General features: G+C 41.3%; 1 protein-coding gene across 1 annotated transcript; it reads left to right on the top strand.

Annotated features, from left to right (window-relative positions):
• The first annotated feature begins 15,421 nt into the window (after positions 1-15,421).
• LOC137639905 (uncharacterized oxidoreductase TM_0325-like) lies at positions 15,422-71,552 on the top strand. The gene is made up of 6 exons (XM_068372180.1): positions 15,422-15,591; positions 23,927-24,066; positions 44,360-44,465; positions 65,387-65,553; positions 65,990-66,160; positions 71,365-71,552. The coding sequence occupies exons 1-6, from the start codon at positions 15,540-15,542 to the stop codon at positions 71,521-71,523; spliced, it is 795 nt and encodes a 264-aa protein (XP_068228281.1). The 5' UTR covers positions 15,422-15,539; the 3' UTR covers positions 71,524-71,552.
• Positions 71,553-72,089: the final 537 nt, after the last annotated feature.

The raw sequence follows: 72,089 nt of genomic DNA, 5'->3' as shown, positions 1-72,089 counted from the left end.
TCAAAGGTTAGGCATACCGTCAACTGTGGTTTATGATTGCAAGGGCATTATTATTATTATTATTATTATTATTATTATTATTATTATTATTATTATTATTATTATTAAATGCTAAACTACAACCCTAGTTGGAAAAGCAGGATGCTAAAAGCCCAGGGGCCCCAACTGGGAAAATAGCCCAGTAATGAAAGGAAATAAAGAAAAATAAAATATTTTAAGTATAGTAACATTAAAATAAATATTTCCTATAAAAACTATTAAATTTTTAACAAAAGAGGAAGAGAAACTAGATAGAAGTGTGCCCGAGTGTACCCTCAAGCAAGAGAACTCTAACCCAAGACAGTGGAAGACCATGGTACAGAGGTTATGGCACTACCCAAGACTAGAGAACAATGGTTTGATTTTGGAGTGTCCTTCTCCTATAAGAGCTGCTTGCGATCGTTAAAAAAAAAAAAAACTCTATCAAATTATAAGCCATTCCTTAAGCTATTAAAAAAGCCGCTATTCTCACAAAACAACAGCATCCTTGCTTTGATGGAGTGCTGCGGTGTCACCTCTGTGACCTCTCAATACCTTTAGTCTCATTATCTTAGAAAACATTAAACTTAGAATGTCCTACACATGTGTCAAAGTCCATTTGAATTATTCATTTCTAGCAGCCATTAATTCAAATTTCCCCAATTTCATTTATGCTGAATTTATTCCAGTTTTCTTTTTATTTGTTTTATTTTCACTTGCATGGATGTTTATTTTGTGTAACTTGCTAATCTTATAATATGGATGATGATAATGTTTGATGATGATAACATTAATGATAATGATAGTAGTATTAATTACCTGTATGTTTTAACAATAGCAATGAATTTAATGATGGTTGTAATAAAGAAAATCATATAATTGATTTTAGGATGTCGATAGTTGAATAAAGTGGATATTTCCGATTGGGTTGGATGCATTTAACAATCCATTTGGTCTCAGAAATAGCATTAATGTTTTTTTTATGTGTGTTTTTTTTTTTTTAACTAATAAGAGACTAACATGGACAACTGCATCCCGAGCCCATTTATAATTCATAAAGATACAGATCGTGTAATAAGAGTGTAACAAATTTAATTAAAGGGGTAAACTACAAAAGTATAGATTAATTTGATAAGTAAAATCTAAATGATTTTGTGATTTTATAGCATTACCAACAATGTACAATTTGAATGACAGACGCAGAAGTAAGACAAACGCTATGTAGCCGCCAGCGTCTTAATCACACAATTTTCTAAGCATTTCAGCAAGTGAATCTTCATTGCTTAAATTCAACCTTGAACTATTGTTTAGAATTATCTAACATCGTGTTCAGAGAGAAAAAAAGGGAATTTTACCGAAGATAAATAGCCTTCAGAATCAGAACGAATACTCAAAAGGATTTCAAGACAAATAGTTATAATATATATAAGTGAAAGGAATAACATATCTTTTGAAAATCCTGATAATCGGTAAAAGACGTAACTGATATACAACGTAGATTTGAGTAACTCAGATTACCTCTATTCTTATCACTCACCACTCAAGTACATAACACTCAAAAAATGAACTTTGTATTTTTTGCTTTAGAGTGATAACAGGCCACATTCTACACGATACTTTGCTGTGGACTCTAGAGCAAAGTACCGTTGTACTAACCGTGTGTCACACGATCGTACATAAATTATTTTGTATATATTATGCTTGTATCTGCGCTCTTCCCTCGCACTAAAAAGAACCAGAATAAACATGTCTGCGTTTTTCCTCTGTAACATTGTCTGTTTCTCGAACATGAAATTTCCTGTTGCTTTGAGGTTTTGTATATAAAGGAGAGTGTTCTTTAATAAAGTTACTCAGTTGATTGCTTCCTGCCTTTGAGTCACAACCTTCTCTCGGCCCGTCACACAGTGTAAACTCTAGTCTAGAGTTTACGCTTACAATAGACTACACCTCGCCATCTGCTTTTCTCTAGCACTAGCACTTTAGTTTACTCTCGTATCTATGTTGCTCCTAGCCATGCTAGAGATTGCGAGTTGATTTCTTAAATACAGATGCTCTAAAACTGTCTAACTTCATTATGTTATCTATAGCATCGTTACACATGGTTTGCCCTTGCATATTTATCGCAACACTGTGAAAATATTCTGCGCTTCATGTTTGTAAACTCTCACCTACACTTAATAATCGTGATTATAATTCCTATCAATTATTTCTATTAACTTTTTAAAATCATATTCCAACAAAAAATTCTAAGTAATAAGATTCTCAGAAGCTAACTGGATTAGGCCTACAGGCACCACAGCTATGTGAATTCTATATCAGCTTCAGCTTTTGTTTATTTTATCTCTTCTTATCTTATGATTCATAGATTGAAGTTGAGGTTTCTTTAACAGGCACTCGTTCTCTAGCTTTTCATGTGTAGCCAATTCCAAAATTCTATGGATTACGGACTGTGTATTATGCTATAAGATTCTGCTGCCTATTATAAAGTCATTTCATGGAATCGTTCCCAAGGTTTCTTCTAGGTTTACCTGTTGGGTAGGTCTGCATGAGCAAACGAAAATGTTTTAATAAACTAGAGAAAATAATTTCTTGAAATATATTTTCTCTTACATTTCAATCTTTTCTTTATTCGTTAATCTATTCTGAGACAAGGAAAATTCACTTTTATCATACAGTAGACTATGGCATCCTCATGTTAGATAACCCGAAGGCTTATGTAGGCCAAAGGATGTTGTCTTCTGATGCTTTGGTCAAACTAAGCATGTCTGATGCTCCATAGTGAGTAGTATCAAGAGATTGTAACACTCCCCTACCGAATTTATAAAGAAATAGAAATAACCAATTTTCTTCAAAACTTGCTAAAAACTGTTTTAATATCATTACTGATATTATAATCTTCATCGTCATCAGCCGGTACTAGTCCACTGCAGGACGAAGGTCTCAGACATGTTCTTCCACTTGCGACTATTTATTGTCTTTCAATGGCAGCCTATACCAGCATTTTTTTTTTAGTTGGTCAATCCATCGTCCTCTCTTCCTCCCCATGCTTCATTTTCAATATCTATTACCCATTCTGTATTCTTAATGTCCATCTATTATCTGTCATTCTCACTATATGCCCTGCCCACGTTCATTTCTTATTATGGCATGTTGTTAGAAGATCCTCTACTTTAGTCTGCTCTCGCATCCATGTTGCTCTTTTAGTAAAGTAGATTACTAGAAGCCCGAGATCTACAATAGGGAATAAAAAAATTAGGAAAGATATATATATATATTTATATATATATATATATATATATTTACACACACACACATATATATATATATATATATATATATATATATATATATACAGTATATATATGTGTATATGTATACATGTATATATATATATATATATATATATATATATATATATATATATATACAGTATATATATGTGTATATGTATACATGTATATAAATATATATATATATATATATATATATATATATATATATATATATATTTATATATCATTTCCGAGTGGGATACCTTAACGTGGTAGAAAGGTTTATATATCGCAATTATGAGCAAAGCTGTACTAGTCAGAGCCAACCATACTAGGTTGGTATGCTGTGAGCAACCAAACAAAAATCTTCCACTGTTGCTAATCTGAAGAGGTCGGCGTAGCCGATTGGAAAATGGCCAAACCCCAGACATGAATAAGGACATGTCTGAAGCCTTTGTCTAGTCAGGGCCACCTATACTAGGTTGGTTTGCTGTGAGAGATCAGTGTCACTAACTGTCCAAAGGAAAAGGCAACCCTTTTGGCTGATGTGTTTGACAGTAAGTTGAGTAATGAGAAACTCGATCTTCCTCATTCCTGTTTTCCTAAACTAAACTAACTTGTTTAGCTTTTCTATCTCGTGAAATTAAAGCTTTCTAGATAGACCTTGATGCTTATGGAGGTGTAGACCCAAACGGTATTTTTCCTTTGATTTTTATAAAAAAAAATTGCAGATTTCTTAGTTCCAAAGTTATCTGTTATTTTGCGCAAGTTACCATGAAGAGGTTCTTTTAGCACTTGTTGAAGAATTGGTAATGTTACACAATTATATAAATGTGCTCGTGGTACCTCAAGTCCTGCTGATTACCGCCCAATTTTCATAACTCCCGTATTACCTAAAGTTTTTTTTTAACATCATTTGGCAAAACGTCCAAATAGGTTTGCAGAGGGTAATCATCTGTTCCATAGTGTGCAATTTGACTTTCGTATAGGCCTTGGAGCATGTGATACCCTTCTCACAATCTTCAATGCTGTACATAAATTCCTTGATTGTGGTCAGGAAGTTCATATGACTGGCCTTGATTTTAGCACGGCCTTTAACCATGTTAATCATGAGGCCTTTGATTTCAAACTCAAATAATTGGGAGTGGGTGGGTCTTTTCTTAGAATCATTATTGAAGTTTTAAGTAATAGATTGAAAAGAGTTGTTGATAGGCACCATAGTGAGTATAGGAATGTGATATCTGGTGTTCCTCAATATAGCGTTCTTGGTCCATTACTTTTCATACAATATCACATGACATGTGGTTTGGCCTAGAAAACAAGATGCTACTCTTTTTGCATAAATTCCATCTTCTGAATGTACAGTAGATCTAGCTAAAATTAATACATGGTGCAAGTTATGGGACATTAAGTTAAATCCTAACAAAACTCAAAGTATGATTGTAAGTAGATCAAGAACAGTCAGGCCCCTCATTATCTGGATCTCAGCACTGATAATGTTTCTTTAACTCTGTATGACTTATAAAATCTTAGGTGTGATTCTCGACAACAAATTTACTTTTGAGAAACACATTAGGTCTGTCTTCTTCAATTGCAAATAAATTGGCTTATTGAGAAAGTTTTGTAAAACTTTTAATGATCAATCTATTCTGAAGAAGTATTTCAATTTTCTTCATTCTAACTTGTTTCGAGTATTGTTCTCCTGTCTGGTCTTCAGCTGCTGATGCTTATATCTTAATTCATTAGACAGGAATTTACGGTCTATTAAATTTCTTATTCCTAATGTGAAAAAAATGACAGAACGGTGTGTTCAAATCATCGAGGGATCTACCTCCTGTCAGTAGGTTATAAGATTTTAGCCAAAATCCTATACAAAAGACTATATATTTTTTGTGAAAGAGAACTTGGTGATTACCAAGCAGGTTTTAGGGAAGGGAGATTCACAGTTAATCCACAGTATTTTAGAGAAATACTGTGAGTACAGTAAAGATAGCTGGCACATATTTATTGATTTCACCGAGATGCCTTATGGAAAATCTTCCAGTATTTTGAAATACCAGCAAAACTGATTAGGCTGAAACAAATGTGTTATAGTAAAGTGAAATGCAGAATAAGAGTTGAGTTGAAGGCGAACTAACAGATGTCTTCCCAGTGTCAGGTAGACTTAAACAAGGCTGTCCTTTGTCAAATTTATTGTTTAATTTGGTCCTTGAGTAGATAGTGAGGCAGAGACCAACGACAACAACAATAAACCTAGGAGAAGTCAATTGTGATCGTTTGGCTTATGCTGATGATGTTGACTTATACGGAGAGGATTTTCGAGAACTGCAGCATATGTTTGAAGCTTTTAGAAAGGCCAGCTCGGGAAGGGATTTGAAAATCAGCAAAGAAAATAAACCAAAATTCTAAAGGTTTCATGGCAAGTAAGAGAAGTTGGTAACATAGCATGTGCGGGATTAAACTTGAAGGGCGTAGATAAATTTATGTATCTGGGATCAACAGTCACCTCAGAAAACAGAGTTGAAGATGAAATAAAGATAAGAATAGTGACAGGAGCAAGGTACATCTGGTTACTGAACAAAATAGTCAAGTCCAGAAACCTGAGTAGGAAAACTAAATAAATAATCTATACAACAATAGTCAAGCCTACCTTGATTTACGGCTGTAAGACATGGAGGTTAACTAAGAAATTGGAGAGAAAACTTAGTATTTGAGAATGGAGTGTTGAGGAGAATATGGGGACATATATACAGTATATATATATATATATATATATATATATATATATATATATATATATATATATATATATATATAAATGAGGAGATTTGGCGAAGGGGTCACAACCATGAATTGAGACAGTTGTCAGAGCTGCTCTGAATAACCAATATCACAAGAGCACAAAGGCTGTATTGTGCTGGACATGTAGCCAGAATGGAGGACAGCAGGATTTCCAGGGGAGTGATGCTTGGTAGACTAGAGGGAAGACGACCCATGAGGAGACCATGTATGAGATGGGAAGATAATGTTAAAAGAGATGGGAAACACCTGAGACTTGGAGCACCTGTCCTCTGGCATGATATCGCACTACAATGGGAAGAGTGGAGGAATCTTGTAGAGGCGGCTAGCGACCACTTGGGCCCGGAACCAGTGGAGTGAGTGAGTGATCTAGATATGAATCTCTGGCACCGTCGTTCAGTTAGTTCGTTATGCACGTTGCATAAGATTTTTCATAATTTTAACCATCCTTTACATTAAGATCTTCCCGGACATTACCATCCTGTTCGTAATACTAAGTATGCAGTTAATATTCAGGCCTTCTCTAATACGAGGTCCAATACTACACAGTATTCTTGAAGTTTTACTCCAGCTGGTAGTTGAATCGGCAGAACTTCAAAAGTTCAAACTTGCAGCAAATGTTTTAATGTTGAACAGGCTAGCATAAGTCTATTTTTTTTAGTTTATATATGAAACATCTATTTATATGTTACTGTTCTTAAAATATTTTATTTTAATTGTTCATTATTTCTCATAAAGTTTATTTATTTCCTTTCCTTACTGGGCTACTTTTCCGTGTTGGAGCCCTTGGGCTTACAGAATTTTTCTCTTCCAATTAGGGTTATAGCTTAGCTATTAGTAATAATAATAATAATAATAATAATAATAATAATAATAATAATAATAGGGCCTTACATCTCGGAAGAACATTACATAGGGCTGAAGAATTCCCTATGTGTTGTAAGATAATCTGGTTCAAATTAGATAATACGGTAACTAGTACAAATAAAAGAGTGAAAAGTATATTTACCGATAAAAAAAAATTGGACTGCGAAAACTTAGGATTAAGAAATGTATTTATCCTGTAAATTGTCTTATTGTAGAATACACAGCTTATGAATTTAAGAATCATATTGCCTAGTACGCTGGTGAGGCCATCGTGACCCCATGTGAGTCTCTTGACCATGGACCAAACGTTTCTAGAAAGGACTGGGTTAATCTTAATCGAACAAGAGGTAGAGTTGGAAGGACTGGAGACGATCTTCACAAGTGGAGTCTCGACCCCTCTACTGAGTGCCAATGTGGGCATCCCATCCAGACAATGGACCACATACTTCGTTGGTGTGAACAGGGACCAGTCAGTACAGATTTGGACCTCTACGAATGTAATCAGGTCATAATGCAGAGGATATAATGTTGGCGCGATAAGATATGATGACGATGATGATCGGAAGATTATAATACTAGCCCTATTTAACGAGACTGACTTTGAATTTTCATTGAGTAAGTTTTTAATGGCAAACGAACAATCCATCTAGTCAGTATAACAAAAGGGTGTTCGTTATTGGATGGGAAAGGTTTGATATCCTTGTGCATGCTTTCATAGCGAACTGTAATCCTGAACAGAGCTGCTAGATCTACGGGTTATTCTACTGTAAATCTACAGATTTGATAGCTTGGTTCATATTTTTTTTCTCCAAAATAAGTGAACTCCAAAGATTTTTGCCAATTTCACATTAAATTTCCATTTTTAGGAAAGCCATATGAAAAACCAGTACCTAAAAGTATTAATTTTTCTCATCTCCCCCCCCCCCCCCATAAAAATCTTATGGCTCGATTTTTTGCATTTCTTCATTTTTAAAAGTAATCTTAAAGTTTGCTTTCTTGGTTATACTAAGTGCATAAGGGTACTAACGGTACATAATTGAGAGAATTGCCACTATAATATGTTTTCTTTTTATTTTCAAAACAATACTTTAACTCCAAATACTGATGGCTATCTGGGTCTTTTAGAACAAATAGCAATACTAATTAAAAGGGTAATACCAGGCTTCCAGTCAATGAATTTCTCAGGAAAATAAAAGTCCCTTCTACGGAGTTTGCAAAGCTATTTATAGAATTGAACTTTTATTGAGTAATGTTCAATATGTGTTTTTAAGTAAAAGTATCAAAGAATTTGGTGAGCTTAAGCAACAACTAACAGCTACTTGGCCAATAAATGTAAGAAATTCGCGATGAAATAGTATTGATGCCTTAGAATTATAAATGACTATTATCAAGAGACAAGTTTATGAAGAAAACATCCCTTTATTCTATACCAGATCTAATAGATTTCCTTTTAAGAGGAACGTCTGGGTCTGGTTATGTAAAAGGGCTTTTTTTTCTTGTAAATCTGATAACGTCTGTATAAGAAATCCAGCCAAGTTTTTCAGTATTGAAGGATGAACTGAAATTGTTTAAAAACTCTTCCCTTTCACTGGTACGTGAGATAAAGCCTTTGAGTATAGAGAAGAATAAGAATGTTTCATACGTGATTGATTGTCTATACAATTAGCAGTTTGACATCATAAAATTGTTTGCTATTCTTATGATGCTTTATGTTTCATTTCAGATGATCATGATCACTGTCCTACACTTGAGTAATTAGAACCCTTGTTAGATAAATAGACAATGTTCTCATTTATAGCTATGGGCAGTTTTTGAAAACCCACAATCAACATGTCTGCAGTACAGTGCCTGATACTTGAATGTGACTGTTACCGACTACCTGGATGCCTCAAACATTGCTGCACTAATCATTGCTCACACAATTGCAGTACACACTGTAGGTCCCGGGACCTGTTACTGCTGCCATAGTATAAAAAGTCTAAAGACCCATACTATCTGCAGCTTGCACTGGTGAAAATTGGGCTTGTTTTGAATCATGGTGGTCCAAGTACGTCGATGCTACCAAAATTAATGGCTGCAACAAAGTTCTTATAATTATTAATCGGAGCCACCATAAAGTAACTGATCGTTTCTGAGGAAAGTGTTCTGTTGGCATGAGTAACACTACGTAACATGTGCTATGAAACTAACAAACCTGTTCGCAGCTATTGTGCATATCTCAGAGGCTAAGGCAGGGTATGCAAATTTGTGTTAGTGTTCTAGTTGTGACTGTAACTTCATGTCAGTTACACAGACATAATCATAAAGGATACACTCACAAGGGGGAGCATGTCTGATCCTGAAGCCCAACTGGACCTTCTAGGTAACAAAAGTCAGACTACGACACTTGAAGAAGTCAAAAGCCAAAGAATCAGAAAAGCATTCCACTTCAAAACTACTAGATTCTCGAGTTTTACAAGTAACTCATACAAAGTCTAAAAAAAAATCCTTGTTTGTATTGGGGAAAAAGGAATTGAGACAAACACTCAAAAGCTTGTATCCAAAGGACAGACTGTCCCACGTACAGCCATATGCACACACTATAACCGTGAGCATCACTGTGAAAGCATTTGGAGGAGGAAAGACAAGCCAAAATTGAAACTGGTCTCAAAATGTCAGTTGTTGCAAATGAGTAGTATTCAACATTTTATTCAGTATATCCAGTAACTCGCAACAAAGGGGCAGGACATTAGCCTTGAATTGTCATCTCCATAATAACCTGTCATATAAATTGATCGAAAGGACATCCAATACCACAGCCGTTTATCAACTTCTCAGTAAGAGTTCTTCCTGGGGATTTCTGATTTTTTATCAAAATCTTGCAACAGAGACTAAAACAATTGCCATCCCTGGTATGTCAAACACAGTTGTCAGAGCTACCTTGTGGTCATTATAGTCATCCAGCGACTCAACTTTCACAGAAGTGACCTCATACCTGCGAAAATGCAAATGCAGCCTGCCAACAATAAGGGAATTACTATCCCTACAGCAGTGATACTACACATTGCTAGAAAGAATGACTAAGGAAGACGTGTTAAAACAAGAAAAATCATTTATGTCACTGATAATCCCCATAAGTTATTCATCACCAAAGAAGCTTGTATCCCTCTAGGAATAATCTCTGACAGCTTTCTAACTGTGAGCAAACTAAAATCACACAAAATCACAAAATATCACAGACTCTTGAAATCAATCATCTTAGCATACACAGCATTGATTCCACACATTATTGTCCAAAACATTAGCTACCATCACTAGTGCCCAAGGAACTGCCATACCAACCAAAGAAGTTAACATTACCAAATTAAAAGGCCCCTTAACTGACTACTACACATTAAGTACATTTAATGTTTTTGACCACCAACAATTTTTACTAATAGAAGACTCACTGATGCAACTAATGGTTGATCCCAAAGCAAACGCAGCTTCTCATAACACCAGTGTCAATTCCTTTACACTTGCCATCATCATCATCATTTCCTCCTACGCCTATTGACACAAAACCTCGGTCAGATTTCGCCATTCATCTCTATCATCATCTCCCACTTCACGCCTCATAGTTCTCAGCCATGTAGGCCTGGGGCTTCCAACTCTTCTAGTGCCTTGTGGAGCCCAGTTAAACATTTGGTGAACTAATCTCTCTTGGGGAGTGCGAAGACCATGTCCAAACCATCTCCATCTACCCCTCACAAGGATTTCATCTACGTAAGGCACTCAAGTAATCTCTCTGATACTTTCATTTTTAATCCTATCCTGCCATTCAACTCCGAATATGCTTTTGAGGGATTTTTTTTCTCAAATCTGTTGAATCTGTTGGAGATTGTAACATTGTCATACCACGACTCATATCCATACAATAATACAAATCTCACTAAACTGATATAAAGTCTGATTTTCATATGTAATTTCAGGTGATTTGATTTCAAAATTTTACTCAACTTAACCTAGCCATTTTCTGTTTTTCTCTCTTTAATCTTCCACTAAACTCCAATTCTGATGACCTTGTATTGCAGACCATAGTTCCTAAATACTTAAATGATTCTATCTCATTAATCCTTTCTCATTCAATTGCATATTTGATCTCATCATCTCTGCCTTTCTTCTATTTATCTTGAACTCAACCTCGTGTGATATTTCAAGCATTCTGATAAGCAAGCATTGCAAATCCTGTGGTATTCTGCTAAAGGACAGCATCATCAGCTTACTCTATGTCCCCTATGTCCTATTACTAATCCAGTCCAATCCTTCTCCACCATCTCCAACTGTTCTACGCATTACAAAATCCATGAGGAGGATAAACAACATAGGCGACAACACATTCCCTTGAAGTACTCCACTGTTCAGAGGAAATTCATTGGATATTTATTGCTTTTATAAAATAGTACCTGGATGAATGTTCCATAAAGAAACTTGTGACTACCAGAATTAACTATTGCAACTCCATCAACTATACTAATTGACCTACATTGGCTGTCGATTAAAGCGAGAATTGAATTTAAAATATATACAATAACCCACCAAGTCACCAGAACCGATCGTACAAAATATCTAAGAGAATTGCTATACATTGTGCAACCAACAAATCGTCCTGACACGAGAATAGTTACAGATGGTTTCAAACTAATAGAAACTAGATACATGTCTACTGTAGGCTCTAGAGCCTTTAAATCTGCAGATCCGAGACTACAATAGCTAGGCTCCCGCGAGATATTTGAATAATTGAAAATATTAAGGCTTTCAATTGGAAACTGAAGACTTTCTTATTCCTCGAGTGTTCTGCAGTGGTGATCAAACAGTAAGCGAACAATACGCATTGTGAAATGTTAAATACTCCCGAATAAACATCATAAAACGACCTTGGAGGTCCTGTAGAGAGTAGGGTTCCCCTTCTGTACGGGACCAGATAAGCACCCTTTAAAGTAAAGTTAAGTAAAGTAAAAGTTTTCTTAGACCTGTATACTTTGGAAAGCCCTGTTCCCCGCAGGACCTACAAGATTTGTTTGCCATTCATATGCTTAAGTATTTAGATTATCATGTAGCGTAATCTTTGCTAATTGTCAAGTCCACTGTATAAAATTTCAAAGAATAAAAATGTCTGTAACCTCTTCTTGAAATCCTTTACATATCATGTCCTTCGGATGTCTAGCGGGAGCTTGTTATACAATCTTAGGGCTGCATATTTGAAAACACTGTGGAACCTCATTAATTTCTTTGGTCGCTGCAACTTCACCATCCTTGTGAGCTAAGGAGCCTATAGGTCTATCTGCTGAGTCATCAACAGCCACTGCCTGGCCCTCCTTGGTCCTAGCTTGGGCGCTGATTATATTATTATTATTATTATTATTATTATTATTATTAGCTAAGCTACAACCGTAGTTGAAAAAGCAAGATGTTATAAGCCCAAGGGCTCCAACAGGGAAAAATAGCCCAGTGAGGAAAGGAAATACGGAAATAGATAAACGATATAAGAAGTATAATGAAAAATTAAAATAAAATATTTTAAAAACATGAACAACATTAAAACAGACATTTGATATAAAACTATAAAAGGACTTATGCAACCCTGTTCAACATAAAATAATTTGCTATGAGTTTGAACTTTTGAAGTTCTACTGATTCAACTACCCGATTAGGAAGATCATTCCACAACATGGTCATAGCTGGAATAAAACTTGTACAGTAGAGTAAAATAAACCGTGAAGAAGAAGAGTAGTAAAGAAAATTCTTCACACATATGGCCTTCCATAATGGGAAAACAATCTCACAGTTATGGTCACCACCTACTAAAAAGATTCTTTATTGTGTTTTTTTTTCTCTTGTTAAATTAAACATTATTAAATTTGTTTTGCAAACTGAGCAGTTTGTGCTTTGAAAGTGAGTCTTGATCAAAGAAGAACTGCTATGAAGAAGGCTAGGGAAAAGTCTATGAATGAATGAATGATTTGAAGTTCTCTGGCATCCTGACATCGAAGGTCATTGACGCCGATGTTATTTATCATAAATAAAGATTAAAAGAATATTCAATTAAAACCAGAAAAGTAAATATATTATAAAAGTTAAATAACATTAAGAAGACCTGTTTCTGATATAAATTTAAAAATGCCACTGGCATTGTACGACATATCATGTCCAAGGATCTTGGCAAGGATGAACCTGCAATCCTCATCCCAAGCCTCAAACAGATATCTATTTCTTTCTGTGCTATAAGTGGAGCATTCAGTCAACAAATGCCTCACTGTCAAAGGTATCAAACAGTCGTCGCAATATGGTTGGTGTTTTCCAGCCAGCAGAATCTCGTGTGTCATCTGAGTATGACCAATGCGGAGACGACAAAGAGAAGTCTCCCATTTTCGGGGCATCCCATTATACCTCCAAGGGGATATAACAATCGCAATTTCTCTCATCTTATTTTCGGTTAACCTATTCCAATGTTGTTGACAATTGTTATAAATAGAATTCTTAATTGCTGGTAAAAAAAAAAAAAATCATTACAGAGAATGGGATACCTTCTTGTTAGTCACTCGGCTGCAGCACTCGTTGCCAGTAAATCTGCCTCTTCATTTCCAGACACACCTACGTGTGCCGGAACCCAGCAAAATCGAACTGTTATACCGTTTAGGCCAATAATTAAAAGTTACTTTAAAACTAAAGGGTTACTAGAATTAAAACCTTCTAAAGCTTGAAGGACACTTCTTGAATCACTGTAAATGGTAAAATTGCCCTCCTCTTTTATCGCTGTTTTCTCAATAGCGGTTAGTATGCCATATAATTCAGCAATAAATATGGAAGATATTGGAGGAAGTGCACCTCTACCCTACAGTTAAAAGAACTACTACATACTCCAAATCCAATGCCAACATCAGATTTGCAGTCATCGGTATATATATAAAAGTTGATTCCCTATGCTCTTCAACATGTTCCATAAAAAGAGACCTAGCTTCTAATTCAGTCATGTTTTTTTTAACACCAATAAAATATTTACAAAATTCTCTGGTAATTTCCACGGAGGGGTTGATGATATCTTAAATGGAAGTACCTTACTTCTAATTATATCAAAACTGTTTAACAATTGTTTTGACCGAAAGCCATAAGGTTGAGGAGATTTTGGGTGCAACTCAAAGTATGTTGAGTGCCTTACAAGGCTTGCAGTCTGAAAGGCTAAAGAGTTAGGGAGTCTTTGTAACCTAAACCAATACCGAATAATGGAAGACATTCGGTGATGGTCTAGATCTAGACTCTAGGTAACTCTCCAGCATCAACAAGGAGACTTGGGATAGGTGAGGTTCTAAACGCCCCGCCGGACAATCTAATAACAGCATGATGTATTGAATCTAACATCTTTAATCGGCTTGGGGTGCTGGGAAAAGTCCAACTTGTTTTTTCCGATGATATTGTAATTTCTTGAATTACTAAGAATTGAAAGAATATTTTGATCAATCGAATATACCCGAAAATGTTAAATTCTATTTCCCGATAAATTCTCGCTTATTCCTTATTTCTTTACAAAGTTGGGCTATTGAAAATTCGTTGAATTTGGATGTTTCTATTTTCTTCAGAAAGTAATATGGTATCCAACTATAAGCCTAACATTTTATTTCCTATAGAAAGAGCTGTTTCGCGAAAATTTAAATAAACCCACAACAACATTCTGCGGTCACAGCACTGATGTTATTATTATTTTTTTATTAATTAAAACACGTTTAATCTTCTTTTGGTCGTGAATGTGGTGGGGGGAAATTCCCACGTAAATGTCTCTTTGACCTTAGTTTAGTCAATTTAACTGAATGTGGCACACTGCTTTACAAGTTTATTTAATTTGCAAGTAGGCTAAAGACTAGTTCCAAAGTTCCTCATTGCTCACTCCGCAAAATAAGTTTGCGGGCACTCTATCACTTTATAGATAGGTGCAAAGCTTCTAATCTTATTCTTATTATTAAGCTTATATTACCTGAGCATTAAGTAAATTAATACGGTAATTAGATTCTCATCCTTTACTTTTATCCCATTCTACCTTGAAATCAGATAAGATAACACCCTGCTATCATCAGTTTTGCCATCCCATTGTGGCCAGTTTGGACTTCTTGATTTTTTCTTTCATACGCATTGCCCTACCTATAAATGCAGCCAAATCTATGCTAAGATTTTTCAGCGTACCTAAACTTAAGTCTACATTCATTAGCTTCCCTAATTTTGGGCATAAAAATAAATGTTCAGTAGTATCTTAATCTTTGCACGGGTCACACAAATCTTCATATTTTCCCCAAAAATTCGCTTTTAAATTGAGCATATTCAATATCTTGTCTTCATTACAAAGGATGCCTTATCCAGATTCATTTCTCTGATATAAGGCTGTGGGCCATTTCCTTTAATAAATCTTATTTTTTTTTACTGCCAGAAGTGTTGGCTTTAATACAATACGAACGAACGAACGAACCGTTAACTTTAGTTACTCTTCGCCAGTCGGTCAGCGAAGACTTAAAAATACCGATCACCAAACAGTTGCAGTAGTTTTAACTCGAGTGCATTTCCTTCCCTTCAATCATAATGTCATCGTCTAATGGTACAGGACTCAATCAGAAAGTGGCGCTCGTAACAGGTATGCAGGTATAATTAGACACTGCAATTGTTGTAACTAGGCGTAAATATGCTTCTTAATAATCGGTCTTCTGTCATATCGTCCCTTCTCAGAAACCACATGACTTATAAGTCAGTTATGGATATCCTACCGGTATTAGGGTAAGGCATAATTTCAATTAATATCTCCCCTCACCTAGACCACCAATATAGGGCCCTTGGTCCTTGGGTCCATGCTGAGGTCCAAAGCTGTCTTCAGAGACATGCTGATGATGCCGATTCAGGTTCGGGCGATACTGACTAGCTCAATATAGGTTTAATTTACTGACATAATGTTCAATTTATGTTGAGGTAAATGTGAGTAGTTTTTGTTTCATCCATTGATAATATGCGAGATACATGAGTAATTACTTGTGTGTGTGCATATATATATATATATATATATATATATATATATATATATATATATATATATATATATATATATGTATATATATATAATATATATATATATACTAATGAAATTGTGCTAGGTACTTTGATATTGTTACCTAATACCATTATTAGTATTATTATTATGTATATGTATACCTATGTATGTATAAGTATACATATGTATGTATGTATGTAGATGTATACATGTGTATATATGTATATGCATACATGTGTATGTATGTATATGTATACATATATATATATATATATATATATATATATATATATATATATCATCATCACCTATTGACACAAAGGGCCTTGGTTAGATTTCACCAGTCGTCTCTATCTTGAGCTTTAAATTCAATACTTCTCCATTCATCATCTCCTACTTTGTACTTCATAGTCCTCAGCCATGTGGGTCTGGGTCTTCCAACTCTTATAGTGCCTTGTGGAGCCCAGCTGAACGTTTGGTGAACTATTCTCTCTTGGGGAGTGCGAAGAGCATGCCAAAACCATCTTCATCTACCCCTCATCATGATCTCATCCACTTATGGCACTCTAGTAATCTCTTTTTAGTTTCACTTCTAATTATGTCCTGCCATTTAACTCCCAATACCCTTCTGAGGGCTTTGTTCTCAAGTCTACTAAATCTATTGGAGATTGTTACATTGTCATACCACGACTCGTGTCCATAGAGTAACACCGATCTCACTAAACTGATATAGGCTATAGTCTAATTTTTATATGTATATATATATATATATATATATATATATATATATATATATATACAGTATATACATGTGTGTGTGTATTTATATATATTTAGGTTAATATATGATACTTTGATTGCTAGCAAAACTAAAGTTCACTTTAAGAAATGGACGACTGCTGGTTAATTTGGTATTTTTCTCTATATGTTTAATATGGGCTCGGCCATAATAACTTATGTGTTTGTCGATTAAAATATGACTTATGGATAGGTTAAATGAGAACTACCAAATTACAGAAACTAATACAATAACACCAGAAACCAACGAAACAACAAGAAAACAAACAGGAAAAATGGTTTTTCATGCAAAAATGAGAGGATCAAATAACACTTAAAAACTAAATGTCTCCGTTATATTAACAAACACCATTGTTTTTATGGAGAATGCTGGCCAGAAACATCAACCCCACATAAAAGTGGGAAAAGATGCAGACAAAAAAAAAAAAAAAAAAAAAAAATTGAATGCAAACTTTTCTAATTTTAACATGGTTCGATTTAAAAAGGGAAACAAATACAAGTGTTCCAGCTAACTTAACCTTCTCCACTTAGCCTAATCTTCCCCACATAACCTAATTGTCGCCACCTAACCGAATTGTTCCACCTAGGCTAACTGAATTGTCCCCACCTAACCTAATCGTCACCACCTAACTTATTCGTCCTCACCTAACCTAATCTTCCCTACCTACCCTAATCTTCCCCACCTACCCTAATCTTCCCCACCTAACCTACCCACCCTACTCTTCCCCACCTAACCTACCCACCCTACTCTTCCCTACCTAACCTAATCTTCCCTACCTAACCTAATCTTCCCCACCTAACTTAAACTAACCTAACCAAGAAGCTGTATCGTTAACTCACCCCCCCCCCTGCGACCCCCCTTAAATAGCGGTAGCCTTACCTTAAGCTGAGACTTGATCTGAAATGGCTAGCTTAGGCTGAGACTAAGTCTGCAACTACATTATCATAATAGTTGGAGCTTAATTCATTGTAGAAAATAGAGCAGGGGTTCAGCTTCAAAGTAACACTTGTCCACAAAACTAGATTTGTAATCACTCCCAGAGAAAATGCACCAGACATGTTTCTTAATTTTGTCTTTCTAGCTGTACTGTAAAACTGCAATGGACACGCTTCTTAGTTTCATCTTTATAGCTTTACTGTGACATTGCCAGTAATGTTGATCTTTCACCTTTATGTAAAATGCAATTATGCACAGCTTGAAACGTTATTTCTGATGGAAGATCAAACTTACTTCGTTATTAGTTAAAACTTGTCTAATAACTCTTTCTGGAGTATGTTCAGATCTTTCCCGTTCAGTAGCCATGCCTCAACTAAGATTTGAAAAAAAAAAAAACTGATGAACTGCATATTTTTTAATGAATATAATGATGACACAATCAAAAGGAGTGATTAAGATATATCTGTATTCTGATTGGCCAATTTGAAGTAAAATTTGTAAAAATAGGAGAGAAAAGGCTTTATTACAATGTTTATCTACTTAAACAAATCAATAGCGCTCACCAAAGTTTAATAGCCAATAGTAATACATTAAGAGAAGCTATGGTGTTTCCATTAGAGCACAGAGATCATTTGGGGAAACATTTTCAGAGTGCATAAAGTGGTAGAATTAGAAATAATAGTAATACGTAAACATACGAAGTAACATGAGCTACCATGTGTGACAGTGCGAAAAAGACTACATAACTTGGAAAAATTTTGTACTTATTTAAGTTGATTAATATTTCCTCTCTTATGTATTTGCGCAAGTAATGTATTTAGAAGAATTGCTGTGTTTTCATGCATTTTACCTGAGAAAAAATATAAATTACAACAAAAATGCTGCGTGAGATTCTAACTAAGTCTAATCAAACTTTTAACAAGGTAAACACAGCTGGCTGTCTGATGGTAGGGAAGCCCTGCCCACCCAAAAGGTAGCACTTAACCTTCACTTTGACCTTTGGCCTAGGACTAGTGGGGTAAGCGAGGCAGGTAGTGCAACTTAAAGGTCTCAGGATTGTATGGTTAGGAAAAATTTAATTGTCCCGACACAAATACATACCCTCGTTCTTTATGTAAGAGATAGATTCAGCAAAAGCTGGTGTTGAGACCATGAAAATTTTTAGCGAGGTAGCAGCCAACCTCCCTGCAGAAGTTGTGGGGGCATAGCAGGGGATACTCTGCTATTTCCCTAACTCACTAGTTCAACCACTTGATTTGGCCTGGTCAAGAGCAGACATACTACCATGTTTTCTGTTCAATGGCTGTCCTAACTTCGATTTATTTTTCATGTTTCTGGGCTAACTGCGCTGTTTTCTGAGGAACCATCTTGCGGGTTTGTCCGGGCATGACCGACCTTACTTGTGGTACGTTCTGGTCTTACTTGGAGACGGATCCTTACCAGCTTTGCTCTTCGTGCTGAGAATACTCCTGCATGGAGGAGTTTCTCTGCAGCGAGTGTCAGGAGTGGCCATCCTCCCAGTGGGAGCAGTTCCACCAGAGGAGGAAGAAGAAGTCCGAGAGGGATTCGTTGCCCTTGAGCTCTGCCGTAAAGGTCAAGAAACCTAGATTTTTTTCTTGTTCCATGGGAAGCCCCCTCCTGCCTGTGCCTGTTCAGTCTCCTCCAGAGGACGAACGAGTAAGTGGGATGTTCCTGTGGCCCCCGGATGTCTTTTGGGACTTGAAGACCACATTGCTCCCCCTGAAGAAACATTGGACCTTTCCTCCTGATGCCCTTTGTGAGCTGTGGCTATCCTTGTGACTTTTGCCCCCCCCCCCCCCCCCCTCTCTTCTTGGGTTGACCACTCGTCTGGTATAGTCAGCTTCCCGGGAGACACCGAATAGCTCTTGAACCCTGACAAAAAGCTGGTTTGTTCCTACACAAATACGAACCATCATCCTTTACGATAGGAGAATAAATAACAGCAAAGCTGGAACAGGGCCCCCTCCGGCTCACTGGGGATTCATTTAGAATTTTGGAATTTTTTATTTTGTTATCTTTCTTTTTCAGCATTTATTTGTTATAAGGCCTTTGGTGATTGCTCAGCACCTTATCAATGGTAAGAATTATCTCTTCCCCTGAGTTCTTGCAGAGTCTTTGATTGTATCCAAGCGGTTCGTGAACGTGTGTGTGTTCAAAGCTTTGAGTTTCGTCCCTGACTGGCATCTGGGGAACTGAACTTTGTAGCTCATGTGATTGTCGTTCTTGGGGAAGCAGTCTTTATGTCCTTGGAGTTATCCTTGAGGTAGTGTTACTACAACCTCTCACTTAATACTTATTTGTTCCGTGACTGGAAAACAAACCTACGCTATTTATTAGGGGTATTACTTTCGGCGAAGCTGAAAGCACGAGACATTACAATTTAGCAAGGGTTAACTACCCATCCCACTAGTTATTGGGAAGGAGAGGGGCTAGTTAACTACCCCTCCCACTCACACATCTGTGAATGAGCTTACTTTGCTTTTGGCTCAGATGGTGAACAGTCATTTCCTCATTGCTAGAACTTTCCTTACTCATACAGAGTTACAAACTTACCTGTCCTCAGTCATAAGTGAGACCTCCCCCTTGGAACGTGGTTTGAGCTCTCAGGTCTCTCCCTATGAACCTTTATGCCAGGCAACAGATTGTCATCTAACTTGGAAGATGGTGTTCCTGCTAGCTCTGGCTTCGGCCAAGCGAGTCAGTGAACTTCATGGTCTCTCGTACGACATCGCCCATTCAAGGGGATGGGGAGAGGTAACTTTCCGCTTCATCCCCAAGTTTATTGCTAAGACTCAGAATCCGGGGTAGGCAGATCCCAGATTCGACTCTTCCAGATTTCAAGTCTCTGCTCTTTAACAAACGACCCTGATCCTCTCTTACACTATCCAGTGAGAAGTTTTAGGCTTTACCTCAACAAAACAGCAGCAGCCCAGCCCTGTATGCCTTCACTTTTCATCAGCACAGGGCGGAACAAGAGGATTGTCCAAGAATACCATCTCTGCTGGGATTACCAGGGTCATAGACCATGCCCTGAATCCAGACCCTTCTTCACGTCACCCCCAAAGCCCCCGATGTCGGGTGTAGCTATGTTCCTGGTCTTCAAAAGAAACTTCTCAGTACAGTAACACAGGTTCTACAGGCTGGGGTGTGGAAACGTCAAAATACGTTCACAGCCCACTACCTGCAAGACGTGACCCACAGGAGGCTCGATACGTTCTCTATCGGCCCTGTGATAGCTGCATAACAGGTGGTATGATACTTCAAGCTCCTTATTGGACAAGTAGCAGAAGGTTGAGGGCACTGTTACCCAGTGTTAGTCTGCATGAATGAAAAGGTTTGACTGGCTCTTATTCTTTTCTTCATCCTCACCTCTCTTGGGGAAGGCAGCAGCCTGTGTTTTCTGCACAAGCTGACCTCAAACCACTGCAGGTAAACCATGTTTCCTTGAGTACCTAGTATTATGTCAATACTGTTACATCCCCATACCCTGGTGAGGTGGTATTGGGAAAGTCTTCGTTACAACAGTTTTTATAATAAGGACTCTGAATAACTTTTACCTTGACAGTCACACTGCTTATCTACATACAGCTTGCGTAGGCCGCGGACCTTGTGTAGCAAGGTTTAGTGAGGTGTAGGGACTCCTTATTTTTGGTACCTACTTATTCAAAATAAGGAGCCCCTGGGTAGCCAAAAAGCCAGTTTGGCAGGGACGTCCACCCTCCTAATGGGTGAGTCAGCTGTAATAGATAGCGTAGGTTTGTATTCCAGTTACAGAACAAGTGACAAATTCGGAGATAATTTGTATTTTTCCTAATGATACAAACCTTTAGCTATTTATACAAACTTACCCGCCAGCTCTATCCCCCTTGAAGTCCTACCTCCAACTAAAGTGAGCTCATGAACACGTGTGTGAGTGGGAGGGGTAGCTAACTACTCCCTCCCCCTCCCTCTAACCAACGGGATGTAGTTAACCCTTGCTAAATTTTAATAGCTTGTCCTTTCAGCTTCACCAAAATTAATACCTCTAATAAATAGCTAAAGGTTTGTATCGTTAGGAAAAATGCAAACATCTCCAGATTTGTTTTCTTTGTAATGTTCGAGGTAGGAAGCTTTACTGTATCCTTTGGGAAGTTTGAATATTTTCATCCCAAGGGGAGTTTTTTTTTTTTTATTTGAGATTGGAACCCTTAAGACTTTGAGGTGAATGTTCTCATGAAGGATCCCCTCCCTGCATGAGAAGGAACAGCCCTTCCCTGAAGACAGTAGCTCCTTGGGTTTTCCTGTTCTTCTCTTGCCTGTCCGGGGACCTTCAGGGGAGACATATCTCTCCTCCAGAGGATCTTCCCCTTGCGAGTTGCTGCTGGTGACTACAAGTGTATTCTTCAGCTTCGAACCCAGGGCCTTTGCCCTTCTGGAGGTCTCCTCCAGAGCATTAGCTCTTTGTAGCATGCTTACCTAGGACCTTTCCTAGAGAGCATTAGCTCTTCGGAGCATGCTCCAAGTTCTTTAACCTGGCCAGATCCTCCCTCTTTAGAGAGGGGATCTTTGACGCCTCTAGGGTTGGTCTTTAGTTAGTCTTGGAATTTCTAGACTCTTCTAGACATCTTTGTAGTAGCTGCATTTTCTCCAGTCTACCTTCATAGTCTTCTCAGGGAGAGTTTTCTCCTAGGTGCCTTCCTGAGATATGTGCCCTTCAGTTCCTATTCTCTAAATTGTATTGGAACTTCTAGACCCTCCTTCTTCGAAGATGCATTGCCTCCATTCTTCCTTCGGAAGGGGAGTTTCTCCCAGTTGCTGTTTTCCTTAACAAGTGCCTTTCAATTGCTGATTCTCCAGACCATCATGGATCTTCTTAAGCTTGCGGTGTTTTCGTCTCCCTTTGTGCCAGGAGGGAGATCGCGCCTCAAATCTCTTCAATGGGACCTCAGGTTAGCATGGACGCAACACCTCAACGCTCCTTTTTTCTTTGTAAGAATATGAGAAAAATCCTGGAGGGACCTCAGAGGGTGCTTGGAGGAAGAAAACCTTCAACAAGGATGCTGCTCTCACTGCCTCCTCCAGAGTTCCTTTTCTCCTTGGACATTTCCAGATGGGTGGGGAGTCCACGTAGGCCAACGTATGATATCCGTCTCCTGGACGGAGGAAGGTCACCAGGATGACATCAACTTTTTGAAAGGAGAGCAGCCTTTTTAGCTCTCCTAAAGTGTTGCCCTATTCTAGCAGGTCACTTGCATTGTTCAACCTCTCGACGTGTCCATTAATAAGCCATTTAAAGACATCCTCCTAAAAAACTTGTAAGGGATAAAACATTTACAAAGAGGAAGGCTGAAAGCTCCGTGTTTGTAGGTAAAAGAATTTATGGCTGAGGTAGATAAAATTTTAATAGTTAAAGCATTAAGAAAATGTGGGATAGCAAATGCTTTACATGGAAATGAATATGATGCCTTATAGGAAGATGTAGAAGAGTTTGAAATTATCAAAGACTTGGAAAATGATCTGTATGATGACTAACTTGATAATGAAGAATTCAAAGTCTTATTTAACTATATGGACACAGAGAGCTAGTGTACTTTGGAGGATTTTAGCTTATTGATATTAATTTTACGCATGGTTTTTTGTATCTTTAATAAAGGTTATTTACCTTTATTCTCTATACTAAAATAAAAACACTACAAGTCATAATTATTTCTTTTTACTGTTACAATAAAGTCAATAGGTAGTTTACCTTAATCAACTGATTTGTAAAGCATGGACTGTAGTCTTGATCAGTTAAGTGTAAAGAGTGGAAAAGATGTATATTTGCTATATTTATATTTTGTAATAAGATATTGATATGTTTATATTACATGCATTATTATTAGATAGTTAAGTAAAATATAATTTTCATGAAAATAGTGTTTATTTCAAATACAGCTGTATTTTTTTTCTACCAGTAAATAGATATAGACTGTAGTTAGGTGAACAGCATAGCCATGGCCGGCAGTACGTATGCTAATTTTATATCTCGTGTATGATGTGACCCCCTTTGAAATAAATTTCAAAATTATGTCTTCTAAAGTACCATGATACGCAAGTATCTACAGTACTTGTAGAAAAAGAATTTGGAAGTGTAAATTTCCTAGATCAAAACTTTGAGCCTTATTTATTACATATGTTGTCTTTCTGTTTTAGGTGCCTCATCAGGTATTGGCAGAGGATGTGCTATAGCTTTAGCAAAAGAAGGGTGCTATATTGCAATTACGGGTCGCAATGCCGATGCTCTTGCAGAAGTAAGCAGTCTATGCCATGAAGCTGGGATCCCTGAAGATAAGGTATTATTTTATTTTTTGAAGTTTATCAAAGAGATTGTGGGTGAACAAAAAGTACTCTGCCTAATTAGTTTAATGACTTGTCATACATAGATGTTGACATTTTCAAATTTTAGGAATGGCTTGCTGAATCATGATTAATGAATGTTTAGAATTTTGTGGTCAAAAGTGTGAAACATCTAAAATACCTCTAATTTAGGATTTATGTAATGCCCAAGAACCAGTTGTAATAGGTATCATTTATTCTCAAGAACTTTACTTTCCTAGGTGTACTTAAAATCAAAAGAATGGTTCATTTCTCAGTATGAATACAGCTTAACTGTACTTACTTTGTGTTCGGTGTGTTTTTGTTCAGACTCTTAGCCTACGCCACTAATCTTGAAGCATAACATAACTTATGTGTTGTCTCTTGCACAGTATGTTATCTATACTTTCTTGAACAGAAATACAGCTTATTTTATGAACTAAAAACTTGAATATCTCGATAATAATTGTTTCTGTTAAATAAACTGACAAAAAATGTTATTTTTATTAATAAAATAAATTTTTGAATATACTTACCCGATAATCATGTAGCTGTCAACTCCGTTGCCCGACAGAATTCTATGGAGGGATACGCCAGCTATCACAATACTAGAAGGGGGTGTACTTACCAGCGCCACCTGTGGCCAGGTACTCAATCATTTGTTGTTGACACCTCCTCAATTATTCCTCGGTCCACTGGTTCTCTCTGGGGAGGAAAGGGAGGGTCGATTAAATCATGATTATCGGGTAAGTATATTCAAAAATTTATTTTATTAATAAAAATAACATTTTTCAATATTAAACTTACCCGATAATCATGTAGCTGATTCACACCCAGGGAGGTGGGTGAAAACCAGTGTACATGATTAAAGGATAGCTAAGTATCCCATATTTCATATAACAGTTATCTCAAATAACAATGAAATAATAAGTACCTGGTAAGGAAGTCGAATAGAACCGTTACTCTGCCTTTTATTTAAAGTTCGTCTTCCTTACTGAGCGCAGCGTTCCTCTTGGAGGCTGAATCAACCCAAAGGTGCCAAAGTACAAGGGGTTGCAACCCTACTAAAGGACCTCTACCAAACCTTTAACCCAGGCGCTTCTCAAGAATGAATAGACCACCCGCCAAATCCAAGGATGCGGAAGGCTTCTTAGCCTACCGTAACAACCATAAAAACAACAATAAAAGTATTCAAGAGAAAGGTTAAAAAGGTTATGGGATTAAGGGAATGTAGTGGCTGAGCCCTCACCTACTACTGCACTCGCTGCTACGAATGGTCCCAGGGTGTAGCAGTTCTCGTAAAGAGACTGGACATCTTTCAGATAAAATGATGCAAACACTGACTTGCTCCTCCAATAGGTTGCATCCATAATGCTCTGCAGAGAACGGTTTTTATTAAAGGCCAACGAAGTAGCTACAGCTCTTACTTCGTGGGTCCTTACCTTCAGCAATGCAAGGTCTTCCTCCTTTAAGTGAGAATGTGCTTCTCTGATCAGAAGCCTTATATAGTACGAAAGCCCATTCTTGGACATGGGTCTCGAGGGTTTCTTGATGGCACACCATAAGGCTTCTGACTGTCCTCGAATAGGTTTAGACCTCTTCAGATAATATTTGAGAGCTCTGACAGGGCAAAGAACTCTCTCTAGTTCGTTACCTACCATGTTGGAGAGGCTAGGTATTTCGAACGATCTAGGCCAAGGACGTGAAGGAAGCTCGTTCTTTGCTAGGAATCCAAGCTGAAAAGAACATGTAGCTGATTCGGTTGTGAAACCAATGTTCTTGCTGAAGGCATGAACCTCACTGACTCTCTTAGCTGTTGCAAGGCAAACGAGAAAAGCAGTCTTGAGGGTAAGATCCTTGAAGGAAGCTGACTGGAGAGGTTCGAACCTAGATGTCATAAGGAACCTTAAGACTACGTCTAGATTCCAGCCTGGAGTGGAAGGACGACGTTCTTTAGACGTCTCAAAAGACTTGAGAATGTCTTGAAGGTCCTTGTTGGAAGACAGGTCCAAACCCCTGTGGCGGAGAACTGAGGCCAACATGCTCCTATACCCTTTAATCGTAGGTGTTGAAAGGGATCTCTCATTCCTAAGATGAAGAAGGAAGTCAGCTATTTGGATCACAGAGGTATTGGTAGAGGATATTGAATTGGCTCTACACCAGCTTCGGAAGACCTCCCACTTAGACTGGTAGACTCTACGAGTGGAAATTCTTCTAGCTCTGGCAATCGCACTGGCTGCCTCCTTCGAAAAGCCTCTAGCTCTAGCGAATCTTTCGACAGTCTGAAGGCAGTCAGTCGAAGAGCGTGGAGGTTTGGGTGCAACCTGTCTACGTGTGGTTGACGTAGAAGGTCCACTCTTAGAGGTAGAGTCCTGGGGAAGTCGACTAGCCATTGAAGTACCTCTGTGTACCATTCTCTTGCAGGCCAAAGGGGAGCAACCAGCGTCAGCCGTGTCCCTTCGTGCGAGACGAATTTCTGCAGAACTTTGTTTATAATCTTGAACGGAGGGAATGCGTACAGGTCGAGATGGGACCAGTTCAGAAGAAAAGCATCCACATGAACCGCTGCAGGGTCTGGAACAGGGGAACAATAAAGCGGAAGTCTCTTGGTGATGGAGGTGGCAAACAGATCTATGGTAGGTTGACCCCACAAGGTCCAAAGTCTGTTGCACACACTCTTGTGGAGGGTCCATTCCGTGGGAATGACCTGATTCCTTCTGCTGAGGCGATCCGCTGAAACATTCATATCGCCCTGGATGAACCTCGTGACCAGTGTGAGGTTTAGACCTCTTGACCAAATGAGGAGGTCCCTTGCGATCTCGTAAAGGCTCCTCGAATGGGTCCGTCCTTGCTTGGAGATGTAAGCCAAGGCTGTGGTGTTGTCTGAATTCACCTCCACCACTTTGCCTAGCAGGAGGGACTTGAAGTTCAACAGGGCAAGATGAACTGCTAACAGTTCCTTGCAGTTGATGTGGAGTAATCCTTGTTCCTTGTTCCATACTCCTGAGCATTCCCGTCCGTCCAAGGTCGCACCCCAGCCCGAGTCCGATGCATCCGAGAAGAGATGAAGATGGGGGGTCTGGATGGCCAATGATAGACCCTCCTTGAGAAGGAGATTGTGCTTCCACCACCGGAGCGTGGTCTTCATCTCTTGGTTGATAGGGATAGAGACTGCTTCTAGAGTCGAGCCCTTGTCCCAATGAGCCGCAAGATGGAATTGAAGAGGGCGGAGGTGGAGTCTCCCTAGCTCGACAAACAGGGCCAGTGATGAGAGGGTCCCTGTGAGACTCATCCACTGTCTCACTGAGCAATTGCTCCTCTTCAGCATGCTCATGATGCACTCTAGGGCTTGGTTTATCCTGGGGGCCGATGGAAAAGCCCGAAAATCCCGACTCTGAATCTCCATTCCCAGGTACACAATGGATTGGGAGGGAATGAGTTGAGATTTCTCTATATTGACTAATAGACCTAGGTCTCTGATTAGATCTAAAGTCCAAGAGAGGTTCTCCAGACAACGACGACTCGTGGAGGCTCTCAACAGCCAGTCGTCTAGGTAGAGGGAGGCTCTGATGTTCGATAAGTGCAGGAATTTCGCTACATTCCTCATCAGATGAGTAAAGACCATAGGAGCTGTGCTTAGGCCAAAACACAGGGCTTGGAACTGATAGACAACCTTTCCGAAAACGAATCTCAGGAAAGGTTGGGAGTCTGGATGAATGGGAACGTGAAAGTATGCATCTTTCAAGTCCAACGAGACCATCCAGTCCTCCTGTCTGACCGCTGCTAAGACCGACTTGGTCGTCTCCATTGTGAACGTCTGCTTGGTGACATACTCGTTGAGAGAGCTGACGTCCAGCACCGGTCTCCAACCTCCTGTCTTCTTGGCCACAAGAAAGAGACGGTTGTAGAAGCCCGGGGATTGATGGTCCCGGACTATAACCACTGCCTTCTTCTGCACAAGTAGCGACACCTCCTGTTGCAATGCTAGCCTCTTGTCCTCTTCTTTGTAGTTGGGAGAGAGGTTGATGGGCGATGTGGTCAGAGGCGGTTTGAGGCAGAATGGAATCCTGTAACCGTACCTCAGCCAACTGACAGACTGTGCGTCTGCACCTCTCTTCTCCCAGGCTCGCCAGAAGATCTTGAGTCTGGCTCCTACTGTTGTCTGGAGAATCTGAGAGTCAGTTCTTTCCCTTAGATGTCCTGGGTCCTTTCCTAGACTTGCCCCTGTGAGAGTCTGGACGGGAGCTTCCTCGGCTGGGGGCTCTACCACGAAAGGGCGGTATGAACCTCGTAGCCGGGGTATCAGCCACTGGGGAGCGATAAGTCTTGGGGACAGAGGTGGTAACCTTAGACTTACGAGCCGATGAGGCTACAAGATCGTGCGTGTCCTTCTGTATCAGGGCAGCCGACAAGTCCTTAACTAGCTCCTCGGGAAAGAGGAACTTTGAGAGTGGAGCAAAAAGGAGTTGTGACCGTTGGCACGGTGTAATGCTGGCGGAGAGGAAGGTACACAGTTGTTCCCTTTTCTTCAACACCCCTGATACAAATAACGACGCTAGCTCACCCGATCCATCTCTGATGGCCTTATCCATGCAGGACATAATTAGCATGGCAGAATCTTTGTCCGCAGGAGAGGTTTTCTTGCTGAGGGCTCCCAGGCACCAGTCGAGAAAGTTGAACATTTCGAAAGCTCTGAACAACCCTTTCAGAAGATGATCCAGGTCTGAGAAGGTCCAACAAACCTTCGAGCGTCTCATCGCAGTCCTCCTAGGCGAGTCCACCAGACTTGAGAAGTCAGCCTGGGCAGAGGCAGGTACTCCCAAGCCTGGTGCTTCCCCTGTGGCATACCAAACGCAACCTTTCGAAGCGAGCTTCGTTGGAGGGAACATGAAGGAAGTCTTGCCAAGGTGTTGTTTAGACTGAAGCCACTCCCCTAAGATCCTTAAAGCCCTCTTGGAGGATCTAGCTAGGACAAGCTTAGTATAGTTGGACTTAGCTTGTTGTACGCCCAGCGAAAACTCAGATGGAGGAGAGCGGGGAATAGCAGAGACGAAGTGGTCTGGGTAAATCTCCCTGAGTAGAGCCAAGACCTTTCGAAAATCAATAGACAATGGAGAAAGCTTAGACTCCTCCACGTCTGATGAGGGATCAAGGTGTGCCTCCTCATCATCCGACACTTCATCAGCAGAGGGTAGCGAAGCGATAGGACCAGAATGCTGAACCGCAGAGTCAGAACGGGTAGGAACAATAACAGAGGTTTCCTCATCTTGAGGGAAAACCTGAGGCTCAGACTGCATAGGCTGAACAACAGACGAAGCAGAAGGCAGGCGCATGGGTGAAGGAGGTTGACTCCTAGCAAGAGTTGAACCCAAGGATTGCACAAGCTGAGCGGAGGACGGAGGCGGAGTAGTCCGTTCCTGTTCCTGTGAGATGAGTGGAGCATGAAGAGGTTGAGGCTGCGCAGAACAAGGTAAAGTTCTCGCAAGCTGAGGCTCCTGAGGCGCAAGTCCAGGGTGTAGAGGAGCTTGCCTAGAGGAGGGTTGAGCTCGCTGCAGCGATGGTTGAGCAGACAGTCTCACGGAGGGGAGAGGTTGTTGTACCCCAACCGAGAGTTGCACCACTGGTGGAGCAGCAAGGGGAGGAGGAGGAAGAGTGGAATAACTCTCCTGATCCCAAAGCAAGGGTTGCCTTAAAGAAGGCTGAGGCTGAACAACACTGGGAACAGCAAACTCCGAAAGTGGCTCAACATCGTACGCCTGGCAGATGGTGCTGCGACCAGGCGGAGCGAGAACAGGTGGAGGGAGTGTAGGCGGAGGAGGAGGTGCAACACTCTCAGCCCGACACTCACGCATCAAGTCCGAAAGCTGAGCTTGCATGGACTGAAGCAGGGTCCACTTGGGGTCGGCAGAAACGATAACAGACTGAGGTAAAGTCACAGTCGGGCTCTGTATAGGCAGAACCTTACTCCTCTTGGGCGGAGTACAGTCGACCGATGACTGAGGCGAGTCGGAGCTTAGCCAATGACTACAACCTGGCTGAGCACTCGCTGACTGAACTCTCCGTTTAAGCGGTCTCGAGACCTGAGACCAACGTTTCTTCCCTGCATGTTGATCAGCGGACGAGAAGACGGGCTCAATCGTCTGCAGGTGGGAGTGACGGTCTAAGGAAGACACGCCCGCAACCACCGAGGATAATTCTGTGCGCCTAACAAGGCCTGTCGAACCCTTAAGCCCTTCGACATTGCTTCTCCCCTGGGCATGGGAGCTTGCAAGAGGTCCCGGACTGGGAGGACGACTGGCTCGCACAAAAAAATCCTCACGCACCACACTGGCACCACTAGCACTTGGCACTGCACAGACACTAGCACTCGTCACAGCACTGGCACTATTTCCACCCACTGCACTCTTGACCTTCAGTTCTTTAACCTCGGCCATCAGAGACTTATGGTCACTTACCACTGATTCTACTTTATCTCCTAAAGCCTGAATAGCACGCAAAACAGTTGACATATCAGGCGGAGGGCACACAGTAGGTTCGGGGGTAGCCACTACAGGGGTAGGAAAAGGTAGGGGATCATGAGGTGAGGAAAACATAGAAGAGTGAGAAGAACTTCTCCTAACTCTACCTCTCTCTAACTTAGATGAATATTTTAAAAGACGAACAAAATCCAATTCCGAAAGTCCGGCGCACTCCTCACATCGATTTTCTAATAGACAGGGCCTGTCCCTACAGTCAGAACAAGCGGTGTGAGGATCTACCGAGGCCTTCGGAATACGCCTATTGCAAGACCTACATCGTCTATGGGAGGGAGCTTGCGAAACGTCAGACATCTTGTTTCAAAGAGTTAGTCAAAGGGTGATCCAAAAACAAGCAAAAATTCATTAACCGTTAACCAGTATTTATATAAAAGCTATCTAGCTAATATAAAAAGGATTCCAGTATGCGACAGCCGTTAATCTAAGAGAATACTTCACCAAATATCCATGAATAAACTCGAAGACCATAAGCGTATCCCAGAACGTCTAGCCGGAAGCACGACAGAGGAATAATTGAGGAGGTGTCAACAACAAATGATTGAGTACCTGGCCACAGGTGGCGCTGGTAAGTACACCCCCTTCTAGTATTGTGATAGCTGGCGTATCCCTCCATAGAATTCTGTCGGGCAACGGAGTTGACAGCTACATGATTATCGGGTAAGTTTAATATTGAAAACTGTGCATTCGATTACTGTACTTTTCAACAGACACACACACACACACACACACATTCTCTCTCTCTCTCTCTCTCTCTCTCTCTCTCTCTCTCTCTCTCTCTCTCTCTCTCTCTCTCTCTCTCTCTCATAGACATATTGAGCACAGAAGTCATTTCTCTCTCAGCTTCATGAAGAATCAATGTAGCCTAGGCTAGCCTATTTTATTACCTAGTTTAATCACAGCCTGATTAGGCTGGAGGAACGTAGAGAGTAGAGGTCCCCTTTTTGTTTTGTTTCTTGTTGTTGTCGGCTACCCCCCAAAATTGGGGGAAGTGCCTTCGGTATATGTATGTATGTATGTTAATCACAGAGTCATGATATTAGGAGTGATGTTATCGCTTAATTTTTGTAGGAATTTTTCTTGAGAAATGATATTGTTAGCAGCGCATTGGTATACCAAATCTGTAAAACTGTTTTTTCAATATTAAACTTACCCGATAATCATGTAGCTGTCAACTCCGTTGCCCGACAGAATTCTATGGAGGGATACGCCAGCTATCACAATACTAGAAGGGGGTGTACTTACCAGCGCCACCTGTGGCCAGGTACTCAATCATTTGTTGTTGACACCTCCTCAATTATTCCTCTGTCGTGCTTCCGGCTAGACGTTCTGGGATACGCTTATGGTCTTCGAGTTTATTCATGGATATTTGGTGAAGTATTCTCTTAGATTAACGGCTGTCGCATACTGGAATCCTTTTTATATTAGCTAGATAGCTTTTATATAAATACTGGTTAACGGTTAATGAATTTTTGCTTGTTTTTGGATCACCCTTTGACTAACTCTTTGAAACAAGATGTCTGACGTTTCGCAAGCTCCCTCCCATAGACGATGTAGGTCTTGCAATAGGCGTATTCCGAAGGCCTCGGTAGATCCTCACACCGCTTGTTCTGACTGTAGGGACAGGCCCTGTCTATTAGAAAATCGATGTGAGGAGTGCGCCGGACTTTCGGAATTGGATTTTGTCCGTCTTTTAAAATATTCATCTAAGTTAGAGAGAGGTAGAGTTAGGAGAAGTTCTTCTCACTCTTCTATGTTTTCCTCACCTCATGATCCCCTACCTTTTCCTACCCCTGTAGTGGCTACCCCCGAACCTACTGTGTGCCCTCCGCCTGATATGTCAACTGTTTTGCGTGCTATTCAGGCTTTAGGAGATAAAGTAGAATCAGTGGTAAGTGACCATAAGTCTCTGATGGCCGAGGTTAAAGAACTGAAGGTCAAGAGTGCAGTGGGTGGAAATAGTGCCAGTGCTGTGACGAGTGCTAGTGTCTGTGCAGTGCCAAGTGCTAGTGGTGCCAGTGTGGTGCGTGAGGATTTTTTTGTGCGAGCCAGTCGTCCTCCCAGTCCGGGACCTCTTGCAAGCTCCCATGCCCAGGGGAGAAGCAATGTCGAAGGGCTTAAGGGTTCGACAGGCCTTGTTAGGCGCACAGAATTATCCTCGGTGGTTGCGGGCGTGTCTTCCTTAGACCGTCACTCCCACCTGCAGACGATTGAGCCCGTCTTCTCGTCCGCTGATCAACATGCAGGGAAGAAACGTTGGTCTCAGGTCTCGAGACCGCTTAAACGGAGAGTTCAGTCAGCGAGTGCTCAGCCAGGTTGTAGTCATTGGCTCAGCTCCGACTCGCCTCAGTCATCGGTCGACTGTACTCCGCCCAAGAGGAGTAAGGTTCTGCCTATACAGAGCCCGACTGTGACTTTACCTCAGTCTGTTATCGTTTCTGCCGACCCCAAGTGGACCCTGCTTCAGTCCATGCAAGCTCAGCTTTCGGACTTGATGCGTGAGTGTCGGGCTGAGAGTGTTGCACCTCCTCCTCCGCCTACACTCCCTCCACCTGTTCTCGCTCCGCCTGTGCTCGCCCAGCCTGCACCTGCTCCGCCTGGTCGCAGCACCATCTGCCAGGCGTACGATGTTGAGCCACTTTCGGAGTTTGCTGTTCCCAGTGTTGTTCAGCCTCAGCCTTCTTTAAGGCAACCCTTGCTTTGGGATCAGGAGAGTTATTCCACTCTTCCTCCTCCTCCCCTTGCTGCTCCACCAGTGGTGCAACTCTCGGTTGGGGTACAACAACCTCTCCCCTCCGTGAGTCTGTCTGCTCAACCATCGCTGCAGCGAGCTCAACCCTCCTCTAGGCAAGCTCCTCTACACCCTGGACTTGCGCCTCAGGAGCCTCAGCTTGCGAGAACTTTACCTTGTTCTGCGCAGCCTCAACCTCTTCATGCTCCACTCATCTCACAGGAACAGGAACGGACTACTCCGCCTCCGTCCTCCGCTCAGCTTGTGCAATCCTTGGGTTCAACTCTTGCTAGGAGTCAACCTCCTTCACCCATGCGCCTGCCTTCTGCTTCGTCTGTTGTTCAGCCTATGCAGTCTGAGCCTCAGGTTTTCCCTCAAGATGAGGAAACCTCTGTTATTGTTCCTACCCGTTCTGACTCTGCGGTTCAGCATTCTGGTCCTATCGCTTCGCTACCCTCTGCTGATGAAGTGTCGGATGATGAGGAGGCACACCTTGATCCCTCATCAGACGTGGAGGAGTCTAAGCTTTCTCCATTGTCTATTGATTTTCGAAAGGTCTTGGCTCTACTCAGGGAGATTTACCCAGACCACTTCGTCTCTGCTATTCCCCGCTCTCCTCCATCTGAGTTTTCGCTGGGCGTACAACAAGCTAAGTCCAACTATACTAAGCTTGTCCTAGCTAGATCCTCCAAGAGGGCTTTAAGGATCTTAGGGGAGTGGCTTCAGTCTAAACAACACCTTGGCAAGACTTCCTTCATGTTCCCTCCAACGAAGCTCGCTTCGAAAGGTTGCGTTTGGTATGCCACAGGGGAAGCACCAGGCTTGGGAGTACCTGCCTCTGCCCAGGCTGACTTCTCAAGTCTGGTGGACTCGCCTAGGAGGACTGCGATGAGACGCTCGAAGGTTTGTTGGACCTTCTCAGACCTGGATCATCTTCTGAAAGGGTTGTTCAGAGCTTTCGAAATGTTCAACTTTCTCGACTGGTGCCTGGGAGCCCTCAGCAAGAAAACCTCTCCTGCGGACAAAGATTCTGCCATGCTAATTATGTCCTGCATGGATAAGGCCATCAGAGATGGATCGGGTGAGCTAGCGTCGTTATTTGTATCAGGGGTGTTGAAGAAAAGGGAACAACTGTGTACCTTCCTCTCCGCCAGCATTACACCGTGCCAACGGTCACAACTCCTTTTTGCTCCACTCTCAAAGTTCCTCTTTCCCGAGGAGCTAGTTAAGGACTTGTCGGCTGCCCTGATACAGAAGGACACGCACGATCTTGTAGCCTCATCGGCTCGTAAGTCTAAGGTTACCACCTCTGTCCCCAAGACTTATCGCTCCCCAGTGGCTGATACCCCGGCTACGAGGTTCATACCGCCCTTTCGTGGTAGAGCCCCCAGCCGAGGAAGCTCCCGTCCAGACTCTCACAGGGGCAAGTCTAGGAAAGGACCCAGGACATCTAAGGGAAAGAACTGACTCTCAGATTCTCCAGACAACAGTAGGAGCCAGACTCAAGATCTTCTGGCGAGCCTGGGAGAAGAGAGGTGCAGACGCACAGTCTGTCAGTTGGCTGAGGTACGGTTACAGGATTCCATTCTGCCTCAAACCGCCTCTGACCACATCGCCCATCAACCTCTCTCCCAACTACAAAGAAGAGGACAAGAGGCTAGCATTGCAACAGGAGGTGTCGCTACTTGTGCAGAAGAAGGCAGTGGTTATAGTCCGGGACCATCAATCCCCGGGCTTCTACAACCGTCTCTTTCTTGTGGCCAAGAAGACAGGAGGTTGGAGACCGGTGCTGGACGTCAGCTCTCTCAACGAGTATGTCACCAAGCAGACGTTCACAATGGAGACGACCAAGTCGGTCTTAGCAGCGGTCAGACAGGAGGACTGGATGGTCTCGTTGGACTTGAAAGATGCATACTTTCACGTTCCCATTCATCCAGACTCCCAACCTTTCCTGAGATTCGTTTTCGGAAAGGTTGTCTATCAGTTCCAAGCCCTGTGTTTTGGCCTAAGCACAGCTCCTATGGTCTTTACTCATCTGATGAGGAATGTAGCGAAATTCCTGCACTTATCGAACATCAGAGCCTCCCTCTACCTAGACGACTGGCTGTTGAGAGCCTCCACGAGTCGTCGTTGTCTGGAGAACCTCTCTTGGACTTTAGATCTAATCAGAGACCTAGGTCTATTAGTCAATATAGAGAAATCTCAACTCATTCCCTCCCAATCCATTGTGTACCTGGGAATGGAGATTCAGAGTCGGGATTTTCGGGCTTTTCCATCGGCCCCCAGGATAAACCAAGCCCTAGAGTGCATCATGAGCATGCTGAAGAGGAGCAATTGCTCAGTGAGACAGTGGATGAGTCTCACAGGGACCCTCTCATCACTGGCCCTGTTTGTCGAGCTAGGGAGACTCCACCTCCGCCCTCTTCAATTCCATCTTGCGGCTCATTGGGACAAGGGCTCGACTCTAGAAGCAGTCTCTATCCCTATCAACCAAGAGATGAAGACCACGCTCCGGTGGTGGAAGCACAATCTCCTTCTCAAGGAGGGTCTATCATTGGCCATCCAGACCCCCCATCTTCATCTCTTCTCGGATGCATCGGACTCGGGCTGGGGTGCGACCTTGGACGGACGGGAATGCTCAGGAGTATGGAACAAGGAACAAGGATTACTCCACATCAACTGCAAGGAACTGTTAGCAGTTCATCTTGCCCTGTTGAACTTCAAGTCCCTCCTGCTAGGCAAAGTGGTGGAGGTGAATTCAGACAACACCACAGCCTTGGCTTACATCTCCAAGCAAGGAGGGACCCATTCGAGGAGCCTTTACGAGATCGCAAGGGACCTCCTCATTTGGTCAAGAGGTCTAAACCTCACACTGGTCACGAGGTTCATCCAGTGCGATATGAATGTTTCAGCGGATCGCCTCAGCAGAAGGAATCAGGTCATTCCCACGGAATGGACCCTCCACAAGAGTGTGTGCAACAGACTTTGGACCTTGTGGGGTCAACCTACCATAGATCTGTTTGCCACCTCCATCACCAAGAGACTTCCGCTTTATTGTTCCCCTGTTCCAGACCCTGCAGCGGTTCATGTGGATGCTTTTCTTCTGAACTGGTCCCATCTCGACCTGTACGCATTCCCTCCGTTCAAGATTATAAACAAAGTTCTGCAGAAATTCGTCTCGCACGAAGGGACACGGCTGACGCTGGTTGCTCCCCTTTGGCCTGCAAGAGAATGGTACACAGAGGTACTTCAATGGCTAGTCGACTTCCCCAGGACTCTACCTCTAAGAGTGGACCTTCTACGTCAACCACACGTAGACAGGTTGCACCCAAACCTCCACGCTCTTCGACTGACTGCCTTCAGACTGTCGAAAGATTCGCTAGAGCTAGAGGCTTTTCGAAGGAGGCAGCCAGTGCGATTGCCAGAGCTAGAAGAATTTCCACTCGTAGAGTCTACCAGTCTAAGTGGGAGGTCTTCCGAAGCTGGTGTAGAGCCAATTCAATATCCTCTACCAATACCTCTGTGATCCAAATAGCTGACTTCCTTCTTCATCTTAGGAATGAGAGATCCCTTTCAACACCTACGATTAAAGGGTATAGGAGCATGTTGGCCTCAGTTCTCCGCCACAGGGGTTTGGACCTGTCTTCCAACAAGGACCTTCAAGACATTCTCAAGTCTTTTGAGACGTCTAAAGAACGTCGTCCTTCCACTCCAGGCTGGAATCTAGACGTAGTCTTAAGGTTCCTTATGACATCTAGGTTCGAACCTCTCCAGTCAGCTTCCTTCAAGGATCTTACCCTCAAGACTGCTTTTCTCGTTTGCCTTGCAACAGCTAAGAGAGTCAGTGAGGTTCATGCCTTCAGCAAGAACATTGGTTTCACAACCGAATCAGCTACATGTTCTTTTCAGCTTGGATTCCTAGCAAAGAACGAGCTTCCTTCACGTCCTTGGCCTAGATCGTTCGAAATACCTAGCCTCTCCAACATGGTAGGTAACGAACTAGAGAGAGTTCTTTGCCCTGTCAGAGCTCTCAAATATTATCTGAAGAGGTCTAAACCTATTCGAGGACAGTCAGAAGCCTTATGGTGTGCCATCAAGAAACCCTCGAGACCCATGTCCAAGAATGGGCTTTCGTACTATATAAGGCTTCTGATCAGAGAAGCACATTCTCACTTAAAGGAGGAAGACCTTGCATTGCTGAAGGTAAGGACCCACGAAGTAAGAGCTGTAGCTACTTCGTTGGCCTTTAATAAAAACCGTTCTCTGCAGAGCATTATGGATGCAACCTATTGGAGGAGCAAGTCAGTGTTTGCATCATTTTATCTGAAAGATGTCCAGTCTCTTTACGAGAACTGCTACACCCTGGGACCATTCGTAGCAGCGAGTGCAGTAGTAGGTGAGGGCTCAGCCACTACATTCCCTTAATCCCATAACCTTTTTAACCTTTCTCTTGAATACTTTTATTGTTGTTTTTATGGTTGTTACGGTAGGCTAAGAAGCCTTCCGCATCCTTGGATTTGGCGGGTGGTCTATTCATTCTTGAGAAGCGCCTGGGTTAAAGGTTTGGTAGAGGTCCTTTAGTAGGGTTGCAACCCCTTGTACTTTGGCACCTTTGGGTTGATTCAGCCTCCAAGAGGAACGCTGCGCTCAGTAAGGAAGACGAACTTTAAATAAAAGGCAGAGTAACGGTTCTATTCGACTTCCTTACCAGGTACTTATTATTTCATTGTTATTTGAGATAACTGTTATATGAAATATGGGATACTTAGCTATCCTTTAATCATGTACACTGGTTTTCACCCACCTCCCTGGGTGTGAATCAGCTACATGATTATCGGGTAAGTTTAATATTGAAAAATGTTATTTTTATTAATAAAATAAATTTTTGAATATACTTACCCGATAATCATGATTTAATCGACCCTCCCTTTCCTCCCCAGAGAGAACCAGTGGACCGAGGAATAATTGAGGAGGTGTCAACAACAAATGATTGAGTACCTGGCCACAGGTGGCGCTGGTAAGTACACCCCCTTCTAGTATTGTGATAGCTGGCGTATCCCTCCATAGAATTCTGTCGGGCAACGGAGTTGACAGCTACATGATTATCGGGTAAGTATATTCAAAAATTTATTTTATTAATAAAAATAACATTTTTCCAAGCACTTTTCAAGGGAAGTCTGGAATTCTTATAAAAGATTGTTGAGCGTTAGGTCGTACATAACTGCCGGTAATGTTCTGCTGTAAATAGATTTTGGGGGTTTATATTTTAGGTACTGTAATTCATGTGGATTAGTGTGCCTTATAGTTTGTATTGGTTTATTTGCCTTCAAGGCAATTGATTACTGCACAGTATTTAGTTCTCCATCTGGAATAGGGTTGTATCACAAAAGGATAAGGAGAATTATAGCTTTTGGTGCAATCTTTAAGTTACTAGGAATTTAAAGTTAACCTTGTCTGGTTGTTTGCGGTGATTATTTAGGTTGAGATTTTTGCTTTGGTTAAGTTCTTTCACTCACTTTTGTCTCCTCCTACAGAGTGTGGGAATCACTCAGATGAACCCTGGGTGTGTTTCCTACAAATAAATGTAATTTTAATGATCAAATGGATTATTTCCATACTCGCCTGAGTGTCATCTAATTACCCCCAGCCTTCCTATTGTTCTCTGGTCTTGGGTAGTGCAGGAGCCTCTGTACCAGGGTCTTTCACTGTCTTGGGATAGAGTTCTCTCGCTTGAGGGTACACTCGGGTACATTATTCTATCTTGTTTCTCCTCTCTTGTTTTTTAGTTTTTGTACTTAATATATGAAAAATTTATTTTGATGATACTATTCTTAAAATCTTTTATTTTAATTATTTCTCTTGTAGTTTCCTTATTTCCTTTTGTTACTGGGCTATTTTCCCTGTTGGAGCTCATGGCTTATAGCATCTTGCTTTTCCAACTATGGTTGTAGCTTAGCAAGTAATGATAATAATAATAATATTGATCTCAAGAGGTTGTTGAATTCAATTTGATTTTATATACTGAAGGCCTACCCATTAGATGCTACTAGGCGTACAATGTCATACATTTGGCAGTGGTATACTAGTGAGGTGAGGCTATTGAAATGAGAGAAAATAGGGAATTTAAGTTTTCATGATATACATCGACATGAGTGAGGTTCGAGGAGGAAGCCAGATGAACATTAGATGTGGGTAGAAAAAAAAAGTAAGTTTTATCATTAAAAGTCCATTTTCATTGTTCAAAATATAGATAGAAATCTTTTATTTCATAATTTATCTTTTTTTGTACTACCATCATTTTCATTATGTTTTATTATTTTATTACAATATGTTTTTATACAGTAACTAATTTTTTTTCTATTTGGTAGTTTAGTTTAAAAATGTAGTTGCACATTAACTGTGATCTTACTTTGTTAGTTCATTATAATATATTATAATCTTTCATTTTTATGTACTTATCCATTCTTTTTCTTCTGTAAATGATTGATTTAAACGCTGCATTTTTTGCATTGGTCAAAATGACTTGAAACCATAATGCAAATTAAGATTTATGGATAGTCAGATCATACTACATTAACTATCAAACAGCACATTGGCTTGCACTTGTTAGCACTGGTGGCAAACAATTTTTTAAATTTTTTCTTTTGTAGTTTTATTTAGTATTTTTTTCTGTTGTATGTTACTTATATTTTAACCCTACCACCATGTGTAGTTTGTTGATTAGGCCCTAATAATCATAATATATTTTTCAATATTAAACTTAGCCGGTGATCATATAGCTGCAACTCTGTTGCTCGACAGAAAAACCTACGGTCAAAATACGCCAGCGATCGCTATGCAGGTGGGGGTGTACATCAACAGCGCCATCTGTCGAGCAGGTACTTAGTACTCCAAGTAAACAAAGAACCAATTTTCTCTCTGTCGGGCTACTGGCAAGACCTACTAATACGCTGTTACTAACTGGATTTGTTTTCACAACTATTTGGTGAAGTACACTATTCTAGTTTTGAGCTTTCGCTATGCAGGGGTTTTATCTTCATCTCAAAACTTGAACTCGTTTTGGATAGATTTAATTATGGTGACAAAGAGAGTATGGACTCTCTTTCACTTTTAAATGGCCGACCCTTCCCTTAGACGGAAGTGTGTTTAGGTTTTTAGTAATTTTGCTTAACACGTTATAGATCTATATATTTTATATCTCTCCGCCTTTATTAGGCCTCTTCGATTAACTTTCCATTTATTATAAACATATAAAAAATAATTTTTTATGTTTTGTTTATATGCGACCTTTCCTGATAGTAGGCGGTCCTAACTTGGAACCGAAGTTAATCAACGTTGAGCCCGTTATATCGTATTTAGCCTTTAAAGAATTTAAAATTTTTTAAATTTAATGTTTTATGAAAGAATTTCTTTGATAGTCTTCGTACTGTTTTCAAAGATAAACTAACGTTTAGTTTTTTAGACTACGCAGTTGTTGACGTTCAGGACATTCAACATGCGCTCTATCTGTTGCCACACCTGCTCCCGTAGACCCTAAATGGGCTTTGCTGCAAGACATGCAGTCCAAGCTTGTGTCCTTGAGAGAGGACTTAAATGCAGAGAAGAACCTTCTGGCCAACAACCTTCCAACCGGTTGGTTGTGCGCCCTGTTGACGCTGAGGTATCCTACTCGCGTCTGCCAGTTGAGGTGGTTCCTCCACCGATGCGACCCAGTGTGGGTTGCCAGTCGCACGTTGACGTTAAGCGACGCTCGGAGGTGGTTGTTGACGTTCAGTGTGTCACTAGGAAGACGTTCAACAACCAGCAGAGGTGACTTGTTGTGACGCAGTGCGTCAACCTCAGCAACCCGGTAGGGTGTTGACTGCACAACCCAGACAGTCTAGACAGTTTCGGGTTGACGCTGTACTTCCTCGCGCACCCATGGTTGTTGACAGTTCACAGACTGTGCAGCAGTGCCATGATATTGCGTCCGGCTCCGTCACGCATCCACCAGTGCGACCGGATTCAGCGAGTCAGACGTTGCCCACTCCGTTGCCGTTTCCTCATCAGTTTCGGATGAGGAACCCTCTGATGAGGACGTTGCTGAACAAGACGATCAACCCCCAGCCCTGCTATCCATCCAAAAGATGCTGAAGAAGGAACGCTGCCCAGTCAGGCTGTGGATGAGTCTGGTAGGGACACTGTCATCCGTGGATCAATTTGTGTCACTAGGAAGACTACACCTCCGTCCTCTTCTATACCATCTAGCTTTTCACTGGAAAAAGGACAAGACGCTAGAAGCGGTCTCGATCCCGGTTTCCGGAAAGATAAAGTCTTGTCTGACTTGGTGAAAGGACTATATCAACCTTAGAGAGGGTCTTCCCCTGACTGTTCAGACTCCCAACCACGTTCTCTTCTCGGACGCATCAGACGTAGGCTGGGGTGCGACATTAGACGGTAGGGAATGCTCGGGATTATGGAACTCGAGTCAAAGGACAATGCATTTCAACTGCAAGGAGCTACTGGCAGTACGTCTGACCTGGAAAGCTTCAGGTCTCTCCTTCAAGGCAAAGTGGTGGAGGTGAACTCGGACAACACCACGGCTTTGGCGTACATCTCCAAGCAAGGAGGGACCTACTCTCTGACATTGTACGAGATCGCAAGGGACCTCCTCACCTGGTCAAAAGGTCTAGACATTTCACTAGTAACGAGGTTCATCCAAGGCAACTTGAATGTCATGGCAGATTGTCTCAGTCGGAAGGGACAAATAATTCCAACAGAATGGACCCTCCACAAGGATGTATGCAAGAGACTTTGGGCCACCTGGGGCCAGCCAACCATAGATCTCTTCGCAACCTCGATGACCAAGAGGCTCCCAATATTTTGCTCACCAATCCCGGACCCAGCAGCAGTTCATATAGATGCCTTTCTACTAGATTGGTCACATCTAGATCTATATGCATTCCCTCCGTTCAAGATTGTCAACAAGGTACTGCAGAAGTTCGCCTCTCACGAAGGGACAAGGTTGACGCTAGTTGCTTCCCTCTGGCCCGCGAGAGAATGGCTCACCGAGGTACTTCGATGGCTAGTAGACGTTCCCAGAACACTTCCCCTAAGGGTGGACCTTCTACGTCAGCCACGCGTAAAGAAGGTACACCAAGGCCTCCACGCTCTTCGTCTGACTGCCTTCAGACTATCGAAAGACTCTCGAGAGCTAGAGGCTTTTCAAAGGAGGCAACCAGAGCGATTGCTAGAGCAAGGAGAACATCCACCCTTAGAGTCTACCAATCGAAGTGGGAAATCTTCCGAAACTGGTGCAAGTCAGTATCCGTATCCTCGACCAGTACCTCTGTAACTCAAATAGCTGACTTTCTCTTATATCTGAGGAAAGAACGATCTCTTTCAGCTCCCACTTTCAAGGGTTACAGAAGCATGTTGGCATCAGTCTTCCGTCACAGAGGCTTAGATCTTTCCAACAATAAAGATCTACAGGACCTCCTTAAGTCTTTTGAGACCACGAAGGAGCGTCGTTTGGTTACACCTGGTTGGAATTTAGACGTGGTACTAAGATTCCTTATGTCAGACAGGTTCGAACCGCTACAATCAGCCTCCCTGAAAGATCTCACCTTTAAGACTCTTTTCCTGATATGCTTAGCCACAGCTAAAAGAGTCAGTGAGATTCATGCCTTCAGCAAGAACATCGGATTCTCATCCGAAACGGCTACATGTTCTACAACTTGGTTTTCTAGCCAAACACGAGCTGCCTTCTCGGCCTTGACCAATATCGTTCGATATTCCAAACTTATCGTATGGTTGGAAATGAACTAGAAAGAGTCTTATGTCCTGTAAGAGCTCTTAAGTTCTATTTAAAAACCTTTACGAGGCCCGTCTGAAGCTTTATGGTGTTCAGTTAAGAATCCATCTTTGCCTATGTCAAAGAATGCTTTATCCTATTTTATCAGACTGTTAATACGAGAAGCTCATTCCCATCTGAATGAGGAAGACCAAGCTTTGCTGAAGGTAAGGACACACGAAGTTAGAGCTGTCGCAACTTCCGTGGCCTTTAAACAAAATAGATCTCTGCAAAGTATAATCGACGCAACCTATTGGAAAAGCAAATCAGTGTTCGCGTCTTTTTATCTTAAGAATGTCCAGTCTCTTTACGAGAACTGCTACACTCTGGGACCATTCGTAGCAACGAGTGCAGTAGTGGGTGAGGGCTCAACCACTACAATTCCCTAATTCCATAACCTTTTTAATCTTTCTCTTGAAATGTTTTATTATTGTTTTTGGGTTGTCCGGAAGGCTAAGAAGCCTTTCGCATCCTACTTGATTTGGCGGGTGGTCAAAGTCATTTCTTGAGAAGCGCCTAGATTAGAGGTTTTGATGAGGTCCTGTTGTATGGGTTGCAACCCTTGATACTTCAGATCCTAGGGGTCGCTCAGCATCCTAAGAGGATCGCGAGGCTCCGTAAGGAAGACGTACTTAAAAAGGCAGAGTAATTGTTCAAGTCGACTTCCTTACCAGGTACTTATTTATTTTATGTTTGTTATTTTGAATAACTGCTAAAATGAAATACAAAATACTTAGCTCATAATAATGTAAACATGTAATGCTGGTCTCTACCCACCCCCCTGGGTGTGAATCAGCTATATGATCACCGGCTAAGTTTAATATTGAAAAATGTTATTTTTATTAATAAAATAAATTTTTGAATATACTTACCCGGTGATCATATATTAAAGGACCCTCCCTTCCTCCCCAATAGAGACCCAGTGGACCGAGGAGAAAATTGGTTCTTTGTTTACTTGGAGTACTAAGTACCTGCTCGACAGATGGCGCTGTTGATGTACACCCCCACCTGCATAGCGATCGCTGGCGTATTTTGACCGTAGGTTTTTCTGTCGAGCAACAGAGTTGCAGCTATATGATCACCGGGTAAGTATATTCAAAAATTTATTTTATTAATAAAAATAACATTTTATTAAACTTTCTTCACCACAAAATTTTATATTTTTTTTTTAACAGGTTAAAAGTATACAAGCTGATCTTGGTAAAGATGCTGATTGTGAGCGTGTTATATCTTCAACTGTGTCACATTTTGGTCACCTTGACATATTGGTAAATAGTGCTGGTAAGCATATGCTTTATTTTTACAGAAGGGTGGGACTTATTTTGCCGGTGGTTATTTTGTAATGCCATTGACATTGATTGATATGTAAAATTGTATTGCACAGAATACTTTATGCATTAATAGGTTGTAATGTAGTTTTTTGAAGGAGTATTACAATTGGAATGTAATGTACAAAACGGAGTTGGGTAGTTAGCCTATCCTTCATTCATTCATAGTAAGTAATCACTGAAAGATTTCTTCATGAACCATGGGACTACCTTAATATTGTATTGCCTCTGTTTTCAGATACTATAATTTATGTTTTATTGCTTCAAATCTTATTGTCCCATTACCTATATTCATGTATTAAAATGAAGCACTGCTTTGTGTATTTTCTTCTAGCATTGCTTTCCGTCTTAGCGAGAGAATGCGATGATGGAGTAACTACTGTAGATTTGAACATAGAATCACATTTTCTTGTTAAAGCCTTGTGATGGGTAAGTGGGCTCTCGAACTTAGGGACACTTCTCCCCTTTGTTCAACTGAAAATTACTCTCACTATTCTACTGTATATTTGCTTCTCAATAAGACTTCGACCTCCTTATTTTATAAACTTTTTTTTTTTTGGCATCCTAAGTCTATGGGTAATATTTCCATTATCCACATACCTGTATACATTTTTATTATAATTTCTTTCTTTATTTATTTATTTGGTGAATATTTATACCTTTGATATTACTGCCTGCCTAGATGAATGGGAGAAGGGATCATGTTTGAAGTATTTACATTCAAAGCTACTATATATGTGAGAGTATTGAATGACCTCAACCATCCTGAAGATGCTTTGGACATTTTTTGGTAGAACTATTCTCTAGGGTTGAGTCATCGAAATCCAGGGGGATCCAATCCTTCAGGTAGAACTCTTGGCTTTTGGACGAAAGCCCATCATTACTGATATGGGGAGGATGATTCCATGTATTCTTGGTCTCGGTTCAAACAGGCCAGTTTGACTTACACCTGTGCCTCTATATCTGGTTTGGTGCAAAGGTAGTAGGTTGGCCAGGGCACCAGCCAACCGTTGAGATACTATCGTTAGAGAGTTATGGAGTCCTTTGACTGGCCAGACAGTACTGCATTGAATCCTTCTCTCTAGTTACGGTTCACTTTCCCTTTGCTTACACATACACCAAATAGTCTGGCATATTCTTTACAGATTCTCCTCTGTCCTCATATACCTGACAACACTGAGATTGCCAAACAATCTTTCTTCACCCAAGTGGTTAACTAATACATTGTAATTTTTCAGTGGCTATTTTCCTTTTGGTAGGGGGTAGAAGAGGCTCTTTAGCTATGGTAAGCAGCTCTTCTAGGAGAAGGACACTCCAAAATCAAACCTTTGTTCTCTAGTATTGGGTAGTGCCATAGCCTCTGTACCATGGTCTTCCACTGTCTTTGGTTAGAGTTCTCTTGCTTGAGGGGACACTCGGGCACACTATTCTATCTAATTTCTCTTCCTCTTGTTTTGCTGAAGTTTTTATAGTTTATACAGGAAATATTTTTTTCAATATTAAACTTAGCCGGTGATCATATAAGCTGTCAGCTCTGCTGCCCGACAGAAAAACCTAAGGACAAAATACGCCAGCGATCGCTATACAGATGGGGGTGTACATCAACTGCGCCATCTGTCGAGCAGGTACTCAAGTACTCCATGTCAACACAGAACCAATTTTCTCTCTGTCGTGCCACTGGCAAGACCTACTAAATACGCTGTTACTAACTGGATTTGTTTTCACAACTATTTGGTGAAGTACACTATTCTAGTTTTGAGCTTTCGCTATGCAGGGGTTTTATCTTCATCTCAAAACTTGAACTCGTTTTGGATAGATTTAATTATGGTGACAAAGAGAGTATGGACTCTCTTTCACTTTTAAATGGCCGACCCTTCCCTTAGACGGAAGTGTGTTTAGGTTTTTAGTAATTTTGCTTAACACGTTATAGATCTATGTATTTTATATCTCTCCGCCTTTATTAGGCCTCTTCGATTAACTTTCCATTTATTATAAACATATAAAAATAAATTTTTTATGTTTTGTTTATATGCGACCTTTCCTGATAGTAGGCGGTCCTAACTTGGAACCGAAGTTAATCAACGTTGAGCCCGTTATATCGTATTTAGCCTTTAAGGAATTTAAAACTTTTTAAATTTAATGTTTTATGAAAGAATTTCTTTGATAGTCTTCGTACTGTTTTCAAAGATGAACTAACGTTTAGTTTTTTTAGACTACGCAGTTGTTGACGTTCAGGACGTTCAACATGCGCTCTATCGTTACGATAGAGAGAGAGTGTATCACGGTTTCACTTTGCAGTAAGAGTAAATCGATTCTGACGTTTCGTTCATTCTTTCTTTACTTAAATGGTTTAAATTCTAAATTAAAGGAACTTTTTATTTGGAAAACCTTTCAGTTTTTTTCCTTTAGCCAAATAACATGTTTTTTTTTGACGATATATAATTGGGCTCTTCTCTCAGGTGCGAAATCAAGAGAGAAAGAGAGAGAGAGATAGAGACGGAGGGAGAGAGAGGAGAAAAAACGTTCCGTTCAAGCGGGTAACGTTGTTCTCGTGTTACTCTCCTCCCTAGTCGCTGTACGGGGAAGAAGGTAAAACGTTTCTAGGGTTTTATTCTTGTCCCCAGGCTATGTGCGGTGAGAGTTTGTAAACGTAGTTTATTTGAACTAGTGTTTAGTCTCTTTCCCAGCCACTGAATTCTTTATCTTTATATATGTTTTCTGTTTTTGCTAGTATTAATGAGCTGCATTATACGACTGTTTTCGCAATTACTACCTTTTAATGAAGGGTAGAATTGCGTGTTTCAGGTAGAAATCAGTAAAAGTTTCGATTTCAGTGAAATAAGTGCAAAACAGAAAATCGAAGTGATAAAGTGATATGCGCAAAGTGTTACAGTGTTGCGTCCGAGGGTTCGTCTGTTCGTGCCTGTCGTTCACCTAGTCCGGGACCTCTTGCAAGCTCCCAAGCCCAGGGGAGAAGTAATGTCGAACGACTTATGGGTTCGTCAGGCCTTGATCAACGAACAGACGTTTCCCTCCGTGGTTTCGGGCGTATCTACCCAAGATCGCCCCACCCACACAAAGACGAGAGAGCCCATTTACTTCTCGTCTGCGGAAGAGGTTTCTCGTAAGAAACCATGGACCAAGGTCTCGCAGCTTATTAAGCGCAAGTCGGTCCCTTCCGCGCGAGTCCAACGGCCCAGTTGTAGCCACTGGGTCAGTTCGGACTCGCTGCAGTCTTCCGACGACTGCTCACCTCCTAAGAGAGGCAAAGCGGTACCGCAACAGGCAGTAACACCGTCTGTTCCCGCACCTGCTACTGTAGACCCTAAGTGGTCTTTGCTGCAGACCATGCAGTCACAGTTAACATCTTTAATGCAGGAGTATCGTGCGGAGAAGGTTGACGCTGCACCCGTTAGCCTACAACCAACCACGGTTGTGCGTTCAGTTGACGCTGAGGCTACCTTCTCCCGCACTCCGGCTGTGAGAGTTCCACCACCCATGCGCAGTGTACCCTGCCAGCCGCACGTTGACGTTCACAGACGCACGGAACCCTCCGTTGACGTTCGCGAGTTACCACAACAACAGGAGGGTGGAGTTAAGTTGCTTTGTTTTGACGCTGTGCGTCAACCTCCGCATTCTAGAGTTGTTTTGACTGCTCAGTATAGACAGTCAAAGCAGTCTCGAGTGAACACTGTATGTCCTCACGCACCTGTTGTGGTTGACAGTTCAGTTGTTGACAGTTCACAGACTGTCAAGCAGTTACATGACGTTGCCTACTGGTCTGCTACTAATGCACCAGTGCTGTATGTCCTCACGCACCTGTTGTGGTTGACAGTTCAGTTGTTGACAGTTCACAGACTGTCAAGCAGTTACATGACGTTGCCTTCTGGTCTGCTACTAATGCACCAGTGAGAGACTCACTGAGATAACCTAGCTTTTATCGGACAAGGTTCCTGTAGATGAGAAAGTGCTGTTCTCCCTCCTACTGATATTCCTTTGAGGACTCTGTCATTTGGAGAGGAGCCTTAAGCTGCTTAGCCTCCTATGGACTTTAATTAAATCATGATAATTTTTTAAGGATCTTCGTCCGGATCTTGTAACTGCTGCTCCTCGTTCGCCTAAACGTCAGAGCTTACACTAGGCCTAGCTACTTCGAAGCCGTTGTTGTTAAGCTAGTGCTCTCTCGCTCTCCTAGAGAGCGTTACGTTGGCTAGGCGACTGGTTTTTGCACCAGGAGGAGTTTTAGGGATACAGCCTTTGATTTCCCTTCTTTTAAACTGGCTTATAGAGCGAGAGTCTGATAGGACACGAGAGAAGTTCTCGGCTTGGGAGTTCATGCCTCTGCCCAGATAGACTTCTCAATTCTGGTAGACTCGCCCTGGCGCCTAGCCAGGAGACGCTCCAAGTTGTTTACAGGTCAACTTCTCAACTTTTGTCGAGCCTTTGAAGTTTTGCTGTTCTATTATGTCACACATAACAAGGCTTCCAGGGATGGTAAATGGTTCCGCCTCAGTCGCTAACCCCGTCTGTTGCCACACCTGCTCCCGTAGACCCTAATGGGCTTTGCTGCAAGACATGCAGTCCAAGCTTGTGTCCTTGATAGAGGACTTAAATGCGGAGAAGAACCTTCTGGCCAACAACCTTCCAACCGGTTGGTTGTGCGCCCTGTTGACGCTGAGGTATCCTACTCGCGTCTGCCAGTTGAGGTGGTTCCTCCACCGATGCGACCCAGTGTGGGTTGCCAGTCGCACGTTGACGTTAAGCGACGCTCGGAGGTGGTTGTTGACGTTCAGTGTGTCACTAGGAAGACGTTCAACAACCAGCAGAGGTGACTTGTTGTGACGCAGTGCGTCAACCTCAGCAACCCGGTAGGGTGTTGACTGCACAACCCAGAAAGTCTAGACAGTTCGGGTTGACGCTGTACTTCCTCGCGCACCCATGGTTGTTGACAGTTCACAGACTGTGCAGCAGTGCCATGATATTGCGTCCGGCTCCGTCACGCATCCACCAGTGCGACCGGATTCAGCGAGTCAGACGTTGCCCACTCCGTTGCCGTTTCCTCATCAGATTCGGATGAGGAACCCTCTGATGAGGACGTTGCTGAACAAGACGATCAACCCTCAGCCCTGCTATCCATCCAGAAGATGCTGAAGAAGGAACGCTGCCCAGTCAGGCTATGGATGAGTCTGGTAGGGACACTGTCATCCGTGGATCAATTTGTGTCACTAGGAAGACTACACCTCCGTCCTCTTCTATACCATCTAGCTTTTCACTGGAAAAAGGACAAGACGCTAGAAGCGGTCTCGATCCCGGTTTCCGGAAAGATAAAGTCTTGTCTGACTTGGTGAAAGGACTATATCAACCTTAGAGAGGGTCTTCCCCTGACTGTTCAGACTCCCAACCACGTTCTCTTCTCGGACGCATCGGACGTAGGCTGGGGTGCGACATTAGACGGTAGGGAATGCTCGGGATTATGGAACTCGAATCAAAGGACAATGCATTTCAACTGCAAGGAGCTACTGGCAGTACGTCTGACCTGGAAAAGCTTCAGGTCTCTCCTTCAAGGCAAAGTGGTGGAGGTGAACTCGGACAACACCACGGCTTTGGCGTACATCTCCAAGCAAGGAGGGACCTACTCTCTGACATTGTACGAGATCGCAAGGGACCTCCTCACCTGGTCAAAAGGTCTAGACATTTCACTAGTTATGAGGTTCATCCAAGGCAACTTGAATGTCATGGCAGATTGTCTCAGTCGGAAGGGACAAATAATTCCAACAGAATGGACCCTCCACAAGGATGTATGCAAGAGACTTTGGGCCACCTGGGGCCAGCCAACCATAGATCTCTTCGCAACCTCGATGACCAAGAGGCTCCCAATATTTTGCTCACCAATCCCGGACCCAGCAGCAGTTCATATAGATGCCTTTCTACTAGATTGGTCACATCTAGATCTATATGCATTCCCTCCGTTCAAGATTGTCAACAAGGTACTGCAGAAGTTCGCCTCTCACGAAGGGACAAGGTTGACGCTAGTTGCTTCCCTCTGGCCCGCGGGAGAATGGCTCACCGAGGTACTTCGATGGCTAGTAGACGTTCCCAGAACACTTCCCCTAAGGGTGGACCTTCTACGTCAGCCACGCGTAAAGAAGGTACACCAAGGCCTCCACGCTCTTCGTCTGACTGCCTTCAGACTATCGAAAGACTCTCGAGAGCTAGAGGCTTTTCGAAGGAGGCAGCCAGAGCGATTGCTAGAGCAAGGAGAACATCCACCCTTAGAGTCTACCAATCGAAGTGGGAAATCTTCCGAAACTGGTGCAAGTCAGTATCCGTATCCTCGACCAGTACCTCTGTAACTCGAATAGCTGACTTTCTCTTATATCTGAGGAAAGAACGATCTCTTTCAGCTCCCACTATCAAGGGTTACAGAAGCATGTTGGCATCAGTCTTCCGTCACAGAGGCTTAGATCTTTCCAACAATAAAGATCTACAGGACCTCCTTAAGTCTTTTGAGACCACGAAGGAGCGTCGTTTGGTTACACCTGGTTGGAATTTAGACGTGGTACTAAGATTCCTTATGTCAGACAGGTTCGAACCGCTACAATCAGCCTCCCTGAAAGATCTCACCTTAAAGACTCTTTTCCTGATATGCTTAGCCACAGCTAAAAGTCAGTGAGATTCATGCCTTCAGCAAGAACATCGGATTCTCATCCGAAACGGCTACATGTTCTACAACTTGGTTTTCTAGCCAAACACGAGCTGCCTTCTCGGCCTTGACCAATATCGTTCGATATTCCAAACTTATCGTATGGTTGGAAATGAACTAGAAAGAGTCTTATGTCCTGTAAGAGCTCTTAAGTTCTATTTAAAACCTTTACGAGGCCCGTCTGAAGCTTTATGGTGTTCAGTTAAGAATCCATCTTTGCCTATGTCAAAGAATGCTTTATCCTATTTTATCAGACTGTTAATACGAGAAGCTCATTCCCATCTGAATGAGGAAGACCAAGCTTTGCTGAAGGTAAGGACACACGAAGTTAGAGCTGTCGCAACTTCCGTGGCCTTTAAACAAAATAGATCTCTGCAAAGTATAATCGACGCAACCTATTGGAAAAGCAAATCAGTGTTCGCGTCTTTTTATCTTAAGAATGTCCAGTCTCTTTACGAGAACTGCTACACTCTGGGACCATTCGTAGCAACGAGTGCAGTAGTGGGTGAGGGCTCAACCACTACAATTCCCTAATTCCATAACCTTTTTAATCTTTCTCTTGAAATGTTTTATTATTGTTTTTGGGTTGTCCGGAAGGCTAAGAAGCCTTTCGCATCCTACTTGACTTGGCGGGTGGTCAAAGTCATTTCTTGAGAAGCACCTAGATTAGAGGTTTTGATGAGGTCCTTTAGTATGGGTTGCAACCCTTCATACTTCAGCTCCTAGGAGTCGCTCAGCATCCTATGAGGATCGCGAGGCTCAGTAAGGAAGACGTACTTAAAAAGGCAGAGTAATTGTTCAAGTCGACTTCCTTACCAGGTACTTATTTATTTTATGTTTGTTATTTTGAATAACTGCTAAAATGAAATACAAAATACTTAGCTCATAATAATGTCAACATGTAATGCTGGTCTCTACCCACCCCCCTGGGTGTGAATCAGCTTATATGATCACCGGCTAAGTTTAATATTGAAAAATGTTATTTTTATTAATAAAATAAATTTTTGAATATACTTACCCGGTGATCATATATTAAAGGACCCTCCCTTCCTCCCCAATAGAGACCCAGTGGGCCGAGGAGAAAATTGGTTCTGTGTTGACATGGAGTACTTGAGTACCTGCTCGACAGATGGCGCAGTTGATGTACACCCCCACCTGTATAGCGATCGCTGGCGTATTTTGTCCTTAGGTTTTTCTGTCGGGCAGCAGAGCTGACAGCTTATATGATCACCAGGTAAGTATATTCAAAAATTTATTTTATTAATAAAAATAACATATTTCAATGTTGTTACTATTCTTAAAATATTTTATTTTTTCTTGATTCCCTTCCTCACTGGGCTATTTTCTCTGTTGGAGCCCTCGGGCTTATAGCATCCTGCTTTTCCAACTAGGATTGTAGTTTAGCAAGTAATAATAATAATAATATAGTACTGGAATGGTAATGAATGGACCATCTGGGAAGTATACGCTCACTGTGCTGATGGTCGAGAAAGCAAATTTTCAGTTAAATATATGATACTTTCTTAACATTTTCAAGGAGGTTAACCAATAAAAAAAAAACAAATAAATAGATCTTTTGAATAACAACCCACATCTCTTGAATCTGCTGCCCCCCCCCCCACGGTAAGGTTGATGACCTCTGTTTATTCAATAAAGGTAGATTCTGTTGTTGACCTTTGAACTAAAAAGGAACACACTTCCATTGCTCCTAAATCCTTCATTAAAAACAGATTATGATGTGCTAAAGCATTTAAGTGCTATGTGTTAATAAAAGAAACAAGAATCTTAAAGATTAAAGATGAAAAATGGGATTCTTGGATATCTTATAAGCATCATGTTGAAGCATTATCATTATCATCATCATCATCATCTCCTACGCCTATTGACGCAAAGGGCCTCGGTTAGATTTCGCTAATCGTCTCTATCTTAAGCGTTTAAATCAATACTTTTCTATTCGTCATCTCCTACCTCACGCTTCATATTCCTCAGCCATTTAGGCCTGGATCTTTCATCTCTTATATTGCCTTCGGTCTTTCTCTTACTCACTGACAACACCGCTCACTTTTCGTGGGTGGCCGGCAGATCCTCTGTGGGGGAGAAGCACCTTTCCCCGTTCGCAGGTTAAGTTGAGCTTCCGAATGGTTTTCTTGATTTATTAAGTGAAATAATAACTACCGTATTTGACAGCCTATAAGACGCACGGTCATATAAGACGCACCCTCATTTCAGCAGGTCAGGTTCAGGAAAATAGTTTTTTAGTTTATTTAAGCATATATTGTTGAAAATAGTCTTGCTGTACATTGCACAAGCAGAAACATAACATATATATTTCTACGCATGAGACGACAATTAGTGCATAGGCTAGCTTCTGTTGTATACTTATAAAATGGTCTTTATCTAATTTATTTTGGATTTTTATCATGCTTTTGCTAAACACGCAACATAAAACCGAAATCATTGCTTTGTTTACGTTTCATCACTGATCATAGCGAACAAACGAACGCATTTACACATCTGCGTTTAAGTTAGCTCTTGCAGCAACAGATATCTTACCAAGTATTGGTTTTGAAATAATAATGTTATTTGTTTTGTTTTACATATTTACTTTTTCCTTAGTAATTCAAAATAATGGAAATAAGAGCGATTCTATATCAGGTTTTTCCTAATAAACGCTGCCTAGAACAGAAAATATTGTTTTGTTTACGTTTCATCGCCGATCATAATGAACAAACAGAAGCATTTACACATTCAAGCGATAATTAACAATACTAAGAGCTTTTAGTAGAGATGTTATTACAAATATTTTACTTGCCATATCCCTAAAAATTTCTACACATCACATAACAGAAAAGCAATTTTGTTTGTGTTTAGTCAACAATTACTAAGTACAATAATGACAGTATGATTGGAGAAAGAATGAGGATAATCTGATTCATGGTGGATTTTTAATGAAAAATAGATATGCTAAACTAAAATTGATTACTACCGTTGTTAACGATACCATTTATATTATTGAAGGTTAACCCTTTTACCCCCTAAGGACGTACTGGTACGTTTCACAAAACCCATCCCTTTACCCCCATGGACGTACCGGTACGTCCTTGCAAAAAACTGTTATCTATATATTTTTTGCATATTTTTGATCATTTTTTCAGAAACTTCAGGCATTTTCCAAGAAAATGAGACCAACCTGACCTCTCTATGACAAAAATTAAGGCTGTTAGAGCAATTTATATGAATTATATTGCAAAATGTGCTTGAAAAAAAATAACCCCTAGGGGTAAAGGGTTGGAAAGTTCCAAATAGCCTGGGGGTAAAAGGGTTAAGGAAAGAGGAAGTTAAAAGATTGCTTAGAATGCAACCATAACTTTGATGTTCACATTTTGTCAGCTGATGTTTATAAACAAAAGTCACAGCATTTCAGTTTAAATTGCTTTTATTTTAATGAATTCATTTTTAAAGCACCTGTAATAATACAATAATACCAGCAATAAAAATAAAATAAGTATGCATGGAGTTTAGTGCAGGTGAAAGTACCTAGCATAAGCTGGGTTATATTAGCCCAAGCCTTCAGTAGGTCTCAAACTTTACCTACGATCTATAAGACACAGGGCAATTTTCTTAGCAAAATTTTGGGGAAAAAAGGGCCTCCTATGGGCCGTCAAATATGGTAATTGTAATTTAACTTTTCAGCTTTTTTGCCGGCGGAGGGTGCGCATAACCTCAGATAGTCCGCTCCCCATCGGGGAACCCCCTTCCCGCGGGAGTGTTGAGTGGTTCTCCTGAGTAGTTTGTTTTGTGAGCAGAATTAATTTATTGTAATTCTTGTTTTGTTACAGTTTTTACGCTGCCGCTCTCTTTCCATTGATTTGTCCTGGGAAGTGAGTGCACAGTCCTTATCTTGTCTGTTCTCTCAGGGGACACCTTTCCCATCCGCGGATTAGGTGCTTCTCCCTAGGGAGTTTTTTCTTGCATAATTTGTTTTTATTTTTCTTCAGTTAGCGATGCTGTACTTCTTCGTTCGGCTAAGATAGCCAACTTTAGAAGAGCCTTGCTGTTTATTCCTATGGAACCTGCTGTCACTGAGCCGTCACTTTCCTGTTCTCCTGTGCCTGTGGCAGCTCCTGAACAGCACGCTCCGGCTACATTTTCTTAGGTAGTGCTCGATGTAGACCTTCAACTTGAGCAAGGCTTATTGAAGGGAAGCAAAGAGCACTGCTCAGAGGTCTGCTCCCAGGGGTTGGACTACTTTCCCTTCCGAGGGAGAGTTATCCTTCTCAGGTGTTTTACTGTTCCTTCCGAGGGGAAAACTTCCCTTCATCATCCCTGTCTTGAAACCTTCCTACTTGCGGGGAGAATTGCCAACAGCTATATCTCATCGGCTGTTGCAGTTTCTTCGCCAAAGACTACACTTCCCCCCCATGCTGAGCCGACTCTTCTGTCGAGGGCGGAGCAAAGTCCAAGGCAAGTCTCTCTTGCGGATGATCACCTCTCCCGTTTGCGAGAGACAACTCTTCGGAGACCTTCTAGAGATCTTGCTGTTGAGCAGTCTTCCCTGCGGAGGATTGTCATCGCCATCGGCAAGCTCGCTGAGTTTTTAGTCCTCTTCATTGTCTAAGACACGCTCTTTCGCCTTTGGTAAAAAGACATCTGTTTGGCTTGTCGTTGACATCTGCTGAACGATCCCCTTCACAGGATCGTCAAGGAGCTTACCTTTCGCCCTCCACCTCTCCGACCTCTGCCATCGAACTGCTGTTCATGGCTCTCCGCCACCCATTGAATCTCCGGTTTTCCTGTCCTGCCATCGACGACTGGGATAACGTCGCCGATTGCTAGCTTGCCAGTCGCCAATCATCAGCTTGCCAATCGTTTCCTGTCCTGCCATCGAAGACTGGGATAACGTCGCCCATTGCCAGTCGTCAATTTCCAGCTCTCCGATCGCCGATCACCAATCATCAGCTCAAAAATCGCCAACTCGTCTTTCACAGATCATCGATCTCCAGTTTTGCCGATCGCCAGTCGTCAGCTTGCTAAATCGCCGATCGTTGACTTCATCCATTCCCCGCCCTTGATCTTCGTTAACAGGCCATCAGACTAGTCTTGCCCAGCAGACTCGTCCCGTCAGCAAGATTCGTCTTGTTCAGCAGACTCTTCATTTCTAGTCGACTCGTCTGCAACTCCCGACGGAGATCCCGAGAGAACCCCCTCAGCGAATCTAAACAGCTACATGAACATCTTTCGCAAAACAGCATCTTCGCTGCGGCTTCATACCTGGAAACTATCCAACTCCTCTCTCAGGGAGTCTCTCCTGCAACAGGTTGCAAAAAGAATGTCTGGATACCTGGATAGATCTTTGGCTTTGGCCAGTCCAGGCTAAGAGGACTGTAAGTTGGTACCATGGAAGGGGTATCCTTCCCATCGATACCAGTATGCCAGCATTAGTGTTCTTTCTCGGTTACCTTCTGGAGGAAAGCTTCTCTGTCTCGGCAAGGAAAGGCCATCGCTAGTCCTCGAGCCTCGCTTTCAGACCGGAAGGACTTAACCTTCCTCCAATTCAGCATACGGAGTTTCGAGCCGAGGGACCCTTAGTAGGAAAGAAGACCTTGTTCAAAGACTACAAGCAGCAGAGGTCTCCTGACCTTGATGACAGGTCTCCCGCTCATGTTGGCTTCTGCCAAGAGAGTCGGCGAACCCCATGGAACATCCTTGACGTCTCGTATTCACAACGATAGACCAAATAATGCTTGACCTAGTTTCTGGCAGCTCAGATCCCAGAATCAGAACCCTTCACTCTGGGAGTCCTTCGCAACGTCGCCAATGATCCAGATCAACGGTTACTATGCCAAAGAGAAACTGGAGGCCCTTTCTCAAGGAAACTACGAGTGCTCGCCCCAAGTGTCAAAACTTCATCAGCACGGTAAAGGTCACTAGAAGGATCACGAAGAACACCATCTCTGACTGAATTCACCAGGTCATTAATCTTGCACTGAATCCAGATCCTCCTCTGACACTTCAACTCAAAGCACACGGCATTGGGGTCATTGCTACGAGCCCTGGTGTTCAAACAAAACTACTTTTGGGCGCAGGTTTTACAAGCGGGCATGTGGAAACATCAAACGACCTTCACCACCCACTACCTGGAAGACTTAACCCACAGGAGACGGAATGTGTTCTCTATCGGTCCAGTGGTGGCTGCACAACAATTGGTTTAACACTTCAAACTCCTTGATGGACAAGTAGCAGGAGGTTGAAGGCATTGGTTACCCAGTTTTAGTCTTGAGTAAATGAATAAGAATGACTGGCTTTTTCTTTTCTTCATCCTCCCCTCTTGAGGAAATTAGCATCCAGGTTCCTCTGCACAGCTGACCTCAACTAACTGAAGGTAAACCATTGTTCCCTTGTTTAACCTGGTATTATGTCAATACTTTTACGTCCCCATACCCTGGCGAGGTGGTATTGGGTATGTCTTGGTGACCTCGGACGATTCTTATGACTTTGAAGAACTCTTACCTTGAGAGCCACATTGCTAGTATCGCAAACTCGCTGCTTGTGAAAGCCACAGACCATGCATAACAAAGTTTTAGCGAGGTGTAGGGTTTCCACCTACTATGTGCTAATACGCATAAAGGGGAATCCCCGGGTAAAAGCCAAAAAGCCAGATTGGCATGGACGTCCACCCTCCTAACTAGTGAGTCAACCCCTATGAATATCGTTGGTTTGTATTCCAGTTATGGAACCAATTACAAATTTGGAAGTAATTTGTATTTTTCCAAACGATAACTATAGCAATTTATACAGATTTGTCTGCCAACCCAGTCCCCCTAAAAGTCCGACCTCCAAGCAAAGTGAGTTACAGTGACAGGTGTGTGAGGGAGAGGGGTATCTACTGAACCTCCCTCCCCCGCTAACTAGCGGTATGGGTGGTTAACCCTCCCTAAAAGTCTAATTTTTCATCTTTCAGCTCTGCTGAAAGTAATACGCTTATAAATAGCTACAGGTGTGTATCGTTATGATAAATACAAATTACTTCCAAATTTGTCATTTTTCAATATTAAACTTAGCCAGTGATTATATAAGCTGCAACTCTGTTGCTCGACAGAAAACTCTACGTTCAAAATACGCCAGCGATCGCTATGCAGGTAGGGGGTGTACATCAACAGCGCCATCTGTCTAGCAGGTACTCAGTACTCAATGTAAACACAGAACCAATTTTCTCTGTCGGGCTACCGGCAAGACCTACTAATACGCTGTTACTAACTGGATTTGTTTTCACAACTATTTGGTGAAGTACACTATTCTAGTTTTGAGCTTTCGCTATGCAGGTGTTTTATCTTCATCTCAAAACTTGAAATCGTTTTAGATAGATTTAATTAGGGTGACAAAGAGAGTATGGACTCTCTTTCACTTTTAAATGGCCGACCCTTCCCTTAGACGGAAGTGTGTTTAGGTTTTTAGTAATTTTGCTTAACACGTTATAGATCTATATATTTTATATCTCTCCGCCTTTATTAGGCCTCTTCGATTAACTTTCCATTTATTATAAACATATAAAGATAATTTTTGTTTTGTTTATATGCGACCTTTCCTGATAGTAGGCGGTCCTAACTTGGAACCGAAGTTAATCAACGTTGAGCCCGTTATATCGTATTTAGCCTTTAAAGAATTTAAAACTTTTTAAATTTAATGTTTTATGAAAGAATTTCTTTGATAGTCTTCGTACTGTTTTCAAAGATGAACTAACGTTTAGTTTTTTAGACTACGCAGTTGTTGACGTTCAGGACGTTCAACATGCGCTCTATCGTTACGATAGAGAGAGAGTGTATCACGGTTTCACTTTGCAGTAAGAGTAAATCGATTCTGACGTTTTGTTCATTCTTTCTTAGCTTAAATGTTTTAAATTCTAAATTAAAGGAACTTTTTATTGGAAAACCTTTCAGTTTTTTTCCTTTAGTCAAATAACATGTTTTTTTGACGATATATAATTGGGCTCTTCTCTTAGGTGCGAAATCAAGAGAGAGAGAGAGATAGAGACGGAGGGAGAGAGAGGAGAGAAAACGTTCCGTTCAAGCGGGTAACGTTGTTCTCGTGTTTCTCTCGTCCCTAGTCGCTGTACGGGGAAGAAGGTAAAACGTTTCTAGGGTTTTATTCTTGTCCCCAGGCTATGTGCGGTGAGAGATTGTAAACGTAGTTTATTTGAACTAGTGTCTAGTCTCTTTCCCAGCCACTGAATTTTTTATCTTTATATATGTTTTCTGTTTTTTGCTAGAGCAATTACTACCTTTTAATGAGGGTAGAATTGCGTGTTTCAGGTAGAAATCAGTAAAAGTTTCGATTTCAGTGAAATAAGTGCAAAACAGAAAATCAAAGTGATAAAGTGATATGCGCAAAGTGTTACAGTGTTGCGTCCGAGGGTTCGTCTGTTCGTGCCTGTCGTTCACCTAGTCCGGGACCTCTTGCAAGCTCCCAAGCCCAGGGGAGAAGTAATGTCGAACGACTTATGGGTTCGTCAGGCCTTGATCAACGAACAGACGTTTCCCTCCGTGGTTTCGGGCGTATCTACCCAAGATCGCCCCACCCACACAAAGACGAGAGAGCCCTTTTATTTCTCGTCTGCGGAAGAGGTTTCTCGTAAGAAACCATGGACCAAGGTCTCGCAGCTTATTAAGCGCAAGTCGGTCCCTTCCGCGCAAGTCCAACGGCCCAGTTGTAGCCACTGGGTCAGTTCGGACTCGCTGCAGTCTTCCGACGACTGTTCACCTCCTAAGAGAGGCAAAGCGGTACCGCATCAGGCAGTCACACCGTCTGTTGCCGCACCTGCTCCTGCAGACCCCAGTGGTCTTTGCTGCAGACCATGCAGTCTCAGTTAACGTCATTGATGCGGGACTTTCGTGCGGAGAAGGTTGACACTGCACCAACCTCTAGCCTACAACCACCACGGTTGTGCGTCCTGTGGACGCTGAGGCAACCTTCTGCCGCACTCCAGCTGAGAGAGTCCCGCCACCCATGCGTTCCAGTGTACCCTGCCAGCCGCATGTTGACGTTCAGTAACGCACGGAACCTTCCGTTGACGTTCGCGAGGTACAACAACAGTCTAAGTTGTTTTGTTTTGACGCGGTGCGTCAACCTCCGCATTCTAGAGTTGTTTTGACTGCTCAGTATAGACAGTCAAAGCAGTCTCGAGTGAACACTGTATGTCCTCACGCACCTGTTGTGGTTGACAGTTCAGTTGTTGACAGTTCACAGACTGTCAAGCAGTTACATGACGTTGCCTTCTGGTCTGCTACTAATGCACCAGTGAGAGACTCACTGAGGTAACCTAGCTTTTATCGGACAAGGTTCCTGTAGATGAGAAAGTGCTGTTCTCCCTCCTACTGATATTCCCTTGAGGACTCTGTCATTTGGAGAGGAGCCTTAAGCTGCTTAGCCTCCTATGGACTTTAATTAAATCATGATGATTTTTTTAAGGATCTTCGTCCGGATCTTGTAACTGCTGCTCCTCGTTCGCCTAAACGTCAGAACTTACACTAGGCCTAGCTACTTCGAAGCCGTTGTTTTTAAGCTAGTGCTCTCTCGCTCTCCTAGAGAGCGTTACGTTGGCTAGGCGACTGGTTTTTGCACCAGGAGGAGTTTTAGGGATACAGCCTTTGTTTTCCCTTCTTTTAAACTGGCTTATAGAGCGAGAGTCTGATAGGACACGAGAGAAGTTCTCGGCTTGGGAGTTCATGCCTCTGCCCAGATAGACTTCTCAATTCTGGTAGACTCGCCCTGGCGCCTAGCCAGGAGACGCTCCAAGTTGTTTACAGGTCAACTTCTCAACTTTTGTCGAGCCTTTGAAGTTTTGCTGTACTATTATGTCACACATAACAAAGCTTTCAGGGATGGTAAATGGTTCCGCCTCAGTCGCTAACCCCGTCTGTTGCCACACCTGCTCCCGTAGACCCTGATGGGCTTTGCTGCAAGACATGCAGTCCAAGCTTGCGTCCTTGATAGAGGACTTAAATGCGGAGAAGAACCTTCTGGCCAACAACCTTCCAACCGGTTGGTTGTGCGCCCTGTTGACGCTGAGGTAACCTACTCGCGTCTGCCAGTTGAGGTGGTTCCTCCTTCTGGCCAACAACCTTCCAACCGGTCGGTTGTGCGCCCTGTTGACGCTGAGGTAACCTACTCGCGTCTGCCAGTTGAGGTGGTTCCTCCACCGATGCGACCCAGTGTGGGTTGCCAGTCGCACGTTGACGTTAAGCGACGCTCGGAGGTGGTTGTTGACGTTCAGGACGTTCAACAACCAGCAGAGGTGACTTGTTGTGACGCAGTGCGTCAACCTCAGCAACCCGGTAGGGTGTTGACTGCACAACCCAGACAGTCTAGACAGTTTCGGGTTGACGCTGTACTTCCTCGCGCACCCATGGTTGTTGACAGTTCACAGACTGTGCAGCAGTTCCATGATATTGCGTCCGGCTCCGTCACGCATCCACCAGTGCGACCGGATTCAGCGAGTCAGACGTTGCCCACTCCGTTGCCGTTTCCTCATCAGTTTCGGATGAGGAACCCTCTGATGAGGACGTTGCTGAACAAGACGATCAGCCCCCAGCCCTGCTATCCATCCAGAAGATGCTGAAGAAGGAACGCTGCCCAGTCAGGCTGTGGATGAGTCTGGTAGGGACACTGTCATCCGTGGATCAATTTGTGTCACTAGGAAGACTACACCTCCGTCCTCTTCTATACCATCTAGCTTTTCACTGGAAAAAGGACAAGACGCTAGAAGCGGTCTCGATCCCGGTTTCCGGAAAGATAAAGTCTTGTCTGACTTGGTGAAAGGACTATATCAACCTTAGAGAGGGTCTTCCCCTGACTGTTCAGACTCCCAACCACGTTCTCTTCTCGGACGCATCGGACGTAGGCTGGGGTGCGACATTAGACGGTCGGGAATGCTCGGGATTATGGAACTCGAGTCAAAGGACTATGCATTTCAACTGCAAGGAGCTACTGGCAGTAAGTCTGACCTGGAAAAGCTTCAGGTCTCTCCTTCAAGGCAAAGTGGTGGAGGTGAACTCGGACAACACCACGGCTTTGGCGTACATCTCCAAGCAAGGAGGGACCTACTCTCTGACATTGTACGAGATCGCAAGGGACCTCCTCACCTGGTCAAAAGGTCTAGACATATCACTAGTAACGAGGTTCATCCAAGGCAACTTGAATGTCATGGCAGATTGTCTCAGTCGGAAGGGACAAATAATTCCAACAGAATGGACCCTCCACAAGGATGTATGCAAGAGACTTTGGGCCACCTGGGGCCAGCCAACCATAGATCTCTTCGCAACCTCGATGACCAAGAGGCTCCCAATATTTTGCTCACCAATCCCGGACCCAGCAGCAGTTCATATAGATGCCTTTCTACTAGATTGGTCACATCTAGATCTATATGCATTCCCTCCGTTCAAGATTGTCAACAAGGTACTGCAGAAGTTCGCCTCTCACGAAGGGACAAGGTTGACGCTAGTTGCTTCCCTCTGGCCCGCGAGAGAATGGTTCACCGAGGTACTTCGATGGCTAGTAGACGTTCCCAGAACACTTCCCCTAAGGGTGGACCTTCTACGTCAGCCACGCGTAAAGAAGGTACACCAAGGCCTCCACGCTCTTCGTCTGACTGCCTTCAGACTATCGAAAGACTCTCGAGAGCTAGAGGCTTTTCGAAGGAGGCAACCAGAGCGATTGCTAGAGCAAGGAGAACATCCACCCTTAGAGTCTACCAATCGAAGTGGGAAATCTTCCGAAACTGGTGCAAGTCAGTATCCGTATCCTCGACCAGTACCTCTGTAACTCAAATAGCTGACTTCCTCTTATATCTGAGGAAAGAACGATCTCTTTCAGCTCCCACTTTCAAGGGTTACAGAAGCATGTTGGCATCAGTCTTCCGTCACAGAGGCTTAGATCTTTCCAACAATAAAGATCTACAGGACCTCCTTAAGTCTTTTGAGACCACGAAGGAGCGTCGTTTGGTTACACCTGGTTGGAATTTAGACGTGGTACTAAGATTCCTTATGTCAGACAGGTTCGAACCGCTACAATCAGCCTCCCTGAAAGATCTCACCTTAAAGACTCTTTTCCTGGTATGCTTAGCCACAGCTAAAAGAGTCAGTGAGATTCATGCCTTCAGCAAGAACATCGGATTCTCATCCGAAACGGCTACATGTTCTACAACTTGGTTTTCTAGCCAAACACGAGCTGCCTTCTCGGCCTTGGCCAATATCGTTCGATATTCCAAACTTATCGTATGGTTGGAAATGAACTAGAAAGTCTTATGTCCTGTAAGAGCTCTTAAGTTCTTTTTAAAAACCTTTACGAGGCCCATCTGAAGCTTTATGGTGCTCAGTTAAGAAACCATCTTTGCCTATGTCAAAGAATGCTTTATCCTATTTTATCAGACTGTTAATACGAGAAGCTCATTCCCATCTGAATGAGGAAGACCAAGCTTTGCTGAAGGTAAGGACACACGAAGTTAGAGCTGTCGCAACTTCCGTGGCCTTTAAACAAAATAGATCTCTGCAAAGTATAATCGACGCAACCTATTGGAAAAGCAAGTCAGTGTTCGCGTCTTTTTATCTTAAGAATGTCCAGTCTCTTTACGAGAACTGCTACACTCTGGGACCATTCGTAGCAACGAGTGCAGTAGTGGGTGAGGGCTCAACCACTACAATTCCCTAATTCCATAACCTTTTTAATCTTTCTCTTGAAATGTTTTATTATTGTTTTTGGGTTGTCCGGAAGGCTAAGAAGCCTTTCGCATCCTACTTGATTTGGAGGGTGGTCAAAGTCATTTCTTGAGAAGCGCCTAGATTAGAGGTTTTGATGAGGTCCTGTTGTATGGGTTGCAACCCTTGATACTTCAGATCCTAGGGGTCGCTCAGCATCCTAAGAGGATCGCGAGGCTCCGTAAGGAAGACGTACTTAAAAAGGCAGAGTAATTGTTCAAGTCGACTTCCTTACCAGGTACTTATTTATTTTATGTTTGTTATTTTGAATAACTGCTAAAATGAAATACAAAATACTTAGCTCATAATAATGTAAACAAGTAATGCTGGTCTCTACCCACCCCCCTGGGTGTGAATCAGCTTATATAATCACCGGCTAAGTTTAATATTGAAAAATGTTATTTTTATTAATAAAATAAATTTTTGAATATACTTACCCTGTGATTATATATTAAAGGACCCTCCCTTCCTCCCCAATAGAGACCCAGTGGACCGAGGAGAAAATTGGTTCTGTGTTTACATTGAGTACTGAGTACCTGCTAGACAGATGGCGCTGTTGATGTACACCCCCTACCTGCATAGCGATCGCTGGCGTATTTTGAACGTAGAGTTTTCTGTCGAGCAACAGAGTTGCAGCTTATATAATCACCGGGTAAGAATATTCAAAAATTTATTTTATTAATAAAAATAACATATTTATCTATAATGATTGGTGTGTCTTCATTATTTCTGGATTCCAGTAAGCAATGAGGTGGTGTGAGGCCCCTCTGAACACAATTCCCATGGCTAAAGAGTGCTAACTGTACTATGGTATGTTTATATTTATCATTAGTGCAATATTAACTCTCTCTGATCCTTAGAGGTGGGCTCCCAAAACTCACCTATGGTGAAAGACACACTGAGTGCTTATATGCATACCATATTTTTATTTCAACACTTTTGTAATCAATTTTTCATGGTATGCTAATAAAGGTATTATTTTGAATCTGAAACTGCTAAAGTAAAAGATCCAAGTTATGCAATTAAGTTTCATGAAAAATTTCTTTTGGCAATAAATATCTTTTGACCATATTGAAATTGTAGAGTTCAGAATGCAGGTTCCATTTGTTAGCTTAGATTGCATACCCATTTTAGCTTGCAAGATTTTGTTTTTAAAAACTTTTTTATTTTTTTATTTATTTTTTTTTTAGGTTTGCATGAGTTTTTTTCACAATTTATCACCCGATTTATTTATAATTTTTATTTATTTTTATTTTATTCCTTATTTCTCCATTTCAGTTTTATTGTGAGCTGCTTCCGCTCTTGGTGCCCTTCCCTTGAGCTTGATGCATTATACTGTCCCAACTAAGGTTATCACTTTTTTTTATGGTAAACAAAATAAAATAAAATATAAAGATAACATTACTTATTTTTTTATTGCAGGAATATTAGTTAGTGGTGGCATTGAAACAATTTCAATGGAAGATTATGACAGACAGATGGACATAAATGTTCGTTCTTTGTTCTTGATGATGAAATTAGCTCTGCCTCATATCCTTCAGCGAAAAGGGAATATAGTTAATATTTCTTCAGTGACTGGACTGAGAGCTGTAAGTATGATTTATAGTTTTATTGGGAAAATTGTAAAATAGGAATGGTAGAAGCATACTGACATGGGAAATAAAATTTCCTTTTATTATTAATGTTTTAAGTTCTATGTTCAGGTACACAGTATTTATATAGATAATCAGGTAATTTCTTTAACAGCATTATGCCAATTCAGTTATAATATCCTTGCAAAAAGGTATTGAAAAATCCTTAATACAATACTGCAGTGGAATAAACTTTGATTTTTCTTTTAATTCATTTATTTGCCAATGAAACTACAGTATAGTACAATAGTGTACTTGATTTCTTTAGAAAAAGAGAATGAAGTGTGTAGATAATTTTTTTTTTTTTTTTTTTTTTTTTTTTTTTTTTTTTTTTTTTTTTTTTTTTTTTTTTTTTGTCAAACATAAAAGTGTCTAACGAGTGTGCATCTTTCAGTTTCCTGGAGTAGTAGCATACAATATGAGTAAAGCTGCTGTAGATCAATTGACTCGCTCTGTGGCTTTAGAGGTTGCTGATCGTGGAGTTCGTGTTAATGCAGTTAACCCTGGTGTTATTGTAACTGAAGTCCATAAAAGATCTGGCATGAATGAAGAGGCCTATAAGAAAGTAAGTTCAATGTTATAAAAGCCTATATGGAATGTCATGGCATAATCTAAAATAATTAACATGCAATGCCCCCCAATTAAAAGTACGTTTTATGTTGCATTAGATTAGAATGCCAAATACTGTAGTTTATTATTGCTAAGGAATTTTTTGCCGAATACATCAGTGTTAAATCAGGTTTTTTGGTCATTATCTTTCCTCACGCACATTTAAATGAGGATTGTTGAGTAAACATATTCTTGGCAATGCAAATATGCTTGAATTCATCACAAACCCATTACTTCTAAATAGCTTTTACTGTTTATGTGCAACCCTAGGATAGTCTATGACTGGTTGAAAGAAAAGATAGTCTTCCTATCTTTGTAGATTAATGCATGCTGTAGGTCTTACAGAAGCATGGTATCTCAATTCGTGCGTGGCTGTAAGCAGATTAAATATTGTCTTCACCCATAAATTACCTCTGAGACTTTTTCTCTTTTATTTTCCACTTTACTAAATGTTAGCCTTTTGGGGGATTTTTAGGAGAGAAATAAAATTTGTTTGTAGTGATTGAGTAAGAAATAAAGGACTTTTAAGGGCAATCTGAGGCTAACGTTCTTTTCAGTAAGCTTGACATTGAGGTAGTTTTTTTCAGATTGAGAATCTGTTACCTGCCAATACAAACTGCATTTTTTTAGTTCCAGTGCTTCATTTGCATACTTTAAATTATTACATACTATTCTTAAGTACAGTCCCACAATCTCTTTTTTTTTTTACATGTCTGTTTGGCTTACTCTTGATTAAAATTATCACTCCAAACAACACAGGATTTCCAATTGTGTGCCTTGTTAAGTGGCTAAGATTAACTACGATAGTCTCATAGTAATCATACTATAAAGTTGTTCTCATAGTCAGGTCAAACCATCTCGATTTTCTAATAGTGTTAGTAGTAAGCTTCTTGTGTCCCCTTCTTTGATCTACTTTTAAATCAAAACAACAGTTTAGATTCTTGGAGGAGAAACTGGTTCTGTGGGCTGGATGATACAAAAATTTATCTGTTTAACTCAAGTAAATGGCTACTAAGAAGATTAAAAGCCATACACATCTTTTATGATATTTTACTTTTTCAAAACTGACATTTCACCATTCAATACAGGTTTTTATTCCTGTATTTGAGACAAATTAACTGTTTTGATTAACTCTGGTTGCTAAGACACTCATGCTTCAAGACTGTCCCCCATCAGATAGATGAATTTATAAAACTATAATTCATACCAAATATTCCATTATCATCTCTCGTTGGTTTGGGTATGTAGGGTTCATACAAGAAGTTAATTGTGAGTATTTACCTGGCAGAATATCACAATTCACAGATCAAACGAGAACTTAGTCCACTGGGTGTATTCAATTACTTAACTCATCAGAAATTCCATAACTTCTGTATAATTCTTTAATAAACCTTAACATAAATTCTTCCAGGCTATATGAATCTGAGACTTCCACCAGCAAAATCAAAAGAGGAAAAGCAAATTCCCAACCCCTTGTATCAATCTTAAAACTATCTCTGAGAGGAGATGACCAAAATAAAATTTGTTTAAAAAACTACTCTCCATTTGCATCAAACTGTCCTGTGAGATCTGAAATTACCCTGGTGTTGATGACTGAAATTTCCCTTGATGTCTTAAGATTTTCTTGGCATAAAACCACTTAAGAAAAAAGGAAGCAGAACAGAGAAACAGGGCAAAATATTTGCTATTTCACATGAGATGGTTACTGCAGGATTAAGAACTAAACATTATGAGATCTTAAGATTTGACTTCCAGCAGTTTTTATATTTTAAAGGAGTAGCTAAAGTACTGCACTAAATTTAAGAGAAGTACTCTCATTGGTGTGGAATGCCGTCATGCACTGGTGCCTTGTCAGCTTTGTGTTTATGCGAGTATTCACAGCCTTCTTCATGGTCTCCTAGACCCTGTAAACCTCTTCTTTACCAGCATCCATGGTGCTAGTTGAGAAAACTGAATTGACACTGGATCCAGCTGGGTTTGACCAGCGTCACACAACTTATGGATTGTAGGAAGAGATCATTTATTTTTAGTCATTATAAGAGACAAAGGATGTGTTATTGGAGGAAATGAAGACTTTGAGGCTAAAGAAATACCCACAGCTAAGCCTAAGACCACTCTTATAGCACCTTCTTAAAGGTATTACTCCCTTTGATCCGTCAACCAATCAATACAGATAGGAAAGGTAAGATCAGATACACACCTCTGATCCCAGCAACCACTGCACAGCTCTTGTGGGTCCTAAACTTATTGCTGGTAATCGTGTAGACTGAGGAAACTCATGGAAATCCAATATTTATCTCCTAGCAACTAGTATTGCAGAGGTTTACAAGCAGGCAAAGACCTCCAAGTGTGTTCTTTGTAACTCTGGTGGTAGATAAATTAACTTTTCTACGAACTTCTTATCATTCCCTCCAAAAAAGATAGGATCCATAACATTCACCAGGTGGAGCTCCTAAGATTCACTGAGTAACTCAATTCAAAGACCCATTTCTGAATTATGTTTCTGCTTCAGAACACCATTTGGGACATGTACAGGATCTGGCAAAAATAAAAATGAAAAAGACATGTCTATCCAAATGGAGCCCCAATCTCTTAGTTATGGAGACATCTTCCAGCACCTTGGTTTCATCCGATAAAAGTGGTGCAAGACCTCCTACCAATTAGTTATGACCTGTAACTCATCTTGAAATTTCCAGCACTGCCCCCAGTTTTGAAAGAGGATAAAAGAAATGTAAAAATGTTATAAAATCATAGGGTATGACATAGCCAAATTAGGTCTTTATGCTTAGATGGAACATCCAAACATCTTGTCTGACTCCTTTAGACTTGATTGTTAAAAAATAAATTAGGAGAAAATCAATATGCTAATTTCTTCCCAGTCATCTACTATCTAATTGGCAGTTCTAGTCCAAGGTCATACTGAAGGAGACTTTGTCGTGCTGTGGCACATTGCTTCTGAAATATCATCATTGGTGATGTCTTGTAGCATGAATCTATTCTGGTTTAGACATACCAAAAATTTGGCTGTCATGATTGAAGTGCCAGAGTCCTAATGTGGTATGGTCGTTACTATTGTACTGTATTGCTAGACCTAGCATTCACATGATCCTGATCCTGGCTTAGGCTTGGACTAGCCCAATATTTTCAGATGCAGATTATGGCATAATGTGAATCTGATGTTGCAAAGGTTATAGCTCAGCCCTTTTTCTAGAATTTCCTGTATGTCTGGCATGGTCCCATGTACTTGATGTGGTTTTTGGTTCTTGAATTGGTACATAGGAGGAATCCCACATTGGGTAAGGTCCCATATTCTTGATGTCATTTGTTCTGGGACAGTTCCCTGGGAGCAGAGTATGTCTTGGTGTCATTGCGTTCTTGGTACAATCATGTTGGTGGCAAGGTTGTGTTCTTGATATGACCATGATCCTGATAGGCTGTGGAAGAATTAGAACTTATTGCTCTAAGCTGAGAAACAGCTAATCTAAGTATTGTAGAACATAACTGCTGAATAGTACAATCAAGAATAGAGACTTTGCAGAAAAAGTAAAAATAAAAAGTCTCCTCCAGTAGCTCGTGTTCCCTTGACATTAGAAGTGACATTATTTTTGACAAGAGAGCTGTTGAATGAACTGGATCAGCACAGGTGAGAGCAAGAAATGAAATGTACATTAGGTTGATAATCCTTCCAAAGCTTCAACGTAGTCATGGCCTTAATCATCACCAAGACTGAAAATGGCGGAAGATCTTTCCTTGAGCAAACTGACAATGTAGTAGCTAAGCTGAAAGACATTTCTTCCCCTAAACTTTGAAAGCTTATATATAAGTTGTGTAGTTCCTTTAACTGTACCACTAAATATGACTATAGTAACAATGCCAAAATTGCCTTTCCTGTACACTAATAGTACTGTACTGGTACTTAATCACAAAAAAAAATGTTAAGAATAAATCATTAGAAAAAGCTAATCAATAGTTTCACCAGACCAGAGGAATTGAACGTCAAGTATTTTATACATAAAAACATTGTGCATCCTATTTGTAAATGGAAATAAGTAGTTCAACCAACAAACATGATGAGGCAACCAGAAGAGTATCAAGTAACTGAAATATAACCAGGTACAACAAATGACAAAGAAGCCATATTTTGAGCACTGTAGAAACAATTGATGAACAAACAATACCATACATGGTTCCTAACTCCACTAAACATACCGAGAGCTGTGAAGAGAACGAAATAAATAAACCCTACTAATAGTGAATCATTAGGAACAATAGAAGTTTAAAAAGGTAAAATAATTTTAAAAATTAAAAGAAAACTTAAACAGATGGCAAGAAAATGTTAGGAGACTACTAACTAGTATGCTACTTAACTTGTCAACATTTTAGACAGCAAACTAAATGAAATATTAAAACAAATTTTTATGGAAATGGGGAAGAGTAACACTAAACTTGAAACATGAACGCTTTAGTTTTCTTCTCTTAGAATATAATAAAATCTTTACTTTCATGAGAGACTGTAAATTACTTAATGGTCTCTAAACATTATCCTATTAACTTCTGTTAGTTGTAGTTGGAACATCTGAATCCTATCTTTGTTAATTGCACCATTTTCTCAATTTCAACTTGAACGTTGACCCCTTGCTGATGAGATTTTTCACTGTTGTTTGAATCGTCATGAGGCTCTGTTCTCCTTATGTGAGAAAAAAAAATGTTGTTAGAACTCAAAGTCACAAGTGGCAGTACTGTTGGAGTGCTGGAAAGAATGAGCCTGTCATTTGATTGGAACCTAACTATCCAGTTATCCAGTCATGCATCCACCCACTTATCTGGCTTGATATTTAACCCAATGATTATGATTTAATTACTAGTAATGTATTTGTAGCTCCATTGAGTTCCCCCTTTTTAGGTCAGAGGAGTGATTTTACATTTTGGAGAAACGAACTGATTTCACTTTCATATTTTATTTTTCACCTTAGTGCCAGATGTACTTTGTGTTAAAAGTCTAATGATTGATTTAAATTATTCTTAGGTTTTCTGCAAGGAAGTGGCTAAATGAAGTTTTATTGTCATTGTAATTACTGTATGCTGTGAGAATTTTCAAGGACTTCTATCAAAACTTTACTCTTTGCTTTAATGACTAATGATTCTTTGCCCATTTTTCAGTTTCTAGAGCATGGCAAGTCAACTCATGCCATGGGCCGTGTAGGTGAGGTTCATGAAGTTGCTGATGCAGTCGTATTTCTAGCTTCTGATAAATCTTCTTTTATAACTGGAGCTAATATTCCAATTGATGGCGGACGCTCTATTATGTGTCCACGCTGAGAGAAAAATAAATATATGTACCCACTTAATTTTTCAGTATTATTTTACCTTATAAGGGACAACATTGATAGTAAATGACAATAGTCAGTATTATTTTACCTTGTAAGGGACAGCATTGATAGTCATTGAAAATATGTACTTATTATTGTGCATTAATGGAATTTTGATATTTTATAGTATAAATTATTGCATTAATGAAACTTGTTTTAATATGACCTAACCTTAGTTTTAGGAAATTTATCAATGCAAAAGGTATTTCAGGTATGAATAGCCAGGATTATACAGTAATACAAAATGCCCCTTAATTATGTTAGGAATATCGATAAATATGTATAGTACAGTAGTTCCTGTGTATGCCAACCTTTCGTCCTTTAAAATAGAGATATGTCTTAGTTGGTTAATGACAAGTGGTGCAGGAGGGGAAGCCTTGCCTACTGCCTGTCACAGAATAGTCAGTTGTCCCTTTGACCGAAAAGATTATAGACATATCATTGCATTGTCTTTATTGTTGAATCTTTTCTTGCATTCATTTGTCATTATTGTTGGCTTTTTATTTATATAAGCAC

The sequence above is a fragment of the Palaemon carinicauda genome, chromosome 4, assembly GCF_036898095.1.
Source record: "Palaemon carinicauda isolate YSFRI2023 chromosome 4, ASM3689809v2, whole genome shotgun sequence".
NCBI classification, from domain to species: Eukaryota; Metazoa; Arthropoda; class Malacostraca; order Decapoda; family Palaemonidae; genus Palaemon; species Palaemon carinicauda.
Note: the sequence above shows the minus strand (reverse complement) of the source record. Positions and strands in the feature narration are given on the sequence as shown.

Coding starts and splice junctions, on each gene's coding strand:
- LOC137639905 (XM_068372180.1), top strand. CDS start 15,540: ATGTCATCGTCTAATGGTACAGGACTCAATCAGAAAGTGGCGCTCGTA. Junction 15,592..23,926: donor GAAAGTGGCGCTCGTAACAG/GTATGCAGGTAT, acceptor TTTCTGTTTTAG/GTGCCTCATCAGGTATTGGC. Junction 66,161..71,364: donor ATGAAGAGGCCTATAAGAAA/GTAAGTTCAATG, acceptor CCCATTTTTCAG/TTTCTAGAGCATGGCAAGTC.